The sequence below is a fragment of the Cajanus cajan genome, chromosome 5 (genome assembly GCF_000230855.2).
Source record: "Cajanus cajan strain Asha chromosome 5, NIPB_CcT2T_4, whole genome shotgun sequence".
Lineage (NCBI taxonomy): Eukaryota > Viridiplantae > Streptophyta > Magnoliopsida > Fabales > Fabaceae > Cajanus > Cajanus cajan.
This window is the reverse complement of record NC_138521.1, coordinates 7,919,535-7,991,623: the sequence shown is the minus strand read 5'-3', so window position 1 is coordinate 7,991,623 and position 72,089 is coordinate 7,919,535. Positions and strand designations below refer to the sequence as shown.

Genomic DNA, 72,089 nt, shown 5'->3' with positions numbered 1-72,089 from the left:
CACTCCAGAATCATTCACTCCCTTAGAAGGATGATTGAATTTAAGAATGAAAATGGTTCAAAGTTTTAATAGAAATTTATGTTCTGTTAAGTTTAAAGTCTTGTCTATTTGTTAAAAAGAGAAAAATTTAAATTTTTAAAAAAAATTTATTTATTTAAAAACAAGTTTAGAGTCATTAAAAAATTTATTAAATTTAATGAATTAATTTATTTAATTATATAATATAATAAAAATTAATATACACACGATATTATTAATAATATAATTAAATAAATAGATTTATAATAAAAAATAATAAAATTATCTATATTTTTAATATTTTTACTATACTTAAACACTTTACATTTTTTATTTAGATGAAATTAAGAAATAGAAAATAGAAACTCTATTAGTCACATCCTTATTTATTATTTTTCTTCATCTCTATGTTGATTATTTATAATATCCTAAATGGAATATAAGACATATTTAAAAAAAAAAAATTATTTATAAGATTGTCCTCTTTAATTATTTTTGTGCATGAGTGTACATAGTTATATATGAGCTAGTTTTTTAATTTTATTTTAAAATCTAAATTTTAAAAATAAAGAAATAAATTATTTTTTATCACACAAATTAAAAAAGATTTACACACATATTAAAATAAATTTGTTAATTTATTTAAAATTAAGTCTATTGGCTTTTTAATGTAAAATGTGCTTTTAAATATACTAATAAATCAAACCAAATTTTTTTTTAAATCAAGTTAGACCTATAAAAAGGTTTATAATAAATAATAAGTTTAACTTAAACTTTAAGTTTATAAAACAAAATTGACCTACATATTTAAATATTAGCTTATACTCCTCCTTGTCGTATATAATCCTATAATCTTTATTTATCTTATTGTCTTCTAAATTGTATTAATGTTTCTATATATTGTTTTGAAAAATAATTTAATAAAGAAATGAATCAATATTTTTTTTATAACCTCACATGTGAGCTTATGGTTAACTACTTTTTTTTTTTTTGAGAAATTTCAATGGGATCACGTATAGTATATCTCATCTCTAGTGCAACACGAAAGGATATAAAATACGAAGAAAGTCAAATTAGATTCTAGGTATCAATAATTTCTTTAATATTATCTCATTCTTATATATAAGATCCAATACCTAATTCACTAAGATTGAAAAATTAGTTAATTTAGTTGTTAATAATAAATTTATATTATCCTTTTAGAACTTCTCTCATAATTAATATTCAAATGTTTTCTAATCATAATCAATTAGTGTGTATGACCTGTATTATTTATGTCTTCTAATTAATAATCATATTTTTCCTAACCAATTAAAGTATATGCTGATCTTTTAAAAAATATGCATTTGATCTCATTAAAAAAACACACATTAAATAAAGATATTTTAATCTAAAAATAATTAATATAAGATAATACAAAATAAATCTTATATAAAAAAACAAATAATTATTTTAAATTGAGTTTAATATTTAAAAATAAAAGTAACAACATTTTAATATTAGATATAAAAATGAAAAAAATAAAAAAAACAGAAATGATAAATCCTTTTGAAATCATTTTATCGAAACATCCTTCGAATGTTTTAAATTTTAAGATAATGAAATTAAAAAAATGTTTTATTTAAATTTTTTTACAAACAAATAGTTGAATGGTTTGGAAGATGAATCGGAAGTTTGATTTGAAATGTATATACCATTACTTAAAAAATATATAAAATGAATGAAGTAGTTAATTTCCCTAATTAAATGTCATCCAACTAGAATGTTATAAAGAATTATATTGACATTATTCATGCATTAAAAGGCATGAAGGCATGAATTATATAAAATGTTTAAAAGATTGTGTGGTTAGTAATTATTTTTAGGCAAAATAAAACATGCCATTTTTCAACACTTTCATTTATCACATAGTAATACATTTTATTCATATTTCTCTCTCTTTTATCTTTTTGAATATTAATATAATTTTTTTTATAATTTTATTGTAATTTCCGAATATATTCCTTCCGTTTTTTTTCATAGTCGTTTAAGGTTTTGCACGGAAATTAAGAAAATTATTGATATTTTAGTTTTTAAAAATATTTATTATTTACTTTTTTATTTTACTCTTTTTTTTTGTATTTTTTAGACCGTTGAACTACTCTATTAAATAATTGTCTTTTTTTTTTATTTTTTTATAATATTTTGTTGGGAACATATTACTCTTATAAATGCACGTTAAGCTTTGCATGGTGGCACTGTACAGTGTTCTCGGGCAGCAACACAAACCTTGACATGAACGAAGGTGAGAGACGGAAAAGTGGTCAGAAAATTGTTGGACTAAGCAATGTTTTATTGGAAAAGAAGACACATCCTTCGAACTTCCCGCTTACTATCGCATTTTCATTCTATCATTACCATCATTAATGTTAGCTTATACAATAGTACAACAACAGCACATTTTTTCATAAAGTAATTTTAATATTAAACAATTTAATCACTTGCAGAATAAAATACTATTAATATACATAATTTAAATATATTTTTAATTCTTTTAAAAAGTAATTATTTTATAAAATAATTTATTTTCAAACATGTTTAGTCAATACTTGACAGAGGCATACCTAAACAATAGAATGAAAAAAAAGAGAGAAAGAAACTCCAATTCCCTTATTTTGTGAACTTGTTTTTGAAAGAAAAAGAAATTAAATCAATTAAAACACTAATTTCATCAAATTCTTATTCTAACCTTTATTTAGTGTATGTTTGAGAATATATTTCACACAGCATAAATGATATTTCACACTTTTTAAAGTAAAAAATGTAAAAATAAAAGAGGAATTACTTTAAATTAAAGATACAGTTATTAAAATTCAACTGTAATCTAAACACACTGTTACTAAGGTAATATAATAATTATTATTAATTAAAAAATTAACTATTAATATTATAGTTAATTTTAAATTTTATCTTATAAAATTTAATTTTATTAAAAATCTTAATCATTAATTTTATAATCAATAATTATAATGCATTTTATCTTTTAAAATATATCTCACTTAAAAAAAGTCCTATCTTATTTACTAACTTATTCTATTAAAAAGTAATTCCTTTTTTAAAATGATTATTATTTTCAAACACGCTCTAAATATTTTTTTATGTAAAAGAACAACTAATTTTAACTATATTACGGTCTATACAACTAAAGTTAAGCAATAGAATTTCTATATCAGTGAAAAGATTAAGATAAAATTAAGGAAGAAACAAAGAAGTAGCATTAGCAGTTTAATGAAGTACTATTCTCAGTATGATTTCATATAAATAATAAATGTGAATTTTACTTAATCACATATATATTAACGTCAAAACCTATTAACAATAGTTTGGACCAAAATGAGAAGCCATTTGGTCAGAACCAGAACCAGAATCTTCACATTATTGACCTACCCCACTATTATTATGCTTTGCTGATTAGTCCCTCCATAGATTACGTGACTGTGCATTACTATGCATAATGCATGTAAAATAATAAGACTACGTCTCTCACAGGTGATGGAGATGGGACAGTGCATAACATAAATGCATAAAATCCAATTTCATTTTTCTTCTAGTAAAGAAAAAAGATGTAGTTGTTTTATTATCATTATACAACAATTTAATATAAAAAATTATTTAACCTAGTTTCATGTTAAAGTTTTTGTCTATATATAAAAACATGTGTCAAATTTTGACTAATATGATGTTTTTAGTGTGTTTGATAGTGCGTGCCATTATTTTTGGCATGAAGGAGGATACATACATAGCGATAAGAAAGAAGTAACTCTTGTTGTTGATGTGTGTTCGACAGACTTTCCAAAATCTTAATAAGTTCCAAAGCTAAGATATTTGGATATGCAATATTTGTAAACAGTGATTGTACCAACAACAGCGAGATATAGCTACTTGTCTTAGGTGCTTCAAATTCCAAAGAGAACCTTTCTGACCTTCATCAGCTTCACGGTGAAAAGTTAAAAATTTGTGTTAAGAGTTTCTACTTTTCACTTATTTGTAGTTAAAAATAAAGTTCTGAGATGGGATCAGAAGCCAATGCATAAAAAATAAAAAATATATATGTAGTTGAAAGCATTTGTATTGTTTTGTCTCTCTTCTTGTGTTGTGCGTCTCTTTGACCATTGGTTTTGGAGAGTTAGGACGTGTGAATATGGGAAGAGAGATAAGAGATTCGAATCGTGAGGTATGCAGATCATTGACAGAGAGGCACAGATCTTCTCTCAGTCTCAGACTATATGGTTTTCAGGAACCTAAGCTAACCTCACAACTTAATTTGTGTGCCATTCCAGAACACAAAACCACACCCTATTCAAATTTTTATACTCTCCATAATTTTCTTTTTTTATATATTTATGATGAACAGGAGTAATATATATATATATATGAACAGTAGTGAAATAGTTTACTAGCACAATCTCACTTACAGTGTAAAATGGTAGTTTGCTCATTCAACTTCTACTTTAATTGAAAGGAATTTAAGGAAAAAAATAGCTTCTAATTATGTCATAGTAATTAAAAAATTCAAACTGTTTTAATTTATTACTTAATCAACTTAATTTTTTTGAAGAAAGTTGCATATAAATATTTTCACTTTTCAGCATATGGGTTTGAGTCCACTAGTTCCATGTGGCGACGCATGCTTTGACCAAAAGTCCGGAAAAAAAAATTAAAAGACATACTATAGGCTTTTATATGTGTGCACTTTTAAAATCTATAAAAATATATCAACAAATTATGATATACTATGTAACGTAGCAATTGTTTTAAAAAGTCCAATATAGGTGATTTAGTAGCCCAGAATGGGCCGTTCTTAATTTGGAACGGGCCGTTCCTAATTTGGAACGGGCCGTTCCAAGCTATTAAATTGACCTGTAGCTTGTAGTTGAGAACGGGCCGTTTGGAGGAAGAACGGGTCGTTCTAATTGGAGAACGGGTCATTCTGGATGGAGAACGGACCGTTCTGGAGGGGAGTACTGGCCGTTCTGCATGTGATTTTTGCACATGATGAAGAGGTGCAGAACGGGCCGTTCCAGATTCGGTACAGGCCGTTCTGGCTACTCCGGAATGTCTATAAATAGGGGTTGTGGGCAATGAGGAGAACGTGGGTTTTTAGAGAGAAGTTTTAGAGAGAAGGTCTCTGAGTCTGTGAACTCCTTTCTCTCCCAAATTTCTCTGTATGATTCCTTTTCTCCTCTAGACCACTAATGTCTTCTGTCATTTCTTGAAATACAGATTAGAAAGCTTGATTTGGGTGGATTGAAGTTCCGAGTTGAGCCTCGAAGGGAAATTATACTTTTGTTCAGTTTTTGGCTGTTTGAGCCAATCTTCAGGTGAGGGAAGCTAGAATGTAGATTAATTAAGTTGTTGGGTGTGGATTGAGTAGTTGCTGGCTTAAGTTGTTAATATGTTATGTGTTGATAATATGTGATATGTTGTTAAAGCTGTTATACGTTGTAAAACTAAGTTGTTTTTATGTTGTTTATTGTTGAATTATGAATAAGTTGAGATGCATAAGTTGAAGTAGTTTATTGATGAAAAAGTTGTTTAAAGTTGTATAAGTTGCCTATTGTTGAAAGATGCTTATTGTTGTAAGTTGTCTCTTATTGTAAGATGTCTATAGTTGTATTGTTGTAAGTTACTGTAAAGTTGTAAGTTGTCTATTGCTGTGAAGTTGTTAAGATGCCTATTGTTGTAAAGTTGAAAAGTTGGGGACATATGGTGAAGATATATGTCCTATGTTGAGATACATAGTACTAAGGTGATAAGTTGAAAGTTGTTTTAAAGTTGAAAGTTGTTTTAAAGTTGAATCCCTTAGTACTGTGTGGGCGACATGGAAATAGTCGATCCATGTCATGGTTGAATGACCAATTTGAGTAAAGTATCTAGTTAGAGATGTAGTCTTTGACTAGATATTGGAGGGTGCGTGGTACTTGGAGGACAGTGGGTGGTCTAACTCCACATGTAGATTGGTGAGGCTAGCCAAGGCCGTGGTAGGCTCATACCCAAACCCTTCTGTCCTGACAGTAGTATTGGATCTCCGAGTCTAAGTGGCACACCTGAGAAATCAACTATTATTGTCTATACCTGGTTCTCTTCGGAGTTCCTAACGCTGTTCTATACCTGACCTGGTTGAGATAGGTCAAACGCTGGATTCGGTAGGGTTTATGCCACCTAGACTGCTCAACTTCAGTTGTTGGAGATCTCCCAGTTGTATATGCGTGACGACGTATTAAATATTAAGTTGTATATTGTGGTTGTTGTTGTTGTTGTTGTATTAAAGTTGCTTCTAAGTTGTATGAATGAGTTGTATTATTATATTGAACTGTATGGTCGTTTGTGATGATGATTGGATGAATGAGTAGTATAGTGTTTTCCCTATACTTGTATGGTTGTTTATCGAATTCTAGCTTACCCTTCTGTTTCCATGTGGATGGATTGCTAAGATCATACGGTGTATGGGAGCAGATCAGGGCTAGGTTGGAGCTGTTGACTGAGTCTGCTGCTAGAAGTGGATTTTTGGTGCCTAGTGTCAGAGTTACCGCCTTGGGTAACAATTTTGTACTTGACCGGCACTAGGGGATAGTAGTTTTGGATAATTGTATAAATACTAATACTTAATTATTCTTATATATATATATTGTTCATGTTTTGTATTTATTAGTTTACAACGGCGGGTCGTTACATACTAAGTATATTTTAAAATAAATACCTTAAAGAATAGCTTTCGCATTTCTTTTTAGTAGTTAAAAATATCATTTTTTTAGAAAATAACATATTATATTATATATTTTTTTTAAAAATATAAATACATTTTGTAACGTATTATCTTGATAGAAATTAGTTATTAATTAGATTATTTTATACCAATAATATATATGGTTATAAAAAAAATCCTGTATAATGTATATTTATGTCAGTTAAGAAAATTCAAAAGTATCATTATTTTAAAATAATATTTTTTAATTTTAATTTTGTCTTGAAATTAAAAAATATATAGGTTTGGATATTGTGTTAAAAAAGTGTTAGGAGTCCAATACATCTAAAAACTGTCATTTAAGGCAAAAATATTTCCATTTATAAATACTAATTTTATGACTAAATTGATGTAGGATCTCTAATACTACTTTCAATATTATATATATAATTTTATAATATTCTTTTTTTATAATATTTTTTTAATTATTAGTTGTATTAATTATATATTTTTAAATATATTTATTTGATTAGTAACTTCTTTAAATAAAAAATAATAAATGTTTGAAATTATTTGATAAGAACTTTATCTCTTATTAAGATTAGAAAAGATAAAAGAATTCTCTTTTATATATTAATTAGTTAAGTAAAAAAAAGAGCAAATAAAAGGAGAGAAGATTAATTTTGAAAAAATAGTTTAAATTATAGATAAATTTAATATTTTTAACTAAATTAACTAATTTTATTAAAAAAAATAAATAAAATTTTAATTCTAATTAAAAAAATAATATCAATTATACTGAAAAATTATATTTTAATTTCCTTTATAATTAGGGACATAAATAGTAATACATTTAAAAAAATTTTAAAAAAACTCGTTGGTAACATTTATCCAAAGATACTCTTAGTCTAAATTATTATATTTTTTACGGGAAAACATGCATATTTTTTGTCTTACATACAGATCAAATACATACTATACAGTTCTCAATATATAACCAGGGTAGATTCACAGTTATTCATAACAAAATATAAAATATTTTTTAATTTTATAAAAACTTATATATTTTATTTATTTATTATAATTTTTTATTTAACAGTTAAATTATTAATATTTAATATAAATTATCAGTTATTAGTAAAGTAACTCTAATATATTATTGAGTGAGGTAGATTTCTTTCATATAGTAATTTCATCTATATAAGAGAGATGCAACTTCTTCGAAAGAAGAAATCAATAATTCTTTTAAAATCATAAAAATTTAACACATCTTTTTTTTTTTTTTTTTGATAAGCAAAAATTTAACACATCTTAACTTATATAAAAAATATTTATTTTTATTTAAATTTTTAACCACTACTGCAGTCGATCATACGATGTTTTGGAATGAGTTTTAGAGGATATTTTTTATTTATTTATGTAATTATGGATAATTATGATTTAATTTATTTTTTTATTTGATTTGATTTATTTAAGAAAAGTATTATATTTAAATTTTTACAAAAAAATCTATTTATTTAAAAAAAATTAAGTTTAGGTTTATTAAAAAATTTGTTAGACTTGATAAATCAGTTTATTTATCTATATGATACAATAAAAATAATATATATATTACATTATAAAAAATAAAATTAAATAAATAAATTTATAATATAAAAATTTAAATTATTAATATTTTTTTATTTTTATATTTTTACTATACTTAAATATTTTACATTCTTTACTTGTACGAAATTAATAAATTGAAAATAGAAACTTGAGCATCTTCACCTACTATTTTTTCATCTTCATGATTGATTATTTAAAATACTTAAAATGAGATATGTAAGAAATATTTTAAAAAATTTCTTTTAGATAAGGTTATTTTTTCATTACAACCTATATGTGCATGTACATTAGTATATTGTCTTTTAGTTAGTTATTTTTATTTTAAATTATAAATTTTAATAATAATAATAATAATAAAATAAACTATTTTTAATCATATAAAATAAACAAAGATTCTTACATTTATTTAAAAATATAATTATTTACTTATTTAAAATAAATTTGTTAACCTATTTAACGTTATTAATACAAAATAAATGTCAAATTTATATAAAAATAAATATAAAAAAAGGTTATAATATATTAAAATTACCATGTATATTCAACGTTACCTATTTTCATTTCTGTTAATAATTAGAGTTATCATATTGTATAAATGAGATAGCTAGGCCAATTCAAAAGTAAGTCTATTAAAGTTTAATTTTTAGATTCGTAATAATTAAAGTATAAAATGATACATATGTAAATAAAAATGTTTAACATATAACTTAGTGATTTAAAATAAAAAGTTTCTCTTAAATCTGATTTTATGTCTCACTCAGACATTATGTGAATAGACAATTGAAGAGGTCATGTCTGGAGATTGTGATTGTGTTGAGACGAATGAAGAAGGATCAGCATGAGTGACGAATTCTTATGCTGTTTTGAACCCAAAAGATACCCAGCATGGAAGCACATGATGAATGTTGAATTCAAACCAGAAGAGAAGACAAAACATACTTATACAATGGGGACTCATGCATGGAGGAGTGGTCCTAACTATATATGCAATGCTAGTAAAAACAGCAATACGGTTCTTACCTTTAACCCTTTTCAATTACTTGATGCCAATCTTCGTCTCTCACTACGTCAACTTTTATTGATCGTCCCTAATGCTGTTATGTGAGTGCTACAGAGGAAAAAATCTTTTGTATATGTATGTGAAATAATGAAATATTCATCACTTGCTATACCATATTTTTGTGACATTATTTTGATAATATTTGTATAACTTTTACCGAGTATTACACAATTTAATAACTTTATATTAAATGTAAATTTTATAAATCCAACCATTATATTGAAAGTTCTTTACTCTTAGATTATATATACAAAATTTTATATTAATCTAAGATGATTTGATATTTCATTCTTATTATAAAATAAAATTGACACAATATATTCATTTCAAAATATACAAAATTTACAATGTAACTGTAACGACCCGCCTTGGCCGTCACACTATGGAATAACACAACACACTACTGAAATATATACTAAAACAATATCATAAGGATATTTACAACATAAGGTACTAAGCAAACAACAAAAAAAATTCAATTATACACTACCAATTATGCTACTATAAGGTAGCCCACAAAAGAAATATCTACTCCAGGCACCTCTGTGGCTTCTAACAGTTATCTCCCAGCCTATCTCTGTCCTGCTCCCATACATCGTATGATCATCGCAGTCCAAACCACATGAAAACATGTAAGGGTAAGCTAGAGAAAATAAACAGCTCATAATAATAGTTACCATATTCAACACAACAATAAGCAACACATGTATACATACCTCTCAACAACACATATATAGGAAAACATCTCACAACACTAGCAACATAACATCACTATTATCATCAAATGGTTCAACACAAAACACATGCAACTTAGCATCACTGTCACCATTTTTCATCAACTTGTTTAACATACAATACATAATACTAAATCAACATATGAATGTAAAAGCAACCTGCAACACAACGTCGCTACCAATAATAACAGCTTATTCATCATGCAACACATAGATACATCTCTAACAGCACCTTCACCACACGTCAACTCATACAACTATAGGTATACAACATCATCTAATAACAACAACATTTTCAACACATCGTACTTTACGCAAATTGGCCACTTGTAATCGGTATAACTCGACCTGACTCCTATACCGTGGTCGCTTCATACACATGTGCCTCAACCTTGCCCACACATGGGACCAACCAAGTCTAGGAGAGCAACACATCATCCACTCTAAGGGACAACTTCCCAAGGAGGGTTTTTCAACAAATTGGGCTCTCAAAGCACCACAACACTCTCAATCCACACAATAGGATGAATAACTTCGAAAACATCTTCCCTAGTCCTAGTGGTCAACAACTCATCATCATAGCACAACAACACAAAACTCAGTAATACAGTTCAACTCAACAAAAACTCAGTCAACACACAACTTTTCAACTCATATCATCTCCACTCAGCTACTCAACTATACAACTAGTTTACAACACTATGTTCAACATGCGTCTCAATGACATATCAACATTGTTCATATTGTGACACCCTCTACCCCAACATTAATACACAATAAATGTAAACAATATTTTTTTTTCCTTTTTGAGTAAATAAAACCTTTCATAGTTTGATAACATCTTTCATGGATAAAATAATTGTCTCATATCATAAGGTAGAAGATTCACATTCGTAACTTATAAATCATAAGAAGTCAACATATAAGTATCAAAACTCAATAAATCATATAAAGGAAAATAAAGATTAATTCCAGCAAAGGTGGCAGTGCCTCCTAGTTAGGAATTAAATTATAACTTTCAAATCATATAATAAAAATAATATGACAAAGATACACATTTTGGTCTTTTATCAATAACGTTTAAAATTACAAAAAGAAAGATTATAAACTTTATTTACGTTATTTCTTCGCTAGAAATTACAAAAGAAAAGAAATCAAAGTTATTAAAACAATAACATATTAGACTAAGCTAGTTATGCCCCGATGTCACATCCTATCAGAGCATGCCCAACTGAAGCCTTAAGCCTCATCACCAACATCATGATCACCTACAACATAATTTAAACATATACAAGAACAACAAGCAAGGGATTGGGGGCCAATCCGACACTCAAACTATCCAACAATTATCCCCACACCCCCGAGCGAGTTTCTCACTCCCCCCTTACCTGGATAAGCAGGAGCTAGAACTTGGGCAGGACCTCCTCCTCTAAATTTCCTCTTCCTTTCTCTCTCTCTTTCTTTCTCTCTCTTTCTTTCTCTTTCCCTCTCTTTCTTTCTCTCTCTTTGTTTCTCTTTCTCTCTCTTTCTTTCTCTTTCTCTCTCTAAGATTTTACCTTCTTAGTCAGTATAAATTTTTCACCCCTTTTTCACCCCTTCTGCCTCCTATTTATAGGCAACCATGGGTTCCCGGAACGGCCCGTACTGAATCCAGAACGGCCCGTTCCGGAGCCTTCAAATATACGTAAATTTTTTAACTAGAACGGTCCGTTCTAAAATCAGAACGGTCCGTTTCCAAAAAGGAGAACGACCCGTTCTAAAATCAGAACGACCCGTTCTGGGGTTAATGTTTACACTGATTGACCATAAGGAGAACGACCCGTTTCCAACTTAACTTTTTAGGCATTTTTCTTACTCTGGAACGGCCTGTTTCCCTTTGGGAACAGCCCGTTCTGGGAAAACCCAAATAGGCCATTTTACATATTTGGAACGGCCCGTTCCACTTTTGAAACGGCTTGTTCTGCTAGCTCAAAAACAACTTATTTACTTCGTTTGGAACGGCCCGTACTACTTTTGGAACAGCCCATTCCGGCGTAAAAAAAAATAGAATTTTATAAAAAATTTCACAAATAATTTAAATTGTTACAAACCTTTAAAATATTCTATAAAACCCCCTTTAATTAACTAAAATAACTATAAGAAAAATATTCTTTATTAATATAAAAATAAATAATAATTGATATTGTAATAGTAGAAATTCCGGGGTGTTACACATATAATATCCCAATATAACTACACAACTTCATAACACAATTATCAACATAGTTCAACTATCAGCTCATTCATACAACATTATATGCAACTTGAATGCAATGACACACCTGATATAATGTATGAAAACTAATCACATCTCACCAAGCATGTACCTCACCCAATCATGTCCCAAAAGATATCAAATGCACCTGAACACATCTCAAAAGACATCATATTCAAACACATTGACCAATGAGTCGTCACACATTCACCGATGGAGCTCTCCTAACAACATGAGTAGTCTAAGTGATTTCCACCCTACCGAACCAACCCAATCGTTTTCACGCCCGAAGCGCCGGCTCAATCACAGCAAAATGGGATACCAATCCCTCCTCTAGTTTCTCGGGTCTCATCACTTACACTAGGAAAGTTCGGTTCCACCATCAAGTATAACACAGTTAGGTACATGCTTACCACGACCTTGACATGCATTACGAAGTCACTTGTGGAGTTCGCCCACCAACTATCCGCAAGGAACCACACAACCTTTCCAGGTACTTGGTTAAGGGTTGTAGCCCTCGACCTCCTACCTTACTCAACCACTAACTAAGGATTTAAAGGAGACTCATCACACCTCAAAACCTACTCCAAGAGACACACCTACTCAAAGAGGATTTTCCAAACAGTAGCCTACCCGAGCACCACTCCAAGATACTCTCTATGGGATCTTCAATTTTCAAAATAATTTCTCTCCTCAAATCCTAAGTTAGCCATCATGCTATAATGTCACACCGCATTCTTAGCATCCACACCTCATCATACATCTACTATATACATTACATCTAGTCAATGCATATAGAGATCAACAACATCAATCATGTACAACATACCAATGCTTAACATCTCAACCAATAATAACATACTAATGCTTAACAATTCATACAATAATAGCATATCAATGCTTAACATCTCAACCAAGAACAACATACCAATGCATAACAATTTATACAATAATAACATATCAATGCTTAACAATTCATACAATAATAGCATATCAATGTTTAACAATTCACACAATAACAACATATCAATGTTTAACAATTCATACAATAATAGCATATCAATGCTTAACATTTCAACCAAGAATAACATACCAATGCTTAGCAATTTATACAATAATAGCATATCAATGCTTATCACCATTTCAAGTACACAAGGATATCATTCCAATGCTTATTGTCATTCCAAACACACAAAGATAGCATTCCAATGCTTATTGTCATTCTAAGCACATAAAGATAGGTTTCCAATGCTTATTGTCATTCCAAGCACACAAAGATAGCATTCCAATGCTTATTATCATTATCTTGTAACGCAAAACATGCAATAGACACAAGCATTCTATTCATGTTCACCAATTTCACCTATCACACATGTATCACATGCAATTTATCAAAATCACATATTTTTACACTGACAACCTTCACATAAAACAACTCATAGGGAGTTCTACTGCTCCAACAACTCTCATCCTTATCTCATATGAAAGATAAGAATATTTACGACAACTCTCATGAAGACACCAAATCATAATTCCATCATCTACATTGTTAAAAAAATTAAAAACTGCAATAGCTACGACCAATGTTGACAGCTTAATACTTGTTTACTAAAATAGCCATATTTGGAGTTATACTACTCCTATCATGCTCATCCTTATCTCATACGAAAGATTAGAAGATTTATTACAACTCTCGTATAGACACTAAGTCCTAATTCCATCAACTACCTTGTTAAAAAAATTAAAAACCGCAACATCTATGACCAATGCTGACAACTTAACCCCTGTTCACTAAATCAGCCATATCTAGAGTTCTAGACCTCTGTTTTGAGTGATTCTAGTGCCATTGGAAAGCTAACATCCAAGGCTACAACTTTCATGAAGACCCTAAGACCAAATTCGGTCATCTAGTCCCAGAACTTCCTCGCTCAATTCAGCGCTCCAGATTAAACGTTCTACCTTCCCATGGCTTCCCACATGTTTTTCACCCAAAATCTATCAAAACTTACAACCCGAAAGGACCCAACACCTACACTTACAAGAAAACAGTCATACCATTAACATGCAACTCAGAAAACATGATAAACCCTACATGCAACAAGAATCTGACTCAATCCATCACATTCTTCAAACAACTCAAAACCCCTCTTTTTAACTCCACACACACCAATTTAATCAACATGCAACCAGCAATTTTGCTGCAACAGTACAACCTTTTGCCCCAAAATCAACAAATTTCTAGCTTTCCTTACCTTAGAACGGAGCGAACGACGAACTCCAAGCTACTTCGAGGGTGATATAGAAGAAGAGAAGGGAGAAGAAGTGTCCGCACGACTCCAGGGTTGAAGAAGAAGAAGAAGAAAAGAAATGAAATTGCTCCGGAGAGGAAGATTAATTTTGCTGCTCTTCTTGATTCCCAACAACTCCACCTTCTAAAACAAACCCTAACACCCACATTTTAGCCAAGAAAGGTAATGAGAAGAGAATAATGGAATGAAGGGGAAAATGAGAGAGAGAGACTTGCGGGAAGGGTCTCACAGTAACAGTTAGATTTACAAAATTTACATTTAATATAAAGTGATATAAACTTTCAATCTAAGGTTGGATTTACAAAATTCACATTTAATATAAAGTTATTAAGCGGTATAATACTTAGTAAAAATTACACAGGTGTAATTATAACCCTCCTATATATATATATATATCAAATCTGTAAATTTTTAAAAATTTAAAAAATTATTTGATACTTTGTTTCATTAATTCAAATTGACGGATAATTATAAAAGTATTTTATATGGATCTCTCCTCGCTATATATATATATATATACATATATATATATATAATTAAGAACAATTTAATTTATAAATCAAGCTTGTAAATTTTTGAAAAATTTACAAGTTATTTGATATTCTATTTTATTCAAATCAACATATAAAATATATTTATGATCGGTCGACAATTCGAATTAATGAAATAATGTATTAAATAATTTTTAAATTTGTAAAAATTTGTATATTTGATTTATACATTACGAACTTTTAATTTAACAATTATATTATTAAAATTTGATGTAGAACATGAGTTATTGAGTGAAATAAATTTAAATATTCTTGGAATAAATATATTCTTTCTCGTGTATATATATATATATATATATATATATATATATATATATATATATATTATTTATAATGTGTATAGAATATTTAAGAGGAGAGTTAATTGATACTTTTTATATTTTTATAAGAAAACAAAGAAGAGAAATATTAATTAGCCTAATTCGAAAGGTATCCCATTTTATTAAGGTGAATTTGGGTGATAAAGAAGTGAGAAATATAAAGTAAAAAAAGTATAGAAATAAATGTAATAAGTGATATAATAAAAAAGAAAGATATCTTATTATAGTGGACCTAGCAATATAAAGAAAAGAGGTTAAAATTAAATGGATGAGAAAGTGAATATATATTTATAATAATTTTATTAATTATTAGGGTGGTCGAGATGTCTCTATATATTTTATTTAAATAAAATAAAAAATAAAAAATAATCAAAATAGAAAATAAATAATAAATAACTAAAAGTTAAAAAAAAAATAGAATATTAAGACAAGAAAAGTAATCGCTTGACAAGAACTATAGTTTATTTACAATGATGGGATGCAGGTAAATAGAAACTAAAATTTTAATTAATGTTTTTTTGGAATTAAATTAATAAAATATTATATTTGGTTGGAAGGGAATAGAGGAGAGGAAAACAAAATTTCATCTAATCCAATTTTAAAGATTTAAAGAAGAGGAAATTTAAAATATTTTTAATATAATATCTAAAATATTTTTATTTATGTTATTAAATTTAAATTTAAAAGCATATAAAAATAAATAAGTTTTTTAAATCCTTCCTCGTGAATCTTAAAAAAAAAAGAGTTACTTCTCTTTCTCTTCTTTTAATTATACAAATTTTTTAACTCTTCCCTCCATTTTCTTCCTTTTCCCTTTTTTCCTTTCTATTAAAATATTTTCTTTCTCTTTCCCACCTTTTAATTAATGTCATTTTTAGAGTTAAATAAATAGAATAATTAAAAAAAATGATTAAATATTGAAGGATTAAATCAACTATTAAAAAGTCAAAATCAAAGCTCTGTATCATTTATATATATATATATTGTTTTTTTTTTTCATAGTCTTATTAATCAATAACCTAGATATTAATTAAAGATTTAATGGTAAAACATATTTAATAAAAAACATTTAAAATGCATTATAAATTACAGTGAAGTGTATTATTAATAGTTTTTTTTATATAAAAAAAAAAACTGTTTTACTCTTTTTTTTCCCTCTGCGTAGATAACAAGGTTCGGATATGTTACCGTAGCATGACATGTTTGGACTGGATATGGAGCTTGTTATTTTGATGCGTTTGTACTATATTGTAAGAACATATTTTTTAGGTGTTGAAAGAAACTGTTTTGGAATTTAAAAAATATATTTAAGTATCACGAGAAGTAATTAATTACTTTTAAAGTGTTATTGTAGGAATTATTTAGAAATTACAATATCCTACTCTTTTTTTTTTTTTTGCGTATTTGCTGTTAAAAAAGCACAGGGTAATCTTGTGTACGTATCTTGAAGAAGCCCATCAAAAGCATCAAGTTTTTGTTGTGACGCATGTGCTTATTTGATGACGTGATAAGGGGTTTGTAATATATAATAGATACAAATTCCTTTTATCTATGTTAATACAATACACAATGTAAACATATATTTTTTTCAAAAAAAAAAATATATATATAAGAATGCGAACATAGCAACAAAAAAAAATGGTGTCAAAATAACATTAGCCTATCTAGTTACTAAAAGGCACAAGCATTTCAGTCTAGACCATTTGGTGGATCCCTTATTATTATTTTTTTTGGGCTGTAAATTATTTGCTATTATCCAAATTAATTTCAGCCCTAGCCCATTTGGTGGATCCCCTTATTATTTTCATCATGTTCCATGCATATTGCATAACAGCAAAATCTTGATGCCTTTGATGGGCTTCTTCAATACACGTCATATAATAAGCCCATGCACCAGCCTTCCATTTTATTTTCAATTATGGATTTTGTGGTTTAGCCCTGTGTCATGATAAACAAGGGTTGTATAATAAATTGTAAAGTAAAAGTTGCTAATATGATTTTTTTTATACATATATAAATAGGGAACATTACATTCCTTTCTTAAAAATTTCAAGTATATGTTTGTTTTATTGGTAACATTCATTTCTAGGCAACTAAATGGAGAAGTATGTGAGAGGAAACTTTCAAAATGAAAACTAAACACACTCCAATTCCGTCTGTTGCATGTTAAAGAGTTGTTTTCCACAGACAAGTAAACATGAAATGAATGAAACTATACACCTCTTCTTTAGTTATAAAAGAAAATAATTCAAGATATTTCTTTTACAAAGAAAAAAACACTTTTTTTTTTTCTTTTTCAGGTAGCCTCTTTTGTTGTGTTTGGTACTACTCCCATATGACAATAATGTGGAGAGCAGCATCCTTGACAAATTAGAAAATATTTTGGACAAACTAAATTCCCAAACATTAAAATTAAAATAGCAAAATGATAATAATAATTAATTTAAAACTGTAAAACATGACTCAAACAAAATATATTTATTAAATTAATTGTATATATATAGTTCATCCAGAAACATCTCAATAAAATAACTAAATCTCAATTTGAAGCTAGGTTCCATGGGAATTTTTACCTACGCAAACTATCCTAGCTGATTTCAAGCACTTATGAATATTAAAATTTTTGTACCCACTCCAAAACTTTCTCCAACAACATAAAAATTACTAATTATTATAGGATATTTTGTCTTGGTGTTGAAAGATTAACCGAATTTTCTGAAGCAGTTGCAAGAAGTTGGTCTGAATTGAGTAACTATTTGGAGAAAATTTTGGTTTGGAAAGCCCAACCAGGAAGCTCCTATCCTTTGAAATACCATAAAAGCCCTATCTTGGAGCCATGTCAGCACACACACTATCCAGATGAAAAGGAACGAGTGGTTGTGCTGCAACTTGAACCGTGGGAACATCATCTCCACACTCATTTCCAAAAATTTAGATACAGAAGAAACATATCAATAACTTAAGCCACATTCTGACATAACTTGAGCTATATTCTGTCCCTGGTGGACTCAAAGAGTCTTCTTTCATAGGACAGTTTAATTATATCCTCAAAAACAGGTTCACTAGCAAACATAGCAATGGCCTCAACCTCTTCTGCTCTCACCATATCCTCTTCTTCCACCCTTCTTGATGCCAAGGCTCCAAGACAGTCACCAGCTGCTTCCCCACAATGTGTCAGCCTCCCCCCTCCACCTTTGCACTCTCACAACCGCTCATGGAAGACCTCTACTTATTGTAAGTCACTCAAAAAATACTGCACACTGCACACACCCTTTCACCAAACTCATTCATTGTTAGAAATAATATTAGAAATTGAAGGCTTGTGAATGACTGATACAAGATGAAATGTTGTGAGCTAATATGTATCAATGGACATTATGATTGTGTAACAACCGAGTACTTGCAGGATTATTGTTAGGACTGATATTTATTATGTTACAGAGATCTCACATTCACCAATAATATGATTAAAATGGTTTGTATAAGTAGGATGATCTATTTAACGGGAAACTTGTGCTAGATTCTTGTTGTGTGTGAAAACTCGTGTTCTTTGCTAATATCAGTCATAATACTATAAGTCAGATTAGTCTATGATACAATGAAAAAACAAAATAGCTTATAGAGTTGAATTAAGTCTAAACATTTTAGATGTTATTGAAATTTATCTTAGCTTAGTTATGAAAACTTCATACTTTCCTTGATGAGTTAGTTTTCTTTTGGCAAGCATCACTTCATAAGTTAAATTTTGGGGTTGAATTAGGCTCGAATTCAAATTCTAAGAAATAATCAGTATGGCCATTGTTACTTTTTCTAGTGCTTGATGTAGTGCTTTTCAGGTCGCAAGGTTGCTCGTAATGTTATGGCAATGGCCACAGGAGAGGCACCAGCTGAAGTTGCCACAACTGAGACGCCAGAGTTTGTCAAGACTCTTCAAGAAGCTGTGAGAGTCTCTAATTCTTTTAATGCATCTCTTGAGTTCAAATTGGAGTTTTACCTTTGTTTCTGACTTAAATTATGACTTCTTTTTTTTTTTTTTGCTCAGTGGGACAAAGTTGATGATAAGTATGCAGTGAGTTCACTGGCCGTGGCTGGTGTGATTGCATTGTGGGGCTCAGTTGGGTTGATCTCAGTAGGTTATTTCAAGTGTTTATTTTGGATTTTTACATTATTATTGGCTGCTAGTTACATATAGCAATTCTTTTTGATCATATGTTTGAGATTTTTCTAAGCAGTTAGTATCACTTGTAACAGGCAATTGATAGGCTTCCTTTGATTCCTGGGGTTCTTGAGGTTGTAGGCATTGGCTACACTGGGGTAAGTGAAGTATACTAAACTGCTGACATCAATTACACCATTTATGATCACAACAATAGGTTAAGAACCTAGAACCAGTTAATTTGGATTAATTTCTCAGTACTTGTGAGAGAAAATAAAACGAATCAAGCTTATATAAAATAATATGAATCTGCGTATCTCAACTTGTTCATAAGTACCTATAAACTCGTTTATTTTTATTATGTTAGGAATCAAATACTACTCTCAATTGAAAAGTTTATCTTAATCCAAACTTATTCTACTTTCTTAATACATAGAGTCTAATTGGGTAAACTTCTCTAGAAATACCTCTCAGAATGAAAAAGAAGTAGGAAAAATGAAATAAAATTCTCCACAAGCTAAAATTGACTTATGCTTAAGCTAATTTATAGAAGTTCTATCTTATTAATTTCTCTTATAAGTTAAGTTTAACTTAAGAAGAAACTTATTTTGACTTTCCATCCTATTTTTTCCTCTTAGAAATGCTTTTGGAAAAACATGCCATAATCTTTTTCTACCCCTTATTATGTTAAGAATCAAATACTACTCTCAATTGAGAAATACTTCCTTTTTATATTAATTTTTTAACTTTCTTGGATGGTAGTTGTCTAACTGGTTTAACAAATGAGTTATGCACTTCAACTCCCGTAACCAGTTAACCAGGGTGAGGCACTATTCAACAAATACAGAATAGTCAAAACCAGAGGGGGTTTAACAATTGCAAATACATAATGGTTTATTTAAAAAGTCTTGTTGAATTGGATTCCATCATTCATCTTTTTTTTGTTTTTTTCTTTGCAGTGGTTTGCATATAAGAACATAGTTTTCAAGCCAGACAGGTGAGCACAATTATTCTTGAATAATTACTACATTTTGGTACAATGTATCATTAACTTGATGATTAAAGTTTTTCAACACTTTTATTATAGAAGTCATGTCTTTTAAACCTGTTTAATTGAATATCATCAGGGAAGCTTTGGTACGGAAAATAAAAGAAACATATAATGAAATACTGGGGAGCAACTGAAAGAGTTAGGAAATGCTGAGATGCTGTTGACATGAAAGAGTCATATCTTGCAGCTTCCTGTTTAAGATGTCATCATGCTTCATTTTGTCGCCATAAGCTTCTGACCACACTTTATCCCAAATAATATGTTCCGAAAAAAAATTGTATCTCTCTATACATATTAATCCACTTTTAAGTTTTAAGACAATCTCATTTCCTCAATTATCTGTAGCGGTTGGTTACAAGGATGAGAAGAAGCAATTATAAAGCTGAATTCATTGACTTTAAAAGAATATCTTTATGACCATATTTGTTACCTATCAGCATGCAGCATGCCTTCACGCAGCCTTGATACAATATTTCCATTTCACTTGATGTGAAAGTATGCCAAGAGATCTAGGAATTTTATTATTCCAACAACTATTTTAATACAATTAGGTGAGAAATAGAACAATGCTGGGGGTGATGTAATGAAGAGAGATAGAAAGAACATATGTACTCGAAGAAAGTATTGTAGACAGTATGTGTAGGAATAATATAACTCAGAGTTGACTTGAATATCCACATGCATAAAAAAAAAATGTATACAATTTGGAATGTGTAGTCCATAATTTCAAGTTAGGTGAAAGGTCATCCTTACTTGACTTAATAATGCTAGCATTAACCTTCCCCTGTTTGAACCTTCCATTCCCAAAGTTCAATGGTAGTTGCCCGGTGACCAGAAATGTTTGAGGAACTGGGTGAATCCTTAAGTTGCAAGTTACAACTAAATAATAAACCCTTCATACGTTACTGGATTAAATATTTATACCATTCCTCATATTTGATTTCCACAAGGATCCTTATACTTGCATCTTGAGTTATCTTTTGTTTGTTTATTGAATCCAAGAGCCGACTTTGATTGGAATTATTTAATTCCAAAAAAATCAATATGATGAACTCTAGTTTACTTTTGCCAATGTTTTGGCTAGTTGGCATTATGTAACTAGTTTCGTTTTGTCCAATTTTAAACCAGATTTTAATATTGAGTGGTTTGCCACCAGGTTTGCATTACATTTAATTAAAAAAGAAAAAAAATCATGAAAGGGATCTTTATGAATGATTAAAATTTCCCAAGTTTCCATCTTGCAAAGCATCTAGTATTGGTTAGAGAAAGACAACTGAAGACAGTTTTCTCTCATACAATTTGATCGAGTGCAAGAGGGCTGGGTTAGGTTGAATTTAAATTAATTTGTTATCTAATTTAACTAAAATTTAATTGAATTTTTATATTTTTTTTAAATCAATTTCAATTCAACTCAATAACCAACAAATTAGATTAGATTATTCAATTAAATTAATATAATTAAATTTATTTATTTATTTATAAAAATTAAAATATTTTATAATAGATATAAATTATTTAATATCTTATTACAAATATAATGTTACTCGCTGATAAAATAAATAATAATATAAATTAAATTTCAAAATAAATTTATTGATTTGTTATATTATTATTAACTTAAATAATCAATATTAATATAAAATAAAATTTAAAATAAATATTATACTATTATAATATTATTAGTCTAAAAACATAATATTTAAAGAAGAGTAACAAAGTATTATTATCTTGAATTAATAATAATAATAATAATAATAATAATAATTTTATTATTATTATTATTATTATATATATATATATATATATATATATATATATATATATATATATATATATATATATATATATAATGATTGGATCATATTAAATCACGCATAAAAAAATATTATTTGATTTGTACAGTTGAATTAGAATGAATAATTCCAACACTAAAAAAATTCAGAACAAATTTATTGAATTAATTTGGATGGATTCAGATTACCTTGATTTTATGAATAAAGGTCGCTTCACAGCGTAAAAAAAGGAGGAAATCTATGTTGACTTAGGGAGTAATGTTCTTTTCACCTAATTATGATTTTTCTGACCCATGAGACTAAATGTGTAAGATTTTTTTTTTTTTGATATATGTATATAAGATGAACTTTCCAAAGATGACAAAAAAAGAACACTATTCGTTTTTACCAAAAAAAAATTGTTGATCCAACCATTATTATTATTATTATTATATTTACTCTTCATCTTTTTCTCTTTGTACTCTCACCATTTCTATTTCCAGAATCTAGTTTCTAAAATGCTTGCAACCTAGAAAAAAGAGCGAAAAAAAATGATGCCGACTAAAAACAGAGCAATGAACGAAGGAGGGATAAGAGAGCCAGAGAGGGAAACATTGAGAGAAAAGAAGAAGCAAGGGTACTAGCGAAAGCGAAAGAGTAAAAGATAAAAAAAAAAATATATTACTAACACATTCTCATCATGATTTCAGATGCGATGCTAATGTAATTTTTAATTATAAATTATAATTACCAAGATAAAATTTCAATTCCAATAGAAAAGCAACGGTAAAAATATTTATTAAACTGTATAAAAATTTTATCCATACAGTGAGCAACCATAGTATATATAAATGCATGTAAATAGTATAAAACCAAGGATAACAAAAGTACAATGTGAATCACACTAGACAAGCATATATTATATATAAATGTCTACTTGTAAAACTCCATAACCCAGAAGCCAGAAACACAAGATACGAATCTGATACCACTGAATCCAGATCCTAATGCCAATTCCATGAATTCATTCTGGGTTCTCTCTTTCCCTCCAGGGTTTTGAGTCATCATCAATAGGTCAGATTGAAAACCAGACTTGGAAGTAGTTGTAGTCTCGGGCAAAGCCGGAAGAACTGAATCCACTACAATCACTTTTCCATCACTAGGAATTGCTTTATGGCAATTCTTCAACAGCTTCAAGCAGTGTTCATCACTCCAATCATGAAGTATCCACTGAAAAGTTAAATTGGTACACAATTAAAACCCATCACGTAATAATCATAGACCATTACAATTATATGACAACAATTTGCATTAAAATATATTATTTCCTAACTATATCATGTATTATATGTGAGAATATACTTGTATTTAATTTACTTTACCTACTGGGGAGATGAACATTAGTCAACCGTCGGCAGGAATCTTCTGGATCACGTGGATTTTAAAATCAATTTCAACACTTCATTTTTAAGGCTTTGGTTCATGACACTCCACTACCACGCCTTGGTAGGTAATTTTTGTTTTTATATTATTATTAATTATAAGCATGTTGGCATTGCTTTTTGACAAAATGTTTGCACTTAGTCGCTTTTTAAATTGCTAATATAAAAGTGATTATCATATCCGAAAATACAAAAGTGAAGGTGAGATATGTCAAACAAAAAAAGTGAATGTGATAAAAAAAAAGTTTAAAAGTTCCTTAAAAGGTTGAATTTACCTTCATAAAGATGGCGTCTCCGTTAGGAACACTGACAAACATATCTCCTCCTACATGTTCCACGCCTGCAACATTAAAACAAAATTAAACAACGCATGCATGCTCAAATTTTTGAACAAAACATTGAATGACAATGGGAAGATATATATATATACCAGGATATGTTGGGGCATGTTGAATGACATGAGGCAAGTCAAAATTAACAGCGTGAAGATTGGGATATTTAGAAGTGATTAGCTTGAGATTAATCCCAAGACCACCACCAACATCCACAAGCCTATTAATGTTGTTGAAACCTTGGTAGAACTCGAGAATCCTCTTCATGACAATAGTGGTAATGCTGAGCATAGCTTTGTTGAAAACATCATTGAACCTTGGATCAACTGCTGGATACTCAAATGCGTGCATGCCATGAGCCCTGTTGAATGGTATACCCCCTTCCAATATGGCACCTTTCAGTTCGCTCCTATTAGTCAACGCAAATCATCAAACAAACACATCACATTCAAAGGATAATCAGTCAAATTTTTTAACAAAAAATAATCATTAATAAAATAAACAAACACTTTATATCATAAATAGAGTTAAAAAAGGTTTGGTTTAGGCATCATTGATGGTTGTATGGACTAAAATGATAATGTTTTTAATTATATTATAGAAACGAAGAACTAACCAGCTTTCCAAGAAAACCCTGTCGAGAGTCAAGTTCAAGGCAGGTCCGAAGGAGACACCATGGTGATCAGTGACAAAATACTTGGAGGCAAAGGTGAGGCCATAGAGCTTCTTAGGAGACACAGACACTAGTTCTCCTTCAGCAAGAGATGTAGAGAGCATAGAGTGACTCGCCAATAGACTCAGAAGCCGATCCAGCATTGTGGCTGCTTCCGGGTTCTTTGACCCAATCTGCTTTACAATATCCTCTGCTGAGAGCTTCGCACCTTCGCCTGCTTTCGCTATTATGTCGAAGATTCCAAGCTCCACTGCGGTTCTAACCCCAAGTGGTAACACCATGGAAGACATCATGGCCATGGCAAATAGGATCCCATCTTCCTTCTCTTCCACGTGTTTTCTTACCTGCTTCGCTTCACCGTTCTCGTTGCTTTCCAACATTGGAGCCATGATCTCAATGTAGAAAAATCTTATCTACTAGTACTAATTGATGCTGTCTTTAGTACATGAAGGGTGTGTATGCTTATAGGAGTATATATACACATAAGAGCAACCCATAAGAGATGTTGCGCAAGCGTGACCTCCACTACCAAACCAAACCCATGTGTTGACATATTTTACCTACATACCTATATTTTTATGTAACCAAAAAAAAAAAAAAAATATATATATATATATATATATATATATATATAGAGAGGGAGAGATTTTTTCACTCTTTTATGTGTTATCTATTATAAGAAAAAATAATGTATATATGAATTTATTAACTTCCGCATAAGTCGGTAAGTTAACGAGTTATATCACGTGTAGATTATAAAAGAAAAATGTAATTACAACTTATAATATACTTCTAAAAAATTAAGTAGGGTGGATGTTAATAAACTTCACGAATATTTAGTAACGCACGTCTGCTTATTTTTTTAAGTCAGTATATATTGAGAAGATACACTATAGATGGATTTTAATGTATATAAAAATAAATACATCGAGGTTGATGAAGGTGGAAGCGATTCTGCGCGCGAACATAAATTAAAAAAATAGGCAGGTCACTGATGTTTATTTTAGAAAAATATTAAAAAATCATATAATAAAAAAAGATATGTGAAAATAGATATGACTTCAAAAGTGGATTATGTGTAGGGAAGATATTAGTATTATATTTAATTAATTAATAATAAATTATTTATAACTTTAAAAATATTTATCTCATTTAAATTAATTATGATAATCATATATATTTATTTAATAAATATGTTTATTTTATTTTATAAAAATAAAAATTATTATTGTTGTTGTTGTTGTTATAAGAAAGGGATGGGGGGAGGGAAATATTATTTTTATGTTTTGTTTGACAGGAATGATTTTTCTGATCCTACATATCTCTATATGTAATGGAGAATCAGAGTCACATATTTTTACTACCATGGAAACTTCTACTTCAGACACTCAACCCGCCTTTCTAAACACCTCCTTATCTTTACCTAACCATGTCTCTAGAACCCTAGCACCAAAGATTGAAAACCTAGTTGAATTTTCATATGTCCCTGAAGATGCTCAGATCTCTGAGAGCACTGCCCCCCTTCTAAGTCCATATAATATATTCAAACGCCAAAGATCTACTCTTAGATCTATCAGGCAGTTGGTCAGAACCACCCGTCCACATGAAAAAGAATATGTTCAATCTTCCAAGATGGAACAGTGTTCTTTGATGGCCACTTCTGAAGAACAGTATGTTACTATTGAAATCCCAAAGGAACTCATCTGACACTGGAGAACAGATGGATACACCCATCTCCACTACGGGGCCATTAGGTTGATGCTCACACTCCATGGGAGACGAGGACTTCATGTCTCCTCAAGGATCTCCCTGTTAGATACTAGCTATCTCCACTACGAAAATGTTGTGATTGGTACGGTCTTGACTACACTTCACGCCGGAAGTGTCGTCCTAACATTGTTCCCCAATTACAATGTTAGTTTAAGAGACCCCACTGTACCAGAGAGGCTAAAGGTCCAAGTCCAGATAACCGGAGCTGCCCAGACCGCTGATGCTGTTTGTGCTACTCTCCACTACCAAATCATATATAGGCTACAGACCCATGCGGTTAATTTGGCCTTACCCAGCAGTAATGATAGTGCCTTGTTTGTTCTTGCAAACCAAGCAGAAGAAAGTCCATCGATCGTCCAAGTTCCCAGGAATATTTCCAGGGAACAGCTGAAGGAGCTCATCCCATTACAATGGGTGACAAATTATGAGAATCTCCACAAGCATCATGGCAAGCCAATCCAAACGGATCAAGCAACTTTCAGAAGATCCGTCGACGGAACGGTCAGAACAATCTTTCAACAACCTGAGACAGCCTCAGGTTCAATTTTTCAAACAATGATGTTAGAACCTTTCGTCAAAGAAAAAAGAATTCCTATCTTTGCAGTACATGCAGATGGGAGAGAGATCTATACCGACAGGATCAATGGTCATTTCATCTAGGATGTGATAAGTGTCTAATTAGTTTGATTTAATACTCACTTGAGACACTTATCTAGCACATTTTGTGTACATATTGATATTATTTTGATCTATATATGCTTAGAATCAAAGAGGTGCTTTTGATTAATGTTAGTACAGGGAATAGGAAGCCTTTGATCCAATTTGGTGCTTATTTTGTAGGTTTTGAAACCCGGAGAAGAATGGCTCAGCCATTCTAAAGCGCTCAGCGGAATCAGGTCAGAGAACTTCCCAAACTCAAGGCGCTCAGCCACTTCAAAGCGCCCAGCGGATTGGCCTTGGAGGAGAAGGAGTGCTCTCTGCCTTCAATCCGCTCAGCCATTCCCATCCACTCAGCGGATTTCATCCAGGAACAAGGGGTGCTCTCTGCCTCTAAAGCGCTCAGCGGATCTCAAGCGCTCAGCCCTTGAGGTTTCTTCATGGTGAAGAAATCCCAATCCGCTCAGCCGTTTCAAGGCGCTGAGCGGATTCTTCTCTTTCCTGCCTACTCTATTTTAATTCTAGCAATTATAAAAGGGCAGGGGAGAGAGAAAAGAGAGGGGGAGAGACGAAAACAAAGAGAAAAACAAGAGCTGGGAGCACAGGAGGAAGAAAGAACAGAGTGGGAACGAAGATTTGGAGGCTGGATCACTTGGGAACGAGGATCAACTCCTTTTCTTTATCTCTTCCTTTGTAATTTCTTCTTCCACTCCTTTGATCTTGTAAATGGCCATGAGGGGCTAAATCTTTGAGGATTGGTCTAGATGTAACTACTAACTCTTCTTCTTCTTAAATATATATATGCATTTCATTTTCATTACTTGTGTTTGATTCTTCTCTTAATGCTTATATCGGCTTGATCACCCGTTGTATGATTTTTGGTTTTTGAATCCGGTTGGAAAACGTTTTTGAAAACCCAAACTGAATCTTGCACCTAAACATCTCTTGCTCTAGGAATAGACTTGATTTGCTTAGTCACCTTGTTCAAGTCATTGCTCTTAATGCAACGTGTTAATCATAAAACATAGAGGAATCATGTTTTAGATTAATTACTTTAGGATTCAATTTTGAGGGATCTTGTTGAATTACTAAATGAACGTGGAAGTCATGAAGATGAAATCATATTTATTTTAAGGAAATTTAGGAGTTAGCAAGTGCTCTAGGGTCCAATCCTTATGTTGCCCCAGAAATGTGCGATCCTGAATGCGATTGCTGGATGCACTCAGGAGACACCAGTGAAGAAGAAGATAGTGAATCAGACAGTGACTACAGTGATGATGAGGAGTGGAATACGCCTTGTAAACCACCACCTCGACCTAACAGGAGGCCAGATTCACAAAACAAGTCTTCCTTCAACAGACAACCCAACCAACGGAGCAAGTCTTCTTACAGCATGACCTCATCAAGATGTTCAGATGAGGTGAAAAGATTTTCTCCCCCTACACCTAAACCAGTACCATGCTTCATGTTTTCTGAAGCAAACAAAGATGTAGAATTTCCTCCTTTGGAAAGAAAAATAAATCCCAGTACGAGGTATACTACCAAACCTACCATCATTCCTTTGGAGATTGGTACTGACGGAAAGCCAAAGGTACTAAGTCAGGCAGAAGAAGTTCTCAATTGGCAAACAGAAAATGCTCAAGCACAGAACTCCCTGCTGAAGAAGATTGATGACAAGGTTACAAAAATGTCGAGTAGTATGCAAAAATCAGAAGATAAGCTAGATTATCTCTCCTCCAAGATGAAGTCATACTACCAAAAGTTAACTGCTGACATTTTTCCAGACTGGAGAATGAAATAAAGAATATCCCATTTGGTGCAGCACTAAACGAGAAGGATCGAGAAATCAGGAGTTTAAAAGCTCAACTCTTCCAATTGGAAGAACAAATAGAACAAAAGAAAAAGGTTTTACAGCCTCAGCCAGTTGCTGCAGATCCTTACGCATTCTTGCACCCCCCTGCACCTGTGTCTCATTCTCTGTTCAAAACATCATCAGTCTCATGGTCTAAACCTGAAAGACCACATTACAACATTCCTACTGCCTCTGCAAATTGGCAATGGAGAAAGTCACAATCCAGTTCACAAAAAATCTCTAAATCAATAGAAGATGATTCCAAATCTTCTACCCCGGTTTCATCACCCAAAAGGCATGATACGGGAAAGGGTCATTACTTTCAAGACTCACAAGACCCTTACTCCCAGATGATGATCAAAGAGAATGAACAACTTGCGACTCCAGAATCCTCTGTAAACACTGAATCAGAAGATGATCTTCTCACAAACTTATCTGACGAAGATTCCGTTACTACAGCTTCCTCAGAAGCACAATTAGCAGATCTCTCTGTTTTGATGGTATCCACCGGACCAGATCCTATTTATGAATCCCCTAATGAGAGCCCAATACAAAGTCCTAGAAATAGGACCACTAAACCAACTAGGGGACCTTGGTTCACTCTTGATGATGTTGACCCAAGTCAATGGAGATCTCGGCTAATTGAATTTGGAGCTTGGCTAGACACCAGATTCATGAAAGGAGATACTGAATCCTACAAAATCATTGAAGAATTTGGATGTAGGATGACTGGTATCCTAAAAGAATGGTATGCTAATTTAGGTCCAGTCGGTCAAAACACATTTCATGAACTGGGAAATGCGGCGGCTGTCCTAGGTGCACTCCACGAAGAATTTATAGGAGATGGAGCTCTCACAGACAGGAAAATCAGACAAGAATTCTTTGAGATGAAGTGTTGTTCACTTAAACTAAAGGATCTTGATAAGCATTATTTAAGGATGCTTAACAGATTCTATCTTCTTAATGGTCTGAATGATCCGAGCTTGAAAAGCACCTATGTAAGCTTACTTCCCACAGAAATCCAGCCAGAACTTGCAAGAATGGTTGTTGCTATGAATAAAGATTTCACAGGCCTGACAATGGGTAGAATCCATCAGATGACCCAAGAGGCTATAGACAAGCTTTGCCGACAACATGAATACTTCTCCAATATGCTGAAAGATAAAGGAAAGTATGCCAAAGCTTGCAGAAAACCTTTCTTGGAAATCAAGTGCAAGGACAAGGATCGATGCCACTGTTCAAAGAAAAAATTCAAAGGCAAGAAGTTCCCATCTCATTTCAAGAAAAAGAAGTATAAAAAACCTTATAGGTTTTTTAAGAAAAGAGAAATTCGTGGGAAAAATCCAGGACAAAGATGTTACATCTGTGGCAAAAGAGGACATTTTGCTAAGACATGTCCAAATAAAGCTCAAAAGGCCATAAAGATGATTACATCCCTACATCTAAATGATAGGGATGAAGTAGAATCCCTTTACTCCGAACAAAGTTCTGCAGATGAAGATACTGTATTTGCTCTACAAGATTCTTTCTCAGACACCTCTAGTAGTGATACAGATGACTATAGCCAAGAGGAAGATACAGTCCCAATCTTCGCTGTTGATCAATGCGATAGTATGACAACTGTCGTTCCTCCACATCCTAATATGGAAATTGAAATCCTACCATCCAAGTATGAGAAACCTATTAAGGCTATAGGCTTTCTTGATACAGGTGCCTCTAAGACTATGATGAACCCAGAAATCTTACCACCACATTTCTGGAAAAAGGAAGATACCTTCTTCATAGCAGCTGACGGAAAGATCTTCAAATCAGAAGTCATTTCGCGAGCACCAGTAGGCATCCGCCTTTTCAGAGAATGCATAATTTGGTCCAAAGTTGTTGGAACTAAATTACCTAACAAAGATATCTTAATTGGGATGGATGTTTTCACCCAAGCACACAGACTACTCATCCACCCAACTGGACTCAGATTCAAAGGAGAATTCAAGCCCTTCGTGCCAACCAGTAAGTTATATTCTCTTTCTGAAGTTCCACCAGAATTGGAAGAAATCAAGATACAACTGAAATCTTTATGTTCAGATAATCATAAAGATTTCACCCATCCAAAACCACTCTGGAAAAATCCTGATTTCTTTGTACAATTGCCATTCAAGCTGAATGAGGATGTAAATCCCACAAAAGCTTCTCATCCAGGCATGTCCCCATCTGATCTTAAATTAGCCAAACAAGAATGTCAAGAACTGCTCAGACAAGGTCTCATAGAACAGACGACATCAAATTGGGCGTGCCAAGCCTTCTACGTAGAAAAAAGATCAGAAAGACTCAGAGGAAAGAAAAGATTAGTCGTTGACTACAAGCCTCTCAACCATTTCTTGAAAGATGACAAGTTTCCACTACCCAAGACATCCACTCTGCCTATCTTGCTAAAAGAGTCAAAAATCTTCTCTAAATTTGATCTCAAATCTGGATTCTGACAGTTAGGAGTTGATCCCAGTGAAAGGCACAAGACAGCTTTCTGCATACCCAATGCACAGTATCAATGGACTGTTCTACCTTTCGGCTTAAAGGTAGCACCATCTCTATTCCATAAAACAATAACAAAGATACTCGAGCCACTCCTAGACAATGCTATCATCTACATAGATGATATTCTTTTATTCTCCACAGACATGGAAAGTCACAAAAGGCTCTTAAGCCAGTTCCTGGAAAGAGAAAACTTGTATGGCATCATGTTTTCAGAAAAGAAGATACAGTTAGCACAACAGGAAATTGACTTCCTGGGAATGAAGTTCTCTCAAGGAAGTTATCAGCCTCAACCTCATATTGCTGAAGAGTTACTCAACTTCCCTGAAGAAAATCTATCTGTTAAGCAAATTCAACAATTCCTTGGAATTATAAACTACATCAGAGATTTCATTCCGAAAGTTGCCAGATACACAAGCCCTCTCTCAAAACTGTTAAAGAAAGATCCCCCTCCATGGGGACCAGAACAAACCAAGGTTGTCCAAGAGATAAAGAAGATTGCACAGAATCCTCCTGCATTAAAAATCCCAGGAGAAGGGAAAAGAATCCTCCAGACAGATGCAAGTGATCATTACTGGGGTGCTGTCTTCATTGAAGAAGTAGACGGAAAGAGGTTCTATTGTGGGCATGCTAGTGGACAATTCAAAGAAGCAGAAAAGCATTACCACACCACCTATAAAGAGGCACTGGCTGTGAAGAATGGAATCAAGAAGTTTGATTTCCATCTGCGAGGATATCACTTTGAAGTCCAAATGGATAATTCTTCATTTCCAAAAATCCTGGATTTCAAGAATAAGTTACCACCAGAACCTCAAATCTTAAGATTAAAGGATTGGTTTTCCAGGTATGATTTTATTGTTAAACACATCAAAGGAAAACATAACCTCATTCCTGATTTTCTTTCAAGACCACAAAAGCCAGTGTTAATCATCTCATCCTCCTATAGCTTTCCACTGATTTTCATGGCAAAACCTCTACCTGATACAGCAAAAACTAGAAAGCTATATCCTCCTGGTTTTAAACCTAACAGTCCTGAAGAGATTATTCAATTCGCCAGATCTCATTATTTTTATTATCTTCATGAGACACTAAGGTTTAAAGTAGTCCCTCCAACCATGTTTGATCCTATAGAAGAACATCCCGGAATATTTGAATTATTCTGTGAAATTGGTTGGGATTTATGTGAGCCAACTCTTTAGGCTATATGGTGCAAAACTGTCCAAAGTCCAATTGTAATTGCTTTGAAGGTACAATCAGCTTACAATATTCTGATAAATCCAGATAAAGCAGAATTTTTATTCTGGACTTTATTAGAATGGTTTTCGCCTCTCCCATGGTGAGTTAAAAAAGGTTCTCGATTTTCAAAAGAATCAAATGGGAAGGACCAAAGAACAATGTGAGTCTTTAACCTCCATTATTATCATCAGACGTCCTTATTTCCAGAAACCTACAGGACAACTATGGTCAAAAAATGAAGCTTCTTTTTGGGGAACCTTTGAAACATATCCCCCAGATCAAAGTTACAAGGCACAATTGATCAACCATCTCAAGGAAGCAAAAATCCAACAAGAGAACCAAAGAGAAGCCAGTTCATCACACAGTCGTTTCATTCCTAGCCAATCAAGTCATCAGGGTATCAATGCTTTCATGAGCAGAACTGAATATTACGTGCCAGATGAACAGTTCCAGACAGCTAATGATCTAGGAGACGAAGATGATTATTATGCTGAATTGATGATAGACAGCTGTTCGGATTCAGATGCATCAGATCCGAATCTCTCTCCTAGTCATGAGCCCATCATCAAAAAAGGATAGTAATGGGAATCTACTTTTTCGTACTGTCTGCCCTCAGTGTAAAATAAGTATGACAGCTTGTATAAGTTATGACCATGTAGGTCCCTTGTTTGTACTAGTTCTTATCATCTGAGTCATAATAGTTTGTCTAGTTGTGTGAGTCACACCCCACGGGGGTCCTTTACTGTATTTAGCTTTTAGGGAGCCAATCAGGATTGGCCCATGTGTAAAATGATTGTTGTTTGTAAGCCTCATGAGATTCCCTCTGAGTCTATATAAGGAGGCTCTCTTTCAGTTTGTAATCAAGTCGAGTTTGCAATAAAAACTTCTTGTGTGTTTATTACTCATGGATTGCTAAATCTCTTTTCCTCTCTTTCGAAAACTCTTGATCCTATTATAGTATTATGTTCTCAGTGATATATGTTTAAGCCAGTATGCTCTGTACTCGCCTCTTTAAGAGGATCTTGTACAACAGAACGCTATGAACCTTAGATCCAGTATCTTCCGATCCTTAGGATTTATGGTTAATTTGGCTAATATAAGACAATTGCTGAAAAGAGTAGGCGAGGAATGCCGAAAGAGTAAGCTCGTTCTTGTATTCTGTCAAATTAATCATAGGTCTCTGAGGCTCTCGGCCATACTTGTGCATTATTATATTTAAAATAAAATTTACTTTTATTTTAAATTTAGGATTTTTGAATTGTTACAACTCATACATCCTAAAATGTAAAATTAACATTGACATACAGCAAAATCAATCAATTAGAATACTTTAATTTTGATTATTATGTAATATATTTTTATTTGTTTTAGAGAAAAGATATAAGACATCAAACTATCATAGCTTGAGCCTTAATATCTCACGATTAAGATTTTATATCTAATTAATTATTTCTCAAATATAATTAAATAATAACTAATATTATATTCTCATTCTCATTATTTATATGATTTTAATATAGAGATGAGCTATAGATAATAAGTTGAGTTTTGAGTTATATTCATATTGTATAAAGATATATAATTAGTAAATCATATATATTGCAATTGAAGTTGAGTTTTGAGTTATGGTTGTTTTTCTCTTGGGAGAAGCAAATTGATGATTTGGAGTGATTGTTAGTTGCATGTTGAAATCTATGATATATATGAGTTGCTTATGATGTGTAGTTATAATTTTTGGGTGTTACATGTTGATTTGGACTAATTTTTAAATAGATTAAGTCAAATTCATGATTCTATTAAGTGTAGAAATCATTATTGTGTTGAACGCAACTTCATGGCATTAGGTGTGAGGTAAGAATTTATCTTTGTCTCATTACCGTTAGGCATGGAATTGGTAGCATCAGGCTTTAGTCAATTGAGAGATCTCTGACTTGTCAACGTTGGATGTGGATTGTGGTGTCGAGCATGATTTACTTGTGAACTTTTTGACTTGGTAATGTTAGACCTTAGTTGAGTGACGCAAGCCATGATCAATGAAATAGCTTTTTGCTTGGATGACATCGGGCCTAGGTTTTGTGACGTCGGACATGAGTAAGGTAAAGACTCTTTACTTGAATAAGGTCGAGTGCAGATCTAATTATCCCAAGAGTGATTGGTACGAGGGCTTTCTACCTAATTTACATTAGACATTGATGGATCGGAGTCAAACATTTGTGAACCAGAGGATTTTTTCCTCAATGATGTTGGGTGTTGGGAGAATGGCATTGGACATGGGTTGTTAAATATTGTTTTCTTAGTTGATTAAGTTTTGAACATGTGACAAGTAGAATGGATTATTCACATTATTTATGTTGACATACGATTCTAGTTCATTATGCATTGATTTGGAATGATGTATAATGATGTTTAAGTTGCTTAAAGTTGTAAGTTGATTATGAATGGAAGTTGAACTATAGTAAAGTTGTATGAAGTGTAGTGTTGAAGGTAGTTGTGTTGTGAATGCTTAAAGCAAGTAGTTGAATTGTGTTGATTGACTTAGGACTAGAGAAAATGTGTTGCTTTAAAATGATGAATATCTCATTGTGAGGATATGGTGTTGTGATGCTATATATAAGCTCAATTATTGAAAATTCTTTTTAAGTAGTTGTCTCTTGAAGTGAAGTATTAAGAGTCTCCTCTGGGTCCTTAATTGATATAGTATGGGAGTTAGGTTGAGCCATGCATATTGATTATAAGTGACCAATGTAGAACCATATGGGGGCAAGGTTGATATATATGTGTATGAAGTGACCAACCAAGTAAGGTACGAGATCAAGAGCCAAAATCTCAAACTAAGTACTAGAAAAGGCATAGTATTTGGAGAGTAGTCGACATATTAATTCCATATAAGCTTAGTTATGCTTGCTAAGGTCGTAGTAGGCTCACACTGAAGCTATCCTATCCCATGCAAGAATACTGAACTTTCATAATTTAAGTGATGAAATTCGAGAAATTATGTTATGTTGTGCATTGATATCCAAAATTTGTTGTTGATCTAACAAGCGCAAAAAGATCACGTTGCTAAGTTGGTTTGGTAAGATCAAGTTGCTTAGACTGCTCACCTATATTGTAAGAGATCTTTTAGATGAAATGCATGATGACACATCTTGTTGCTATGTTGATATATTGTGAAGTTTATACGTGTTGAAAATTGATATGTGTTGTTATGTTGCATCATGACACGCCTTGTTGCTACGTTAATATGTTGTGAAATTTATGCGTTGAAAATTGATATGTGTTGCTATGTTGTAATATTGTTTAAGTTGTTGTGATGCTAAATAGTTGTATTGTGAGTTATTATATGTTGATCACATATTGTATTTAAAGTTATATTATGGATATACTAAGTTGGTATGCTAGTAAGTTGTGTGGTTTATGCATCAAGTTGGATATGTTGTTGAGTTGTAAGTGTATGTTGTATGTTGAAGTTGTTGTATAGTTAGTTTAATATTTTTATATTATGTTATTTCTTTTGAATCCATACTTATCCTTGTGTTTAGATTGTGATGATCACACTTGTTATGAGAGTAGGACATCAATAGGTTGGAGGATGAAAACTTTTTAAAAGCCATTTTAAAAGGTGATAAGGTTGTGTTGGGTTACTTTGATATAGTTCGTTTGTAGTACTTGCTTGGTCGATAATTTAAATTTATGTTTTTAATCCTAATTAGTGTGTACATATATATATATATATATATATATATATATATATATATATATATATATATATATTGTTGCATATATATATTGTTGCATATATATTTAATGACTATTTGTATGTTAATCTTAGGTAATTAGATTTAGGTTTTATGTTGTTTAGTCTAATTGTAAAGTATATAGAAACTTGATGGGATGTCACTACAATTAAGATTCGGTTTTTCTAGATTTCTTTAATTTATTTTTTTATAATCAATTTGTTAGCATAATATATTTATTGAGGCTCGTCATTTATTAATTCACATTAAAAAATGATCATTTTTCATTGTTAAATTGCCTATCAATGAATTAAATAAGACTCCAACCAATATATAATTGGAGAAGAAAAATATAATCTTTAATTTCTTAAATGTGCTTTCCTTAGTTGAAGCTTCTATGCCGGAGAACGCTGCCAGCTGTGGGCCATTGTGTGTTTCTTCTAGAGACGGCATATTTTTATGTTTTGTTTGTGTTAAAATGTCTTTAATTTCTATACATGACATACCCCTTCATTTTCAGTATACATTATTTTTTTTTTATCTATGGAGTATTCAGGATTGATAGTAGTGATTAATTTCCTCATTATGTTGGAGACATCTTAAAAGAAAGTAGGATAGTGGTCTTAAGATTTAACGCGACTGCATATACAATATAGAATTCGAACTTCTGACTTTGCTTAAACGTAGATCAACTCCTACCGCTGAAGTTATGAGTACCTATAATTCATTGTCTGTTAGTAATTAATTATGTCTAACTAATTTCATAGGGAATCACTCAATCATCAATCAAATGTTTTTTTTATTTAAATGAAAAGTATTTACTATTGTGCAATTATTGACATTTAGTATAGAGTACAATTTTTTTTATTATTGTGATTTTAGACGAATAAATGAAATGAATTTTTTTTTAGACGAGATATCTCGTTAGTCACTTTTAATAAGATTTTTTTTAATTATGTTTTATTCATTTACAATAGTCATATTCGAAATTTTATTTAAGATATTAATTATTTGTATGTAATAACCGTAATATATTTATAATAAAGTGTATTATTTATGTTTTTAAAATGATAATAATAGAAAAATGATTAGAAAAAAAATTGAGAGGATTTTTTTATAAAAGCTTCGACCTACCACCTACCAACTTAACTATTTACTAACGAAAAATTGTCAGTTACTAAAAACAAAAACAAAAACAAAGAAGCTAACTAATTGCTTCTACATATGTCTGTCTGTTAGCTTAAAGAAGACGCTAATTGGTTGTATTATCATAGACTAAACTCCAACAAATAGTAATTAGAACAAGTTGCATACAAGAGAAAAACAATTGCAAAGAGGTTCATTGTACACAGTACACATGTTGGTTGAAAGGATAAAATTTAAATACAATTTTTTATTTAAAAGTGAAATTTCAATCTCATACTCCGTGTGATAAGTATTATAATTAGAGATAAAAAGATGTTTGGGAGAGATTATAATCTTCATTTTAGCTTTTTTTTTTTAAAAAAAAAGCTATCTGTGAAAAAAAAAATTATGTGTTTGAAACAATTGCTTAAAATTGTAAATATTTTTTTGAAAAATAAGTTTTTTTTTTAATTTTATAAGTATTTTGAATAGTTTTTTTAAGTTGATTGATGAATTTTAATTATTAAAATTAAAGTTTATTTTTAATTGGAAAACAGAATTAAAAAAATTAAAACTGTATTTAAGTTTTCCCTTCGTTAAAAATGTTTGGTAAGATATCTCATTTATCAAACCTTGATTGACAGAGTTTGTGCTAAAACATATGTTTAAAAATGAACAATTAAAGCAGTAAAAAAGAAAAGAGGAACAATTAACATCTTTAGCTATCTTAAGCGTACCGTGTGCTTTTAAAAAACATTTTAGTCTCACAATAATATTCCAAAAGCACTAAAATAATTTTATCATGATATAATATTTATTACTAAAAATTATTTTTGTCCACATAATACATATGTTAATATATTATTAAAAATTGTAGATATAAATTATAGTGAGACAAAATATGTTATTAAATTTCATTCAAAATTAACATTAAAATTATGTATAATTACATGTTAAATTGATATGATTATATATATTATACTTATAATGACACATTGACACTTCTTATATGTCACTGTATATAATATGTCTTATAACGAAACTTGCTTATAGTAAACATGACATTGTCTTGTGTGATGTAAAATAACCTATAAACTACTTGTTTTATAAACAAAAAATTAGTTCGAAAGAAACTAGATTTCATGTTTAAATCAAGAATGCAGTTCAAATTTTATATATACAAAATATAAGAGAAAGAGGGATACTAAGAGTGATAAGTAAAGTTTTTTTTTTTTAAATGATTAGTAATTACATAAAGTTGATAAATATTTCATACTAAAAATACAATTAAAAAAAATTCATTATGTCTTTGTTATCTTATTTTTACTATAAATTAGAAATATGTATTAATTTTATTGATGAATAATTTTTGTTGAGAAAATTTGACTAATCTATCTTTAGTAAAAAATTTCTTTACACCATCAACTTAATTTGTCAGTTGTCAAAGTGATGCTACTATTAAATCAATTTTTTCTATTTATCTTTAAGAATTGAAAATATGAATTTTAGATTTAAAGGATTAAAAATAAATCTATTCTAAATTTTAGAAACTACAAATATAATTAAATCATTATTTATTTATTTCTATTATACCTTTTACCTTCTTTTAAATTTTATTCAGCTGGTGGTGGGACATATAAAATCTACTTGAAGAATTCCATAATCCAAACATCACAGACAGAGCATGTATATCTAATGCCACTGAATCCACCTCCTTTTGCCAATGCCATGAATTCCTCTTCACTTCGCTCCTTCCCTCCTGGATTTGTAGTCATCATTAGAACATCGAATTGGGAAATGCTCTTCACTTCACCTGTTGTCTTGGGCTCAAATGGAAGAACTCCATCCACAACAATCACCTTCCCATCTTTAGGAATTGCACCATAGCAGTTCTTCAACACCTTCAAGCACCACTCATCACTCCAATCATGAAGCACACACTACAAAGTTTATTAATCAGAATACATATATATAAATTAGTGAGAATCATGCACGATGTGATAAAGGATATAGATTCGTAAAATTAAGAGTCTAGTTTAGTTGATTGACCTGGTGTGTGAGTGATATAAAATCCTTGATATCAAGTTTGATTCTCACATGTATTTAAAAATAAATAAATAAATAAAATCGCAACACACTTAATTCCCACCATCATCAAAATGGCATCTCCTTCTGGCACACTCTCAAACATATCTCCTCCCACATGCTCCACACCTGCAATCAATTAAAAATACATAATTTTGGTACAATACATAGTTGCATACAATTTTAGATATGGAATTTCTTGCGTATTTTAAGTGTAGATTCTTCATATTATGGAGATAAAATTTCAATTTTAATTATATAATAATACTAAAAATATCTAAAGGATCACATCAAAGTTTTATTTTGCATCGCTAATAATAAAATATAGATTTTGATGACTATTGTGGTTACTGAATTTATAAACCGAACATTCTTATTGGATTATTGGCCCTCGACACTTTTTTTCTTTCGGTTTGCTTTCACACTAAAACATCTAGGAAGATTTGAATATGAGCTTAGAAATGTCTTCTTTTTCTTTCTTTTTTTCTATTGAAAATAACCCTTTTTATTTTCAGTAGAATAATTCTTAAAAACTTTTCTAACTTATGTATCTAAATAAACTCAAGACGTAAACATACCAGGGTAGGGAGAGGCATGTTCTATGACATGAGGCAAGTCAAAATTGATGCCCTTAATGTGAGGGTATTTAGAAGTGATTATGTTAAGAGTGACCCCAAGGCCACCTCCAACGTCCACCAGCCTTTTGGTGTTCTCAAACCCTTTGTAGGATTCAACAATCTTTTTCATAATTAAAGTCGCACGGTTGGTCATTGCAGCCATGAAGAGCTGATTGAAGCTTGAGTTCGAGTAAGAATACTCAAACAAGTGTTTGCCATGGACCCTGTTGAATGGAATACCTCCTTCCAGAATTGCATCTTTCCCTTGGTACCTTTGAATTATGGATAAACAAACTTCCGATTTAGCAAATAAATTTATATGGAGAAAAGATTTTTATATAAGCAAATTATTACGAAATAGTTAATGATTTTTTATAATATATTCTACAAATTAAGCACTATAGTATTAAGAGAAAATAGGCGATATGCACAATTTTATAGTATTATCCAATTACAGATTATGATCTATGATGTGTTGCTGACTTTTATATCAAATAAATAAAAAATCATATAAACTATAATATCTTATTAGTTAACTCTAAAACTATATATTTTACACTATTTTACGTTATCTTTAAACTCTTATATTAATTGTCACAATTTAAAAAAAAAAACTTGACTATATAATAATGATCTAAAATGTGACTAGCTAGGCAATAGAGGCACTCAGATATCTTTTCATGCAAAGTGACTGGACAATAGACAAAGACAAGGCTGTCGATATTTTAGTTAGGAAAAATTATTTGGTATGATAAAGAGTAAATAAAATTCAGTTACATGTCACCTACATATTCACTGAAACAATAGACAAATTAAGGTAGTTCTGGATCATATAATAATTTCTCTTGGCTCGCAACAATAGAGTTACAAGAACAATAGAAAAACTGACCAACTTTGAAGGATGGCCTTGTCCTGAGTCAACACCATCAAAGGACCTAGTGAGCCAGCAGCATCAATGCAAGCAAAGTATTTGGACACAGTGTTCATGCCATAGAGGCGTTGCAAATGTGGAGGAGGACCCTGTTGATCATCAACTACTGTGCAATCAATGATGGAGTGACTTGCTAAAAGCCTTAGGATACGATCCAACATTGTGACTGCTTCTGAATTCTTGCATGGAAGTTGAGCTACAATGTCCTTGGCAGATAGTTTGGCATCTACACCTGCTTTGCCCATGATGTCGAAAATGCCAAGCTCTATGGCTGAGTGCATGGCCATGGATAGCACACTAGAGTTCACCAGTTGCATGGCATAGTTGAAGCTTTTTTCTGCTTCCATTTCTTCTTGCTTATTCTTACCTTTTGGAAGGGTTTGCCTGAGAACTCCACAGAATTAGCACAAGTGTTTATGCATATATATTCAATCAAGTGTATGTCCGCCAATAGTTAGAAACTAATTCCTTTCAAAACATAATGATCACTAAAGTTAACAAATTTTTTTATTTATTTATATTTATGGTTAAAAAATTGAAAATCTGGGAACAACTTCTAGAAATTCGGTTATCTATCAATTATGTAGAAGCTTGTTGTTGCTGCATCATCCACATTATTTGTGTTTTCTTATTCGAAATGTGGCATGATTCTAACCAATTGGATATATCGTTTGTGGGGAAGGTGGACCTTAAAATCTTCATCAGCATGTTTAAAATGGAAAGTGGCATGTTTCTTGAACGTCCTTTGGGGAAAAAAAATTCAGGAGTGTGTCTACACAGAGCGAGTGATTCGGCATGATCATGGTCAATTGGTGACATAATAATTTTTTTAAGACAAAAGGGAAATTTTATTAATTAGTGACAACACAAATTTAATATTTGATTAATCGTTAGAATCGATTATCACAACAACGTCTATTGCCATATTTGACTATTACAACAATGTCTATTATTATTAAGAAAGAAAAGAAAAAAAATCAAGAAATAATGAAATAATTAAGAAAAAAAATAAAAACAAGTAAGAAATCAAGAAAGACAAAAAAACGTTATAAATTTAGTGGATAAAGCCTACATAATATTGTGCAATATAATTTAGAAACACTAACCAATAGCTCAAACTAACTATATCTTCATAAAAATTAAGTATAATGCATAACAATTAAGTTCTCTAATTTATCTATATTTGTAAATTATAAGTTAAATTGTAATGATCTATTATGATCTTTATATTTAACGACTCAACATTTAGTAGTAAAAAACAACTAAAATGTCTAGGATTTATATATGCACATAATCTAGATACAAGTGTCATATTATATATATATTTTCCATGACTGTGAAATAAAAATCCTAAATTGTTGGTCAAACAAATCTACAATTCATCTATACAAAAGTAGCCTCTAGTTAGATCGCTATCCAACATGGCCTGCAAAACTGTCAACTTCTCAAATCTATCCATCTAATTCCATATATAAACATGATTATTGTAGTCTAACCACCAAGAAACATGAAAAGGTACTAAGCTAGATTTTCAAAAGAATAAGCATATAACAATATAGAAGTAATGCAACTATACTATAAGCACCAGCAAGTAAACCAATAATAAAGCACCTCATGGTCTACATCACGACAACAACTCAATCACAACATCAACAAGTTTGAAAGGTAAACAACTCAAGGATATCACTATAACCATGTCATTCAATAAGGTAAGCATCAAAGCATATGAGCAACACCAAAAACATACCACATCATATGCATGCACATCACACTAATGCACCGTCATGAATTCACCTACGAAGATCTCTTATACCAAGATGACTAATCTAAGTGACTTGATTCTGTTGAACCAAGTAACCTTTTTACACCTGTTAGGTCAATAGCCAAGTCCCCTATGGATCTCTCTCCTCATGGCTGATGCCACCCCTTTGGCGCTTGACACCAATTTGGGCAAAGACGAGTCTCTCTCCTTACGCCTAATTAAGTTCATTCAAACCACACACGACGAGACTAAGCTAGAGACTTTTCTCTTTCCTCACACCTAACGCCATAAATCTTGTGCCCAATGCGACAAGACAGAGACCATCTGATTTGAACTACATATGGCACCATGAAGGCAAGCCCAATGTGATGATGAGTTTTGCACATAGTAGACTCACAAATTGGCCCTCCCTTCACTGTTGAGTGTCTTTTATGTATGATTTACACTCAACTTTTGGTACTCTTTTTGGTATTTGTAAATATTTATATATGTTATTTTGCCCCTAAATTGGAAGAATCAAAATATACTAAAAGGGTAGAGGAGTAGTAGCAATCTTAATGAATTTTCTCATTTTGTGCAGGATCTTTTGGCTAGGCAGAGATCCACAGCCATAGCTGTGGATCTGGAGCTTGAGTTGTGGAAGTCTGGGAAGGATTTAGAGGTCCAGAGACTTGCAGCTATAGCTGTGGAAATCTGGAGTGCTCATTTTTGGTTCCAGAGACTTGAAGCTACAGCTGCAGGGTCCAAGGCTTGAGCATTGAGGCTTGGGAAATCAAGAGAAGCCACAGAGACTCACAGCCATGGCTGTGGTTCCACAGCTACAGCTCAGGAAGTTGCTTAATAATGAAGGAGTCTCCACAGCCATGGCTGCAAAGCTACAGCTGCAGCGCCAGAAGTTACTTCACCTTGAAGGATTCTCCACAGCCATAGCTGTAGTTCTACAGCTGCAGCGGTGGAGTTAAAAATTTCACTTTTTGCCCAGTTTTAGAGCTGATATAAAAGGGAAAAAGGAGGAGAACCTAAAAACAGAATACGGAGCACGAATTTAACAGAGAAAAACAGGGGAAAAGCTTGGGAAGAAGGAAGAACGAAGGAAGAACAGAGACTTGGAAGCTGGATCCTTTGGGAACGAAGATCAACTCCATTTCTTCATCCTTTGCTTTGTAATTTCTTCTTTTCACTCTTTGATTCTGTAATGGCCATGGGTGGCTAAACTTCTTAAGGATTGGTTAGATGTAACTACTAACTCCTCTTCTTCTTAAATATATGCATTTTGATCTCATTATTTGTGTAATGATTCTTCGCTTAACGCTTATATCGGCTTGATCAACCGTTGTATGATTTTTGGCTTTTGAATCCAGTTGGAAAACGCTTTCGAAAACCCGAACTGAATCTTGCACCTAATCACCTCTTGTTCTAGGAATAGACTTGATTTGGTTAGTCACATTGTTCAAGTTATTGTTCTTAATGCGAAGTGTTAGACTCAAAACATTGAGGAATCATGTTTTGAGCTTAATGACTTTAGGATTCAACCTTGAGGAATCTTGTTGGATTATTTAATGAACGTGGAAATAATGAAATTAGAATTGCATTTATGCTAAGAAGATCTATGAGTTAGCAAGTGCATCTGAGCCAATCCTTGTTTCTTAATCATTGTCTTTACTACATTTGCCTTATTGTGTTGTTTGAATCTGTTTTCACTCAATTGAATTTTTAAAATCATTCTCTTTTAAATCATTTGAGCGAGAGTTACTAAACACGCAAATCCCTGAGGACGATCTTTAAATACTACTTCGAAACTTGGTTCACTTGCCAAGTGATAGGTTTGCGAAAATCTTCATCAAGTTTCTGGCACCGTTGCCGGGGATTTGGTGCTATTTAGTAATTCTTAATCTTGTGATTTTGTAATTGTGTAGATAATTGCATTTTGACCCTGAAATTGAAAGAACGACAAGGAGAAACAACAGTAGAACAAGAAGGCTGAGACAGTTAGAGAGAATCCAAAAACAACAGCAAGATCTTCTGAGTTCTTCTACTTCATCAAATCAACCACACTTCGAAATAGAAATGGCTGAAGAGGGAACAGGTGGACCAGGTAGGCAGCCAAGAAGAACCCTAGGTGATTATGCACAACAACATGGTCCTAGGCATTTTTCTAGTATTGCAGCTCCAAATACTTCTAGAGCAATGGAGATGAAGCCTGCCTTCCTTACCTTGGTTAGCTCACAACAATTTGCTGGCCTTGATCATGAAGACCCATACTCACACCTTTCAAATTTCTGAGTTATGTGGAACTATGGGAATTCCTGAAGGCGATGAGGAAGCTGTATATTTGAGGTTGTTTCCCTTCTCTTTAACAGGAAAAGCTAAAGTTTGGTTACAATCTCACCCAAATCAGAGTTTGACAAGCTGGGGTGATGTGGAAAACAAGTTTGTGAACAGATTCTATCCATCATCCAAGTATATTAAGGCCAAGTCAGAAATTACTACTTTCAGGCAAGGTGCAGATGAACCATTTTGTGAAGCCTGGGAAAGATTTAAGTCATTGCTTAGGAAATGTCCTAACCACGGGTTTGAAGATATAGCTCAACTCAATTTCTTTGTGAATGGAATCAAGCCTGAGGTGAAGATGTTATTGGATGCTGCAGCTGGTGGCACTATGATGACTGTGAGTCCAGAGGAAGCCACTCAAATCATAGAATCTCTGGCATCTTCTGATCACCAAGCAGAGCATGGAAGACATCAATCTCATAAAAGAGGAGTTCTTGATCTTAGCACTAATGATGCAATCCTTGCTCAGAATAAATTGTTGTCCCAACAGATTGAAGTATTGACTAAGCAGATGGCCAAGATTCCACAACAGCTTCATGCTATTGCTTCTTCTTCAAATCAACCAAATCCTTCTCTAAAATGTGATTTTTGTGGAGGAGATCATCCCAGTGGTCACTGTTCAGAAATTCCAAATGAAGAAGAGGTCAACTATGTGGGGAACCAACAGAAAGGAGGTAATTTTAATTCCCATAATTATAATACTAACAATTATATGCAGGGGAATCAAGGTTGGAGAAATAACAACAACCAAGGTTATGGATGGAGGAATGAAGCTGGACCATCCAATAGGCCACCACCACAACAACAACAGCAACACCAGCCTGCTTATCCTTCTATGCATGAAAGAACCAGCAAGTTGGAGGATACTCTGAACCAGTTCATGCAGGTATCTATGAACAACCAGAAGAATACAGAGGCATCCATCAAGAACTTGGAGGTGCAGGTGGGTCAGCTAGCTAAGCAATTAGCTGACATGTCTAAAGGCCCATTTTCAGCCAACACCAAGACCAACCCCAAGGAGTATTGCCAAGCCATAACAACAAGAAGTGGAAAGGTGGTAGGTAGTGATGTTGAGGTAAGTGAGAAAAATGAAAAGAAAGAAAATGTTGAATTGAGGGGGGTTGAGGAAGAGATTGAGAAGAATGAGGAAGGAAGCAATAAAAATGAGGGTGTAGATAGTGAGAAAATAAAAGAGAAGAATGGAGTAAAGAAGGAGAAAAATAAAAAGAAGGGCAAGGAAGTCATTTCCACTCTTCCTATTAAAGACTTACCTTACCCTCATGCCCCATCTAAGAAAGAGAAGGAAAGACAATTTGCAAGGTTTCTGGACATCATCAAGAAGCTCCAGATAAATATTCCCTTCACTGAAGCCATGGAACAAATGCCTACTTATGCTCGATTCATGAAGGATCTCTTGACTAAGAAGAGAAAAATTCTTGAAGAAAAAACTGTGGAGCTTGAGGCTGGGTGTAGTGCCATCATACAAAAATCTTTGCCTCAAAAATCCAGAGATCCGGGTAGTTTCACTCTCCCTGTATCAATTGGTAATCTTTCAGTGGGTAAGACACTATTAGATCTTGGAGCCAGTATCAATTTAATGCCATTATCTATGCTGAAGAAGATTGGAGATGTAGAGGTACGACCCACAAGGATGACCTTGCAATTGGCAGTTAGATCCATCAAGCTTCCATATGGTATAGTGGAAGATATGATCGTGAAGGTTGATAAGTTCATGTTTCCAGTTGATTTTGTAGTGATGGACATGGAAGAAGATGTGGAGGTTCCATTGATATTGGGCAGACCCTTTATGAAGACAGCTCGAGTTATCATTGACATGGATGAAGGAAAGCTGAAGGTGAGGGTCCAAGATGAGGAAGTGAGTTTCAATGTATTTGAAACAACGAAGTTTCCAAAAGGCAACAAAGAATGTTTTAGAATTGATGCATTAGCTGATGCGTACTTGGAAACTCAAAATGATTTCAAGAGCTCATCGCCACTAGAGAAGGCTTTGCCTATCTCTAACGAAGAATTGGAAAAGGTCATTGGTAAAGCTTATCATCTGCCAGTGGAATTGGAACACAAAGCATTTTGGGCTTTGAAGGCCTTAAATTATGATTTGAAGGCAGCAGGGGAGAAAAGAAAGCTTCAATTGCATGAATGGGAAGAAAGGAGATTGAAAGCTTATGAGTCTTCTAAGTCCTACAAGCACAAAGCCAAGATATACCATGATAAGAAGATTCTGAATAGGAACTTCCAACCTGGCCAGCAGGTATTATTGTTCAATTCCAGGTTGAAACTCTTCCCTGGGAAGCTCAAATCTAAGTGGTCAGGTCCTTTCTCAATTAAGTCTGTCAAATCCTATGGAGCCATTGAACTTGAAGATCCTGCTTCTGGAAGGACTTCGTTGGTTAATGGTCAGAGGCTCGAGCACTATTTGGGTGGTGAAGTTAAGAGATTCACTGCCAGCACACATTTGAAGGAGCCATGAACAAACCAAATTGTCAAGCTAAAGACATTAAATTAGCATGTTTTTGTTTTAATTTCTGTTTTAAATTCTTCTTCATAGAGTTGCTTAATTTTAGACTGATTGTGCTTGATGATTTGCATGTGTGGAATATGTTAACATTTCTGGTTTAGTTTAAGTTTTGTTTATGTGTTGTGTACTAGGATTTTGGATGTTATGTTGTTTGATAGTGGTGTAGTTTGATAGTGGATGATGGGTTTGTGAGTAGTTTGATAAATTGTAGTGTGGAGTGGAAGGTGGTGTTTATGGGGATGCTTGATATCATGCTTGCTGTTGATGTTTAAAGTGTTTCATGATTCTTCTGAAAATTGATTATCATGATGACTTCATTTTTGATGCATGGTATGGAGTAAGACATGTTTGTCATTTGGTGTGTTTGATTTAATGTTCATGTCTTACAATTGATGCTTGTGTTTACTTCATGATTGATATGTTGCTATAAAACACTGGTGGATGTACAGTTTATAGGTTGTGGTGACTGTGGTGCTAGGAAGTTCAAGAGAGATGTGATTGTTAATTTTGTTCCTAAGGAGGGTGTTATGTGTAGATGTTTAGAAAGTTCATATGGTTTAAACTTGAAGTGATCTTGTTAGTGACATGGAGTTCTATGGGTACCTGATGTTTAATTTACTGAATCAAGAGCTGGGAATGTTAACTGGAAGTAGACGTGTTGTGTGTGATGTATGCAAACATAGAATTTTATTCCAGCGCTGCAGCTTCAAATCTGACGCTATGGCTGTACCTTTCTGTCTTGTTCTCTTTGTGTAATTGAAACTCCAGCGCTCCAGCGCTATAGTCTCAGCCATAGCGCCAACTCTCTGTTGGTGTTTAGGGTTATTATTTTTCTCAACGTTGTAGCGCCAAATCACGCCGCTCAAGCGCTAGCTCTCTGGAGATCACCCAAAATTCCACAGCTGCAGCGCCAGGCTCCACAGCCATGGCGCCAACTCTCTATTTGAGCAAATTACATTTTGAAAGTCCACAGCTGAAGCCCCAGGACCACGGCCATAGCGCCAACTCTCTGGTTCAGTTTGTGATATATTCTAATGCCACAGCTTCAGCGCTGGCTTCACAGCCATAGCGCCAAGTCCCTGGAGCTCTCCATTGATCTCAAAAATTCCACAGCTTCAGCGCTAGCTTCTACAGCTAAGGCGCCAATTCTCGGGTTGATCAAATTGTATAACCAGTTCCAACGCTCAAGCGCCACAATCTGCAGCTAAAGCGCTAAGTCTCTGCCAAGCTCTTTATGTGGTTTAAATTCCCAGCACTGGAGCGCCAGTTTCCACGGCCTTAGCGCCAACTTTCTGGTTGAATGTTGACTATCCAGCGCTCAAGCGCCCAATTCCAGCGCTATAGCGCCAACTCTCTGGACCATAGGGAGAGATGTTTCAACTCCAGCGCTCAAGCGCTGGCTTTCACAGCTGAAGCGCCAAGTTTCTGGCGCCAATTCTGAAACCTTGGTACTCAAGTTGCATGATAAAACTGAACCCCTCTATCCACTCCTTTTTTTCTCTTCCTCCCCTCACGAAACCTCCTCATCTCCTCACATTTCATCTCCTTTCTTCATAATCTACATAAAACCTTTGTTCTTCATCATCCATTGTGCACAAATGTGGAATTGCATGAATTTGGGGGTTTGAGTTTTCAACGTGAACATGCATGATTTCTGCCTGTTTTGTGTTCGAAGAAATGCCTAAATGAGAAAAGTTTTTGATTTGAACACAATGAAAGCTTTGAAAAAGGTGATCACTAAAATGTTTCATTTTTGTGAAGAAATGTAAACCTTGCATGGCAAGAATTCACTTGCATTTTGCTTTTCTTTCTCATGTACACCACGTGTTTGGTTAAATGCTCGAGTGAATTTGTGTTCTTTATTTAAAGTGTAAAATCATTGTGGTTGGTTGATCTTGGGAGCTAGTAGGAAATATTTGCTTGTTCATTGGTGGCTTTGAAATAACTTTAGTGTTTCACATGTTAGAATGTTTATTGATCATTCCTTATGCCCCATGAAGAATTGTGTTTTGTTTGATCAACTTGTAAACTAACTTGGTTGCAAGAATTGGTTGTAAAATTTTCAGATAGTTGTTCAAGAGGTGGCGGTTCAAGCGGAAGCTCTAACGCCACTCATAAAATCCCAGATGCACCAACCTCACCACCACCATCTGAAGTGGCCTGGGGACAGTCCTATATTTTCTGGAGGGGGTAGAGATCAAGGAGATTAAGGTGAACAACTTCATGGTGGAGAGCAGGAGCATGAGCAAGCAATGATGAAAAGGAGAGAATGGAGGGTCGCTGTCACCCTCGTTTTGAGGAAGAGAAGTTCCACTTTAATTTTATGCCATTTTAAATTCCAGTCATTTTAAATTTCAGTTGTTTTAGGTTCTGTTTTGTTAATTGTTTGAACTATGTGGTAGTTTATATACTTATTGTGAAACATTTTAAATTCCAGTCATTTTAAATTTCAGTTGTTTTAGGTTCTGTTTTGTTAATTGGTTGAACTATGTGGTAGTTTATATACTTATTGTGAAAAAAAAAATTTGGAAAATTCGAAAATCATTTTTGAAAGGTAGTAAATGAGATGGCTTTTAGATCAACAAGAGTGAAAACACATCTTTTGATTCACCTTAAAATGGTTGTTTTGAGACTTGTTTTGAGGTTGCACTCACCCAACTTTGTTTGATCATGAAATTGTGAGTTATTTGATTAGCATGGCATGAAAGATCAATAATTGAACATTTAGCCAAGCTGGTGAGTGAGAGAGACCAAACAGTGCATATATCATATATTTCCACTTTTGAGAGCCATCATCATAATATATGTGTTTGCATTGGTTGAATCTTGAATGATTGTTCTTGTGAGAAAGTTTTGGACAGGATCAAGGCATTCCATTGTAAATAACTGAAATCTTTTTAAGCCTAGAGCTAAACAGTTAGCCATAATTGAATCCATCCTTTAAAACCTGTTTGAGCCTTAACCTTCAAATCACCTTAAACCTTTCCCAAATACCAACTCATCACCCTGACCAAACTCTTGAGAGTAAATGAAAGTGAATTGGGGATTAAGTTGGGGTAGTTGGTGAGAATTGTCAAGTGGAAAGAAAATGGAGAAAGTGAGTCAATGCAAGTTGAAGGGAAGAGTCACCCCTCCATCATTTTTCTCTGTTCACATTCAAGTGTGCTTGTTATTTTCATTCTGTCATTATTTTGATCTCAAAAAAAAAAACAAAAAAAAAACAAAAACAAAAAAAAAACAAAAACGAAAAAGAAAAAAAAAATCAAATCAAATCAAATCAAATCAAGAGCAAAATAAGCAAGCACCTGTACAAAGAGTCTTAAAAGAGAGAGGGACCTCTTGAAATCTAGGCAAAGAACCTTAAGGAAAGAGGGTGTGTAATTAGAGGAAGATTTTGGGCTGAGAGATCTGGTTGGAGTTGAATATTTAGAGTGAGCAAAGTGAAGTGTTTGGTTCATGTTCATTTTACTCTCTTGAGTTTAAACCCTGTTAATCTGAAAAACCACATTCCTTTGTTAACCAAGCCTCAGTCAACCCTCAACTTTCCAAAAAAGTCCTTGTGATCCTTAATTTCTCTCAAAGAGTAGTACTGAAGAGATGATATCAATGCTTATGTTCATAGAAATGATGAATGGACTTGAGAGAAACACTCACCCTGGAGAGCCATTGTTGAGAGAGTATGTTCAGATATTGGTTTGTAATGTTCATGCTATGATTTGCCTTGCAATTTTTGTGTTTGGGCATGGTTGTTGTTGTGGGCACCTCAGTGAGTAGAAATTGGTTTTTGATGGTGAATTGATTGAGTGTTTATCTATTGTTGATATAGAAGAAATCTCATGGTAGGAAGTAACCTTTTTGGTTTTTGATTGGTATCTTGTTGGGGACCAACAAGAGATTAAGTTGGGGTAGTTGTTGAGTGTCTTTTATGTATGATTTACACTCAACTTTTGGTACTCTTTTTGGTATTTGTAAATATTTATATATGTTATTTTGCCCCTAAATTGGAAGAATCAAAATATACTAAAAGGGTAGAGGAGTAGTAGCAATCTTAATGAATTTTCTCATTTTGTGCAGGATCTTTTGGCTAGGCAGAGATCCACAGCCATAGCTGTGGATCTGGAGCTTGAGCTGTGGAAGTCTGGGAAGGATTTAGAGGTCCAGAGACTTGCAGCTATAGCTGTGGTTCTGCAGCTATAGCTGTGGAAATCTGGAGTGCTCATTTTTGGTTCCAGAGACTTGAAGCTACAGCTGCAGGGTCCAAGGCTTGAGCGTTGAGGCTTGGGAAATCAAGAGAAGCCACAGAGACTCACAGCCATGGTTGTGGTTCCACAACTACAGCTCAGGAAGTTGCTTAATAATGAAGGAGTCTCCACAGCCATGGCTGCAAAGCTACAGCTGCAGCGCTAGAAGTTACTTCACCTTGAAGGATTCTCCACAGCCATAGCTGTGGTTCTACAGCTGCAGCGGTGGAGTTAAAAATTTCACTTTTTGCCCAGTTTTAGAGCTGATATAAAAGGGAAAAAGGAGGAGAACCTAAAAACAGAATACGGAGCACGAATTTAACAGAGAAAAACAGGGGAAAAGCTTGGGAAGAAGGAAGAACGAAGGAAGAACAGAGACTTGGAAGCTGGATCCTTTGGGAACGAAGATCAACTCCATTTCTTCATCCTTTGCTTTGTAATTTCTTCTTTTCACTCTTTGATTCTGTAATGGCCATGGGTGGCTAAACTTCTTAAGGATTGGTTAGATGTAACTACTAACTCCTCTTCTTCTTAAATATATACATTTTGATCTCATTATTTGTGTAATGATTCTTCGCTTAACGCTTATATCGGCTTGATCAACCGTTGTATGATTTTTGGCTTTTGAATCCAGTTGGAAAACGCTTTCGAAAACCCGAACTGAATCTTGCACCTAATCACCTCTTGTTCTAGGAATAGACTTGATTTGGTTAGTCACATTGTTCAAGTTATTGTTCTTAATGCGAAGTGTTAGACTCAAAACATTGAGGAATCATGTTTTGAGCTTAATGACTTTAGGATTCAACCTTGAGGAATCTTGTTGGATTATTTAATGAACGTGAAAATAATGAAATTAGAATTGCATTTATGCTAAGAAGATCTATGAGTTAGCAAGTGCATCTGAGCCAATCCTTGTTTCTTAATCATTGTCTTTACTACATTTGCCTTATTGTGTTGTTTGAATCTGTTTTCACTCAATTGAATTTTTAAACTCATTCTCTTTTAAATCATTTGAGCGAGAGTTACTAAACACGCAAATCCCTGAGGACGATCTTTAAATACTACTTCGAAACTTGGTTCACTTGCCAAGTGATAGGTTTGCGAAAAATCCAACATGCATTACAACTATACATACATATAAATCATCAAGAACTCGAATCCAAACTCAAATTTAACATGCAACAAAATACAAATCAAAATCATCAAATTTCTCTCTTTGAAAACCAAAGACACAAGGTTCAACCATTTATTTCAAATGCATGCAATTCAACCTCACCATTGCAACCAATTAGCAAACATTATATGCATACGACTCAAAACATGTAACAAGAATCTAGTCCTAACTTCCCTTACTTCACTAATCCGAGAGGAAGAAGAAGAATATTCTGAGTTCACTTCGAAACTCCACACTACTCCAATCCTCGGCTAAGAGCTTCAAATCACCACTCTAGCAACTCAAGATCTCCGAGGAAAGATTCAGAGGTTCGCTACGGAAATAGAAGGAAGAAGAAGCCATCTCTTGTCATAGAGCGTTTCTCACTAGCTCTCTCTCTAAATTTCTCTAAGAAATGGGTTTATGAGACTAATTAAGTTTTAAAAGAAACCTTACATAAGAAATAGGTCAAATTAAACCTCTATTTAGAGAAACCCTCTAAAACATTTAAAGGTTCTTCAGGAGTTCGTTAATTCACCGAATCTCTCCACAACACACCTCAAAATACTACAACACATAATTATTGATAAAAATACAACAATTAACAGAAACTTATGTTGAGAATTCCGTTGAAACACTTTTGTTAATATTTGTAAATTTGTTTAATTCTATCAACGGTCTCAAACACGGCAAGTATATCGGCCGTTCAAGTAGTAAAAATATCGTATCCACAGGGATTAGAAGGTAATATAAGCATTTATTGACTATTCGTGACTAAAGAATAATTCCAATTTCATAGTTTGTGCAGTGAATGCAAAGTTGTGACTATTGGAATGAAAGCTGTAAATAAATATTGTTTTGTGAGTGGAAAAGGTAAGGAATGGTATTGTGGTATTGTGAGGTTGTGGGGGTCAGATTTCACCAAACGTAACACTAATGTATCCTTAATCTCTTGTTGAATTTATTGCTTAGTCAACCCATAAGTTTACTCAAACCTAATCCCTTAGAGCAAGAGCCTAGATGTGGATATTGAATATCAATCCCTTGAGTACCCAATATCTACATCCGCATTACGGGCTAGGGTTTAAGACTACTAATGGGCTAAGCTCCATTCCTAGATACATTTCCCACTAGGCATTTGTTTCAGAGCTAGTTTCAAGGGTTATTTTCCAATACCCAATGGAACCTATATCATGCAATGAGATTAAATCCAAAGCAAGCATTAAGAATAGAAACAAACACAACAACGAATAAAACAACATGTATATATATCATTAAACCCGTAAAGATTACAATAGAGTACGTTGGTTACATCTAACCCCACAAAATGGGTGAAACCACTCAACAAAGAGGGCAAATACAAAATAGAGATGGAAGAGGAAGTGAAGAACCGAAGGAAAGATCCGCACACGGACGATCCCAAGCCCTGGGAATCCCTTCCGCAGCTCCTGGAGGCGCCCAATGTGTGAATGGAGAGAAAGATCCCCGAAAATTGCTTCAAATACGAGCCTGGGAGATCAGATTAGGGTTCCGCGCCCGGCGCACAATTATTCGCGCCCGGCGCAAGTTCTTCCAGAGAAGTCAAGCACTCTCTGTCTCAACACAAGCCCGGCGCAATTCCTTTTGCGCCCGGCTTACTTCCTTTTGCGCCCGGCTTAATTCCTTTTGCGCCCGGCTTAATATAACTGGCAGAGATGAAATACTCTGTTTTTGTCACGCCCAGCGCAGGTTATATTGAGCCCGGCGCAGAACCTCTTCTCTGCTCCTTAGCTTCTTAGGTTTCCAATCCTAAGAGTCTTCAACTTTCCACTCTTCCTCAATACCTGCACAAAAAATGAGGTGGATTAAGGTATTGTTAGATGAATTTGGGTTAGTTATATCTGCACACAAAATGAACCAAAAAGAGAACAATTATATTGCAATGGTTCAAAGGATGAGTAGAATTTGTTCAATAAGCCTCATCCAAAAAGAGGTAAAATTGAGACTTAACAACTTACAATGTTACATAAATAATTAATAGAGGGAAAATAAATTGAGTTGGATTAAACTTATAAAGATTGATTGAACTAAAAAAAACTATTTATGAATTATACTAAATTGAAAATTAGTTCAAACCAAATTAATTATTTAATTTTCATTTCTCTACTGAATTGCTATAAAAATTGAGTTAAATTATTTTAGTGTTTTGAATTGAATTATTTTGATTCATTGGTTTGTCAAGACAAGTCAAATTAGCTTATTATTTTGTTTTAATTTATTTTATTTGTTTTACAAAAGAAAATATGAAAAAAATATCGAGCCAAAAAAATTTGATAAACTTTGAGTCTGAAAATTAATGGTCAAACTAGTCTAGTCCGATCAGTCCATTAAACACAACCAAATTGACCTAATTTTTTTCAAATAATTTTTTCAAAGCTCATATTATCGCACTACAAGAAAAATTGTTACTATCTACGGAATATTATCTACGAAATTTTTTCCATAGATAATGTTTAGTTATCTACAGAATATTACCTACAGAATTTTTTTCGTAGATAATGTTTAGTTATCTACGAAATATTACCTACAGAGTTTTTTCCGTAGATAATGTTTAGTTATCTATGGAATATTACTTACGGAATTTTTTCCGTAGATAATGTTTAGTTATCTACGAAATATTACCTACGAAATTTTTTTCATAAATAATATTTAGTTATATACCAGTGCGCACTATATAGTGTAGCTTAAAGCAGAAGAAACGGCAGCGTTTAGCATTTTCTTTTTCTCACATTTTTTAATATATTTTTTTTCTCTTTCTTTTAATATAGTGTAGAAACGAAATGCGTACATTATTTTTCTTTTAATATTTTAAAGTTTAATATTAGTAATAATTTATTTTCTTTTTAAAAAAATTATAATAAAGTATCTAAATAGAATATGAATTTATTTTTCAACAAACTTATAAATTTAACTTTATTATATAAATTAACAAGTTTAATATTTAAAAAGATAAATAAAAGTATATATAATTTCAATATATTATAGTAAATATAATATAATAATAATAATAATTATTATTATTATTCATTTTTATTTAAATAGATCAATCTTTTAAGTGTAATATAATTTTTTTTAAATAACTTGTAGTCTATGCTTTTAAAATAAATAGATTATAGTAAAAACTTTAGTTTGACCTATTTTTAAATATATGTGATTACTTTGTACGTTTATTGATTTCTGTATGTGAGTTGAGTAAATTACATTATTTTAAAAAAAATATTTTATTTTTTGTTATAGACTATTTATATTGTTTAAAATATATTTCTATTTAAATAACGAATTTAATTCTTTTAGTAATAAAAAATTCATACGTAAATTCGGTAGATAACTTATCTACGGATATTTTCGTAGATAACATCACCCGTAGATAAATTTTGTAGGTAAGTCTTTTAAATCTTATCTATAGATAAAATTCGTAGTATATAAGGTTACCTATGAAAAAAAATTTCATACATAATGTTACCTATAAAAAAAATTTCATAGTTAACGTTATCTACGACCTTATTACCTACAGATTTTTTTCCGTAGATAATCCATAAATAATTAACACTTACCTACGAATTTTCATGCTTATTTACGAATTTCTTCCATAAATAATGTTAATTTTTCTTGTAGTGTCGGGCTAACTCATTGAATCAAACTATTTTTTTACATATCTAATTTTTACCATTATATTTAAAAAATACTTCAATTTTTATAATTCAATTTTTTAGGTTTTCAAATAGTTCAGATCAATTTCTTAGAAGAAAAAAAAAGTTTAGTTTTATAGTTTATTTTAATTTAGTTTTTTTTTTCACTCTTAATTTCGAAAATAATTCAACATTAAAGAAGTTTTCACGATTATCAGTTAATTTGGTCCTGCGGATGACCAGTTCATTGGGTCCAATAGTTAACATGGGATTACCAATTATTTCTTAAGTCACTTTGTCAACCAACTATTGGCTCATGCTACGATTCTTTCAAAACTCGCCATCAACACACACATTTTTTTTTTGGCAATTTTTTTTATTTATTAATTGTTGAGTGAGTTTCTTAATTATTTAGTGAGACTCACAATTCAAATAATAATAATAATAATAATAATAAACTAGTAAAAAATAAGAGATTTCGTGTCTTTGTGATATTTTTTTAATACAAACATGTTAGTAGAGTTAATGTATAACAGTTTTAAAAATATTTTTTAATAAATTTGTATTTATTTTTTATTAATTATTATCATATGTTTTATAAATTTTTATAAAGGGTTAAAATTATTAAAATAATGTTTAGATCAAAATTTTCTTCCAATTAAACTTTGCCCGTTCAGTGTCCAAAAAAAATAAACTTTTTGTTCTTGTCAAGAGAGGTACACCTACTGCTCCGCCCGTGAGTTGTAACAGCTGAATAATTAGTTAATTACAACTTGATCTTTTTCCAAAAAATAAAAAACTCGAATTGATAGTGATGTATAAATATAATGTATAAGTAGTTAGATGAACATATAATATAAGAAAGCCCCCCCAAAAAAATGAACTTATAATATGAAATAATATAATTATATCAAGGCGTTTCTGTTATGATATCAACCAAATCAAAATTTGCTCCTTGAAAATGAAATTTCATAATAGGTATCGCTTTATTCTTAAATGGGTGATGATGAGAGATTAGTTGGATATTAAATTGAAGATTCCATACTATTAAAAAAATATAAAAAAAATAAAAGATATTCATGCATGAACTCTATCGTAACCTTCCAAAATCGATGAACTAGGATTTTGTAAAAGAAAAAAATAAACACTTTTATCTCTCTTTGTAAAAAAAAAAAAAAAGAGTAATTATTTAAAAGTATGCTTCTTTCGTTTAAAAAATATAAAATATGATAATTATTTAAAAGATGTGAATGATTTCTAATATATGAAAAATAATTTAAAGATAAAATTAAAACTAAAATATATACATAAAAAAAATTATTATCTTTATTATTAGTAGTAGGATGAAAGACATTTCATATTTTTAAGAGAAGAAGAATTTTTTTAACAATGCAATTTGTTTTCAGTCATGCACAATTTTTTTAATGATATTTAATTGAAAGATAAAATTAGAAAATAATTGTGAATATCAAAAAGTGATGTCCCTTTTAATTTATTATTAATTAATGGAGTCGAGATATTTTATGTCTTTATATTTATATAAATGTGTTTAAGAATTATTAATATCTATTAATTAATTGATTCAAATTTTAAAGTCTTAAATCTGTAAAAATAATTCATTTTTAATATTATTTTTAATTATTTAAAAATTTTAAAATAAAATAATTTGAAATTTATATAAAAATTTTAAAAAAAATCACTTATATATATAAATATAAATACATAGGAAACTTACAATTCTTAAGAGTCTTAGGACTCGCAAAAATTTAATATCACAATGCAATGCTTGCATCGGCATACAATAATGGTCAACTTCATTTTTTAATAATGGTTGTTGGAAAAATTGAAAACAAATATATTTAACAATCATGGAAAGATTACAAAATGAGTCGTGGAAGCCAAATTCACAAACAATAATGAAGCCCGCCTAATTAAATTTGTTTGTATAGTTCATATCATGAACATTTCATAATAAATGGAGATTTGATAGCAGCAGGAACGGATTTAGGGAGTTCCTATACTAATTTCTTTCATTAAAAAAACCACGTTTATGGTCTTCTATATGTAAAAATCAAAATAACTACCATTAGTAATAGAGTTCTTAAAAATTATCTTTAGGAATTTTGTTAATATCCTATATATTATTTTTAAAATAATTTTAGTATTTTAAAAAATTATCAATATTTAAAATAACCTTATTATAATATAAATTATTTATTATAAATTTAAAATATAATTTGTACAATATTTATTTTTATACATTTAAAATATAATATATTTAAAAGTATTTATTTTTATTATTCATAACCATTATAATAACGATACACATTGTTTATTCATATTTTTTAAACTATTTCATTCCTTAACTAATAACGATACAAAATATTTCATCCAAAAACATCTTAAATTCTTCAAATAAAAAATAATTGCTTTATTTAAATTAATTTCTCATCTAAATATATTATAATTGATTTAATAAATATTAATAATTCTAAAATATTTTTATTAAATAAAATGTAAAGACACACACAAGTAAATATAATGTACAATCAAATGATCAATTTCATCATCGTGAGGATCCAACTGGGCACATCTGGGTTCTTGCTGGATGTTTGGGCCGAAATATCCTGGGTCGAGATAGTGTGCAAAGACATGGGCAGCGAAACAGGATTCAATATTGGGCCATTTCTGTAGGAGTCTTTGCCTTTTGTTTTGGGCCCTTTGTGACCTGTGTTCTGTTGTACCGTTGACCAAAAAGTAAGGGCATATCATAAGCTTTCTACTTTATCTTTAGGGCCTTTTGCATTTTAATTTTTAAATTATAAAATTAATTTATATTTAATAAATTTTTTGGAGAAATCATATTTTATTATTTTAAAAATCAAATTAGCTGATTTAATTAAAATTTAAAATATAAATAAATATACTATTCAATTTTCATTTTTCAGAATTTTCGAGTGAAATGTTATAAAATAAATTTGAATATACATGAGAAATATTAACTACTCACTCTCTAACACACTTTTCTTAATACACTTTTTCTATTAAGAGTTTATTTAAAATCACAATATCAAGAAAAGACTCGTTAAATAAAGTGTAGAATCTATCAACTTTTATACTTTTTAATAAATTTCAATCAACTAAAAAAAGAGTATTTAAAAAAAGTGTTACATTGTCTTAAACCCACATTTTTAATCTTGAACATGTGCTTACCCACAAGGTTGGTTGGTAGTGGGAGTGGCAACTGGGGACCATAAAACACCACTTCAACTAAAATTGTTTTGATTCTTGAAACTACGTTTAATGGTTTAATAATAAGCAGGAAAAAAAAATAATTGAATCGAAAACTTCATAATATATTTTATCATAAATTTATTTATTAGATGAAAATGTTTAAAACTAACTCGCTTTATTTTTAAACTCATTTTAAGTATAACAGTTTTATAAAACCAAAATCATTAGAAAATAACTCTGCAAATATCCACTTCTTTTTTTTTTTTTGAAGAATCTATTCACTTAAACACATTTGTTTATTTTTTAAGAGCTCATTTAGTAGTGAGGGCAGTATAATAAGATAGATATAATATATAATATTTGGTGCACGTAAAAAATCTCCATAACAATATAATAATTTGTTTTGTATTTAATATATGGAGCATATAATTATAGGATAGGATTAAGTTATGTTGTAATGATAAATTACTCTTTCATTAAAATTACATTATAAAAAAAAAAAAACACGAAACAGACGAAAGATTATTACTACATGAATAAATAGAATCCAATGACATGATCATATAAAAAAAATTTATTCGTGTTTAAAAAGATCTAGTTACTAATTAATAAACTTAAAAATGTTGAAAGACCTAGGTTTGAGCTAAATGAAAAGATGAACAAGTGTGTGGGGCATGGAAGGAATAGTTTAGTTTTGAAGCTTGAAGATGTCGACGCAGGATTCCTTTGACAGTCCTCTGTTCCAGAAGTTGGTGTAGTATTCAGCGTATGCATAGCTTGTGTAGTGCGCAGGATGATCATCGTCCACGAGTTGTGGTGCTGGTTTCATGACTGCGTCTGGTGAAGGGCAATAGAACGTTGGAATGGACATTCTCTCCTTCTCACTATTCACCAATGCTCGATGCAGCACACTCTTGTACCTGTCGTTGCTTATCACCTTTTCCAAATACACACCAACACCAAAAACTATATAATAAGTTTTTATAATTATTAAAAAATAAAAACTACTTCTTTAAGCAGTGATTAAAAAATAAATATTAAAGCAGTCAAACCAGCATTTAGCCGATTGAAAAACTTTATTTTCTCATTTTAACGATTCGTATTACGAGAAGATAATTTATGTCGAGAACAATTCAAACCAAACATAAAGTTGATTACTTGAAAAAATGAAAAACCTGAATCTGGTCGCCAATATTGACGATGAAGGTGTTAGGGACAGGGTTGACACTTGACAGTTATCCAGTTGGCATGATGGAGAACCTGCAAGCCAGGCACCTGATTTTGCAGCAAAATGGTAATTGCATTTGGATCAGCATGAGGTGGCAACCCATAGGTTAACTCTGGCTCTGGGCATGCCGGGTAGTAGTTTATCGCCATGTGCTTCCCCATTGCTTTCTCTATGTAATCTTTCTCCAACCCCAAACTTTCTGATATTGCCTCCACCAACTTCACCGCTAACCCCCTCATCCTTCTGCTATACTCCGCCACATCTTCCCTCAATGATGAAGGCTTCGCTGGCCATTCCTCAATGTACTCCTCAATGGGGTGGCAGTGGAGTCTCAAGAAGTCCCTCCAGTTCGAAACTCTCTCACTCTTCACATTGAAACTCGTCGAAAGCCTTGTTGTCTTCCATGCCTCATCCGAGTAACTCTTCATCCGACGGTGGATGCTAGGTCGGTTAACAATATCAATGGTTTTGTGCTGGCCATGGCTATGCTATTATGTGTCATGTGTCATGTGTCTGTCTATGCCTATTTCTTCCTACTATTGCTTATATAACAATTATTCATCAATTTATATTTATTTATATACATGTAAATTCTGTTGTGGCCTGTGGGCTTCCACTACTTCACCATTGCGTAAGCACTTCACGTCACCAAAGGAACCACTCATCACGTAATCACTTTTGTATACCAATCCATTATCGACAACATCACTCTCCAAATCGCACCTTCAAATCTCACATCTATTTTACCAACAAAATCATACTAGACTAGTTGTAAGTATTTCGTTAATTTTGTTAAGTTAATTACTACTTTTATTTATTTCCCCGACACAATTTGATGATTTTTATTATTTTTTTCAGTTTTTAATATAAGTAGCCAGATCCAAAATAATATATTAAATTGCTCTTTGTTTTAAGTGTGAATTCGAGGTTAAAAAATTGAATTTACACTTTAATTTTATTGTGTATGTTTTATATATTGTAATGATCCATTTTGATTATCATATTAAATAGAATCATTATAATTAGTAATAAAAATTAAACTATTAAAATATATAAAATTAAATGAGAGAACGGATCATATATATTGTTCTTATCGGAGATCGGTCGTAGGGACGATCTTTTGGGTAAGATTGGTGAGTCTCCTTCGTCGGGTACGATGATTGTTCCAAAATGGGGGTGGTACCTACAAAAGAGACTCCGATGCTAAAGTTAGTGTTTGTGGATGTATGAGTCTCGTATAAGTAATGCACGTATCTTAGTGTGAATTAGGGTTTATCTGGGCCTTGGGCCTGAAGTCGGTTATGACCTGTTCAGATAGTGGACTTTGTCTTGGCCGATATTGTAGAGCGCGTGTCCGATGTCAATCTGGGCTGTGACGCCGAGCTCGAGCTCGGCTTCGCGGTATGGATAGTACACTGACCCCCGAGCTCTGAAGATCGTGGGTCGAAGAGTTAATACCGAGCTCGGTGAAGGGTCGTGACTCTTCGCGTACGCTTCTCTATCGTGATGCCATGTGCCATAACTATCACCTTGTTCCCCGAAACGCGTGGGCGGCATGTTAGTGGGAGGTGACGGTTATGTAATGATGGGCGCACTTCGTCATAATGGGTCCCATTAATGTGTCGTCAGTTTTGTCCCCCCTCTCTCCACGTGTCGCTGCCGTTTTTGATTTTGCAAACTCCCTTTTTCCTCTCTCCTTCGCGCCCTCTCAGATTCACTTTACTCTTTTTCCTTTGGTGTGCTCTTGACGCTTCTTCCCTCTTCTCTGCTCACTCTTCGTCCCCATTTTCCTTGTCCCTGCTCTTCTCTTTCGTCGCCATTTCTGGTAACCGGGTCTTCGTCCTCCGTTATTATTCTGTCATTGTCAAGGGAGTACCAGGTACTTCGCCTTCTCTGTCTTCTTCTCCTTTTCTCCCCTTTCTCGAGTCTTTTCTGCTCTCGATGGCTGTGGTGCCGCACCTTCTGTGTCGGCCAAGGGCAAGGGCAAGGTGCGCGACAAGGCGGTGGCCGACGAGATGGCCGTCGCTGAAAAGAAGAGGGGTGGGAATAACCCTAAAGATTCCCACCCCGCCATTACCGTCCCGGGATACGAGTGGGTCCAAGGGGACGTCGGAGAGTTTCAGAGCGTCGTTAAATCATTTCTTGAGGTCAATGCGATATGGAAATCGCATAGGATCTGCCTAGCGTCCATCTCCAAGCTCATCCGGGTTAAGCCTTGTCAACCCGGCGAGCGTGTGTATATGGGGGGTACCTCTAATCCCCCTTTTTCTATGTGTACCAGTGTTTTTTTAGGAATTTAGGCGTCTGTCTGCCCTTCACACAGTTTGAGTGTGATTTTTTGAACTTCATCAACGTGGCTCCCTGCAAGCTGCACCCTAATAGTTGGGGTTTTTTGAGGGTTTTTCAAGTCATGTGCTCCGCCCTAGGGATAGGGTTGTCACTGCCCGTGTTTCTCCATTTTTACCAACTGAAGTTGGGTGACTCTCCCCTAGGGTGGGTGTCGTTGAACGGGAGTAAGGCTGGGAGATTATTCTCGCTTTACTCCAAGTCGTATAAGGGCTTCAAACAGGAGTTCTTTCGAGTTCTGCCCAAAGAGGTCGACCCGTTAAAGGATGAAGTATTCCACTTCGGCGGGTTGCCGAGGTTCCCTCTTTACTGGCAGCAGAATTCGATCAAGTTCAACGGGTCAAGAAGTCTTCAGCTGACAGCCTCGGATACTGCTGCCATTGCTAATTTAGTCGCGCTCCCTCGTCCCTTGGATTGCAAGCTCGTCCTGGCGCTTGCTAATTCGGCGTACAAGGAGAGGGGTTTAGAGAGTGAGTACCTCGGCACCCTTAGTTGTTGAGCTCTCTAACTTTTTCTTCTTTTTCTTATATGTTGGATTTTTGCGCTTCAGGTATCATGGGGAAAAGTAAGTGGCGCGAGCTGAAGGCCTGCTACAATGTGGTCGAGATCGAGGTTCCCGAGGTCGGCGAAGAGGAGGTTGCTCCTCTTGAAACCCGCAGAAAAAGAAAGAGGGGAGAGAAGGAGGTTGGGGGGACCTCCACCTCTCATGATGCTGAAGAGGTGACCTCGAAGGCCGCCGATGCCGATTCGGTCAACCTGACGGGGAGTCCTCCGCCTGAGGGGTCGTCCAAAGTGGTCGTAGAGGAGGTCGCTCGTGAGGCGCAGGTTTGTATCTCTCTTCTTATGGCTTTTCTTCCACATTGTGTGATTTTCTTGTTTAATAACTTGAAGAATTTTCGTGCTTTGTGTAGGCGGGGCCTGTGCTAGTTGCTTCCGAGGCGCGGGTGGAGCCGAATTTAGAGGCACCAGGATTGAATGCCTCAACTGCTGAGCAGGCAGCTCCCTCTTCAAATCCTGCCAAGGCTCGCAGAGAAGGGCCGAGCTTTGGGGCACCGACGTCGACCCCTACAGCCGCTGTATCGCCTCCGCCTCCGCCAGGGGCCCCAAAGGGGAAGTGCATCATACAGCGCTTCGATGTTACTCGCCCCCTGGCGAGGTTGGATCATGTGAGCATGTCATCTAATGTGGACTCGATGTGGAGTTCGGGGATGACTGCCGAGGCCTTCTACCCGCGAGGTTCGCTCCGCTCGGCTGACAAGGCAATTATTGAGAAGGTCAGGGCAGTGGAGGGCTTGGACTCTGCGAAGGTCTTCATGCAGAGATCAATCACCATCGTCGACCATTGGAAGCGCAAGTGGTCGAAGCTGCAAGGGGAGCTCGAGAGTGCCAGAAGCCGAGTTCAACCTTTGGAGGAGGAGAACAAGGCCTTAGGGGCCGCTCTAGGCGAGGCCAAGAGGTAGAATGAGGCCGAGCTGCAAGCCACAAGGAGGGATCTTGCGAGAACTCAAAAGTCTTTGGAGATTGCTCTGAAGGCTAATGAGGTTTATGCTGCCCAAGTGGGCGAGCTGCAGGAGGTCGCTAATTCTGCTCGAGGTCGGGCGCGCTCTCTAGAGGACGAGGTCTTGGCGCTGAAGGTCGAGCTGGCGGAGGCAGCTGAGAGGCATCTCTACGACGAGGTGCTGCTGGCCGGTAAGAAAGAGGAGGCCGTAGCTTTGAGGGCGGACCTTGATAAGGTAGCCGCGACTAAGGCAGGGTTAGAGAAAAAGCTTGTCGAGACTGAGCGAGCTGTTTTATTGGAGCACAAGAAAGGCTTTGTTAAGGCAGCTCGTCAGACGAGGTTGCTTGCTCCTGGTATCGACCTTTCTGCTATGCATGTAGAGAAAGAGGTGCGAGCTGGACGGCTTGTGAAGGAAGACAACCTCCCTGATAGCTCGAGCAAGAATACCACCACCTAGACCGCTATTTTGTAATAGCTTGGTTATTTACTTCCTTTTTCTTGCTTTCTGAACTCATGTTTATTGCTTATTGTTTCATATTTCTTTTTTCATATTTCTTTAATGTTTATTGTTCTTTTAATTAAATGGAAATAATGTATAGGTTTTTTTTTAAAATATAATATTGATACAAAATATCTATAATTATTTTTTAATGATTAATTTCTATTAGAAATCGTGAGTACATATAATATAAGTATTTTTATTTTAATATAATTTATCTTATATTTAAGATCAAGATTTAAATTTTAAATAATTTAATTAAAAAATATAAGTTATTATTAGTTGGAAAATTAATGTTGATAGAGAATATATAGATAGCTAACATAACATTATACTTTTAACAAACCTGTAACAAGGAGACGACTAATAATTATAAACTTTTGATAAAGTTATGTTCTCAAGAGACAAAGAATAATGTTAGAAAGATGGCATGTCTGTTTAGCCTCCACAGAAAAATGTCATTTAATTTTGTCGATCTCTTTAACAAATTAAAGATGGGAGGGGAAAAAACTATTTCCCTTGTGCACGTTATCTTTGTCCACATTATGTATATTTTGAAATAATTGAAAGCGTCTTTCTCTCTTGACTATGATTTATATAATATTTAAAAATTGATAATTAAGAATTAATTTACACTTATGAGATATAATTTATATTGACTAAGTATATTTTAACATATGTAATAACCTAAAAACATCATGTCGACTCTCATCTCCTAATTGTGTATATATGATATAACTTTTTTTATTATGAAAAGAAAAAAATTATTTCCAAATCATTATATTATATTTATATGATTAAGATTAAAAGAAAACTACATATTATTTTTTAAGTAATTTTCTCAATATTAATTGATATTTAGTCTGTATCATTTATTCACGGTTATATGATTAGTGAAATGGGGGGTGGGTGGAGGGTGAATGGATCTGGAGGTTCAGTTAGAGCAACCAAAAAAGTGTAAGATATATAGAGATGAAACAGGAATTTGGTTAGTTGATACGAGGATGGAAATCCTACAATCAACTAATCATATTTGTGGTTTTGGAAGTCCAAGGTAGATGGAATGTTTTTGGTGAAAGAGACATATAAGGTGATTGAAACAAAGATAAGGCTTGGCTCCAAAATTTAACGCGACTTCGAACTCCTAACCTTGCTTAAGCGTGGATCAATCCTTACCGCTGAAGCACACGCTTGAAGTTACGTAAAGGAATACTCCTAATTTTATTTTTTTCACCTTTTTTTAAAGGAAAGTGTACTACTTGTAGTGGTACTTCTGAATTCGTAGGAGTTTGGGAACTTTAACTTTGCCTATGAGAATGGACTACTAGTTTTTATTTTTAATAATAACAGAATTAATGAAAATAAAAAAAATAATTTATCAATATAAGATCTTTATAGCGTGTACAATGTAAGGCGAAGGAGGAAAAACTGATCCAATATCATTTTTAAATGAGATTGGCATAAATAATACTGATTTACTAAATATTAATTTTATTTTACTTTTTTATATTTGAGAGCAAAGTAGAACACATGGTGTCCTATTTAGTATTTTTTTTCTAATTTAAAATTATTAATCTTTAAAGCATGTTCAATTTAAAGAAAATGAGAGATTTTAATAGAGGTGAGAGAAGGAAAAGAGAAGGAAAGGGAGCAAAGAAGTTAAAAATTTTGTTTAGTTAAAAAACTAAGAGATAATTAGTTCTTTTCTTTTTTATTAGAGGAATAATTTTAAAATTTAATTTACTTTTATATTTTTATAATTTAAAATATAAATAAGAATATTTTAGACATTTTATTAAAAAAAATTTAACATCTTTCCCTACTCCTTCAAATCTTCCAAAGAAAATTTAAATTAAAATAAAAAAGTTTCTCTACTCTATTCCCTCCAAAAGTTTTAATTAAAATAAAAAATACTTATAAAAACTCCTCCCTTCTCCTAAAACCAAACATTATTTAAGAAATATTTAGTATTATAAATTAATATTTTTAATCTAAAATACTTATGTTTAATATTTATTATTGGAGTCGTTTTGAAGTAAAACGTATATATATATATAGAGGAGGGTTCAAACGATACCGGTGTAACTTTAACTAAGTGTTACACCGCTCAATAACTTTATATTAAATGTGAATTTTGTAAATCCAACCGTTAGATTGAAAGTTCATATCTCTTAGATCATATATATCAAATTTTATATTAATCTAAGATGATTTGATACTTCATTCTCATAAAACAAAATTGACGTAATATGTACATTTCAAAATATACTAAAATATGAACAATTTGATTACCTTCAAGTTGTTGTTTAATTTTAACAAAATTTGACATATATGATCTAAGAGATATGAACTTTCCATCTAACGGTTGGATTTACAAAATTCACATTTAATATAAAGTTATTGAGCGGTGTAACACTTAGTAAAAGTTACACCGGTGTCGTTTGAACCCTCCTCATATATATATATATATATATATATATATATATATATATATATATATATATATATATATATATATATATATATTAATTAATTACAAATGAGATAATAAAGCTCTTAACCATTTTTTAGCTTCTATTTTCTATTAAGACTAATTTACCTCTCAAAACTTTCATTCCTTTTTTTTTATTTTTACATTTTTAATATTTTATTTAAATAAAATATATAGAGATATAGGTACCATTTTTCCATCAATAACAATAGATAGAGGGGATATTTTCTCCTTCGTCTACTTTTGTTTTTTTTTTTACTTCTTTACCCTTAAATTATATTTAAAATTGTCCTATTACTCTTTAAGAGTGATACCTAATTTTTGCCCATTCCTTCCAAAATGGGGACCCTCTTAGGGCGGAACTCTTGGCGTTGGAAGAAGGCCTTTCTTTATGTTGGGATATAGGTCTTGGGTTTGTGATTTGTGAGTCAGATTGTTTTGAAGCTGTAACAACAGTAAATTCGTGGCATACAGGCCGAACAAATTGGCACACCCATGCCGACATTTTGAATAACATACAAGATTTAATGGGTCAAAATTGATCTACTATTGTAGTGAGAATTCCTCGGGAAGCTAATCGAGTAGCTCACCTTTTAGCTAGGTGGGGGGCATCATGTGCGTCTTCTTATGTTGTATGGGAACACCCTCCAAACTTTGCACTTCATTCTATAAATTTGGAGAGGGGTTAAGTTAGTCGTTCTTTTTTTTTTTTTTTTTTTTTTTTAGCCTTCGTTAATCTACCAAAAAAGAGTGATACCTAATTTTATTACTATCTCTTTTCAATTAAGGATTTGTATCGATATTTTAGCAAGTGCAAGATCATTTCTTTCCATTAACTCCCATTCTTATCCTTTTATCCACTGTTCTGGTTAATAATTTTTACAGAAATTTCACTAACTGCAAGCTAGGCAATTTCTTTAATTAATTTTCAATTTTATTTTATTTTATTTATCTTATCATTCACAATGAGTAAGTTGAAACTATCACTTTTTTTCTTTCATAAATTCACCACTGTTTCTTTGCATGGTAATGATAATTTCTTTCAATTTGTATATTTACAAAAACATCAATACTATAAAATAAATATTTATTTTATAGTATTCCTTAGATTTTATATATATATTTTTAAGCACGTGTCTCTCTTTCTTTTCATGTTGTTGATTTCTTCTTATATTTGTATGAAAGATTCGTTTTCGTTGGTGTGTATGGTCTCGTACAAATCGTCAGGTAACATGCATTTTCAAAAATATCAGCAGAATCAGCTGAATTAATTGATTGTTTGTAAATTTTATTGAAAAACTAGTCCTCAAATTTGGCCACATATATATCACCAATTTCTGTTTTACTACCCAGTTCAAACATCTAAACTAAAAAGTAAAACTAATTTACCAAAATATAGAAATATGTTTAAAAGACTTACTTGTTTTAATATATATATTATTTCGTAAGTACAAAAATAAGGTTAAATCTCCGATGATATACTCTATATTGGTGTTTCAACCTCCTTTTTGAAGTGTGCATTTAAGTTGTTTGGGAGAATATTCTTTTCATGATTCTAGAAATGATTATAATTTTTTTATATAATTGGTCATTATAAATGTTTTTGAGAAATATTTATATATATTATTTAGAAATTATGGATTTTTATTATATTAATTATAGAAAAATATAGGTAACATAACATTTTATCAAAGTAAAATTTTTCATTTAACTTCAAAATATTAATTTTTCACTTACCTCATAAAACAATTTTGTGAAAAATGTATGTAAAAATCGTTCTCAACAAATAATATTTTTTAAGAATATTAATTTTTAATTAGTAAACAAAACATAGAAAACTAACTTTCACAACTTTAAATACCTAGGAAAGTGAAAAAAAAAATCCTTTGTACCAAACATCTCCTAAATCTATAATATAAAATTAATTATTTATATCTTTAAATTAATCTCATTTTTAATAGTTATTCAGTTTTTATTATGAATCATTAATTTATTTTCATAATTATAGTAAATCTTGTGAATACATTATAGATGTCATTAACTTTGAATAGTAATGTATATTTATTTTTCATTATAATTTTATTTTGTTGTATTTTCATATTGATAATAAAAATAATTAATTTTTTATATAATTAATCAAAAGATATAATTTCTTTTTATCAAGTCTAATAAATATAAAATTACTCTAAGAGCATGTTTTGGTAAAAATCTAAAATGATTTTTAAGAACTTCTCTACTAAAAATGTTTTTTTATTTTCAATCAAGAAGTTCTCAAAAATTCTTTTAGACTGATCCAAACATGTTTTCAGGCTCTAATCACGACTTTATACTTAAGACAAAAATCTAACTTCAACAATATTATACTAATGATTTTTATAAAAATAATTTAAATTATATTTTTTAGGATTGATCATATCAATAAAATTATTTATTTATATTATTAATATAATATATCAGTCTCTAATCACGACTTTATACTTAAGACAAAAATTTAACTTCAATAATATTACTTGTACTAATGATTTTTTTTTATAAATAATTTAAATTATATTTTAAAGGATTAATCATATCAATAAACTTATTTATTTATATTATTAATACAATATATCAATAAACTTATTAGTTTCCCTCTTCTTCTTCTTTTTATCTTTTTTATCTTTCAATTAGTCTTCAATTTTTATTTTTTGGTCTTATCATTCACAATGAATAACTACATATATACCACCACTTTGTTCATAAAGACACCACTATTTCTTCTCGCACTAATGATAATTTCTTTCTATTTGTATATTTGCAAAAACATCAATACTACCTTGCTTCTTTTAAAGTATTGTTTAAAGTTTTAATAAATATTTATTTTATAGTATTCCTTAGCTTTTATATATATATACTTTTAAGCACGTACGTCTCTTCTTTCTTTTCATTTTGTTGATTTCTTCTTATACTACTTTGAAAGATTCTTTGTTGTTGGACTGTAATGACATAATGGATGAAGGATTTGGGAAGGAACTGCTATGAATCGTCGTCAGGTAACATGCATTTTCAAAAATATCTGCAGAATCAGCTGAATTAATCGCACCAAACGTTGTTTGTAAATTTTATTGAAAAATTAGTGCTCAAATTTGGCCACATATATATATATATATATATATATATATATATCACCAATTTCTGTCTTACTACCCAGTTCAAATTTAATATTATAACATTCCTTTCAAACTGTTTTTCCAATATAATTTTTTTTAAGGCATCTAAACTAAAAATTAAAACTAATTTACCAAAGTATAGAAATATGTTTAAAAGAATTACTTATTTTAATATATATATATATATATATATATATATATTTTTTTTTTCGTAAGTGCAAAAATATGGTCAAATCTCCGATAACATACTCTATATTGGTGTTTCAATCTCCTTTTAAGTGTGCATTTAAGTTCAAATTATATTTTTAAGGATTGTTCATATCAATAAACTTATTTATTTTTATTATTAATATAATATATTATTATTTATTATTATTGATATAATATATCATATTATTAATATATCTATATAATATTTATAC

General features: G+C 32.2%; 5 protein-coding genes across 5 annotated transcripts; 2 read left to right on the top strand and 3 right to left on the bottom strand.

Moving 5' to 3' along the window:
* Positions 1 to 18,496: 18,496 nt before the first annotated feature.
* LOC109789127 (protein CURVATURE THYLAKOID 1B, chloroplastic) lies at positions 18,497 to 21,191 on the top strand. Its single transcript, XM_020348008.3, has 6 exons — positions 18,497 to 18,812; positions 19,415 to 19,518; positions 19,621 to 19,707; positions 19,830 to 19,892; positions 20,694 to 20,731; positions 20,862 to 21,191. The coding sequence occupies exons 1-6, from the start codon at positions 18,656 to 18,658 to the stop codon at positions 20,917 to 20,919; spliced, it is 507 nt and encodes a 168-aa protein (XP_020203597.1). The 5' UTR covers positions 18,497 to 18,655; the 3' UTR covers positions 20,920 to 21,191.
* Positions 21,192 to 23,330: 2,139 nt separating this feature from the next.
* Positions 23,331 to 25,526, bottom strand: LOC109789130 (cathecol O-methyltransferase 1). The gene is made up of 4 exons (XM_083074867.1): positions 24,948 to 25,526; positions 24,430 to 24,740; positions 24,275 to 24,339; positions 23,331 to 23,787 (listed from the first exon to the last, which is right to left on the bottom strand). Exons 1-4 carry the CDS (start codon positions 25,391 to 25,393, stop codon positions 23,491 to 23,493), a joined length of 1,119 nt encoding a protein of 372 aa, XP_082930993.1. The 5' UTR covers positions 25,394 to 25,526; the 3' UTR covers positions 23,331 to 23,490.
* An 11,314-nt stretch (positions 25,527 to 36,840) lies between these two features.
* On the bottom strand, positions 36,841 to 41,966 carry LOC109789134 (cathecol O-methyltransferase 1). The gene is made up of 4 exons (XM_020348018.3): positions 41,493 to 41,966; positions 40,565 to 40,875; positions 40,051 to 40,115; positions 36,841 to 39,841 (listed from the first exon to the last, which is right to left on the bottom strand). The coding sequence occupies exons 1-4, from the start codon at positions 41,879 to 41,881 to the stop codon at positions 39,545 to 39,547; spliced, it is 1,062 nt and encodes a 353-aa protein (XP_020203607.1). The 5' UTR covers positions 41,882 to 41,966; the 3' UTR covers positions 36,841 to 39,544.
* Positions 41,967 to 45,592: 3,626 nt separating this feature from the next.
* Positions 45,593 to 48,115, top strand: LOC109796467 (uncharacterized). The gene is made up of 3 exons (XM_020356139.2): positions 45,593 to 46,123; positions 46,346 to 46,805; positions 46,893 to 48,115. Exons 1-3 carry the CDS (start codon positions 45,593 to 45,595, stop codon positions 48,113 to 48,115), a joined length of 2,214 nt encoding a protein of 737 aa, XP_020211728.2.
* A 12,846-nt stretch (positions 48,116 to 60,961) lies between these two features.
* Positions 60,962 to 62,244, bottom strand: LOC109789132 (protein DMR6-LIKE OXYGENASE 2-like). Its single transcript, XM_020348016.3, is given in 3 exon segments — positions 60,962 to 61,396; positions 61,635 to 61,694; positions 61,696 to 62,244. Coding segments are annotated over 3 exon segments (729 nt in total). The 5' UTR covers positions 62,116 to 62,244; the 3' UTR covers positions 60,962 to 61,147.
* Between the last annotated feature and the right edge of the window lie 9,845 nt (positions 62,245 to 72,089).

Coding starts and splice junctions, on each gene's coding strand:
- LOC109789127 (XM_020348008.3), top strand. CDS start 18,656: ATGGCCTCAACCTCTTCTGCTCTCACCATATCCTCTTCTTCCACCCTT. Junction 19,519..19,620: donor TCAAGACTCTTCAAGAAGCT/GTGAGAGTCTCT, acceptor TTTTTTGCTCAG/TGGGACAAAGTTGATGATAA. Junction 19,893..20,693: donor TAGGCATTGGCTACACTGGG/GTAAGTGAAGTA, acceptor TTTTCTTTGCAG/TGGTTTGCATATAAGAACAT.
- LOC109789130 (XM_083074867.1), bottom strand. CDS start 25,393: ATGGCTCCAATGTTGGAAAGCAACGAGAACGGTGAAGCGAAGCAGGTA. Junction 24,741..24,947: donor AGGGTTTTCTTGGAAAGCTG/GTTAGTTCTTCG, acceptor GTTGACTAATAG/GAGCGAACTGAAAGGTGCCA. Junction 23,788..24,274: donor GAGACGCCATCTTTATGAAG/GTAAATTCAACC, acceptor TTAACTTTTCAG/TGGATACTTCATGATTGGAG.
- LOC109789134 (XM_020348018.3), bottom strand. CDS start 41,881: ATGGAAGCAGAAAAAAGCTTCAACTATGCCATGCAACTGGTGAACTCT. Junction 40,116..40,564: donor ACATGCCTCTCCCTACCCTG/GTATGTTTACGT, acceptor AATTGATTGCAG/GTGTGGAGCATGTGGGAGGA. Junction 39,842..40,050: donor GAGATGCCATTTTGATGATG/GTGGGAATTAAG, acceptor TAAACTTTGTAG/TGTGTGCTTCATGATTGGAG.
- LOC109796467 (XM_020356139.2), top strand. CDS start 45,593: ATGGGAATTCCTGAAGGCGATGAGGAAGCTGTATATTTGAGGTTGTTT. Junction 46,124..46,345: donor TGTTGTCCCAACAGATTGAA/GTATTGACTAAG, acceptor AATTATATGCAG/GGGAATCAAGGTTGGAGAAA. Junction 46,806..46,892: donor TAAAAATGAGGGTGTAGATA/GTGAGAAAATAA, acceptor TTCCTATTAAAG/ACTTACCTTACCCTCATGCC.